The sequence below is a fragment of the Pinus tabuliformis genome, chromosome 5_2, assembly GCF_031772625.1.
Source record: "Pinus tabuliformis cultivar Carrire ecotype Pingquan chromosome 5_2, CPIR1, whole genome shotgun sequence".
Classification (NCBI taxonomy): Eukaryota; Viridiplantae; Streptophyta; class Pinopsida; order Pinales; family Pinaceae; genus Pinus; species Pinus tabuliformis.
This window is the reverse complement of record NC_142306.1, coordinates 1,077,689,686-1,077,761,774: the sequence shown is the minus strand read 5'-3', so window position 1 is coordinate 1,077,761,774 and position 72,089 is coordinate 1,077,689,686. Positions and strand designations below refer to the sequence as shown.

Genomic DNA, 72,089 nt, shown 5'->3' with positions numbered 1-72,089 from the left:
AAAGGACTTCATTGATCAAGAAGTCCCCAAGCTGACAACATCTGATGCTACAGAATTGGCAGAATGGAAGAAATGTGTGGCTAGAGCAAGGAGAATCCTCCTGGAGGGAGTTCGAGACCACATTGTCTCGAGCCTCCATGGGAAGGAGACACTATTTTAGATGTGGAAAACATTAAAAGATCTATATCAGAAAAACAATGATAAGGGGAAGTTGGTGCTGAAAGATAAGCTTCGAAAAATGAAGTGTGAAAAGTGCGAAACGATCTCTACATATCTGAACAAGCTCACCACCTGCAGGGATGAGCTTGGAAGTGTAGGGATCACGATAGCCGATGATGACATGGCGAGTCTTGCACTCCTCAGTCTTCCTAAGAGCTGGTATAGCTACCAAGACTCGGTTAATGGAAGAGAGAAATTGCTAGATTGGGAATGACTTTGGTCGGATCTGATGCAGGAGGAGATAAGAAGAAGTACCAGAGATGGTTCTTCATCTAAGGAGGATGAAGAAAATTGCACCTTAGCGAGTAAGGTGAAGAAAGGGAAGGAGAAGGATTCTCATCCCAAATCGAGTTCTTCCCATGGTGGGAAGAAGTTTGACAAATTGAAAGTGCGATGCTTTCATTGTCATGAGGTGGGCCATTTTGCCACAAATTGTCCATTGAAGAAATCCAAGATGGGATCCAAGGAAGGATCTGAAGGTGAGGCATTGGCCCCATAGTTCGAGTTGAATTTCACCCTCTTCGCATGCATGGTTTCATCCATGGTGGGATGTGGTTGGTTTCTTGACAGTGGAGCTTCTTTCCACATGACCGGCGACAAGAGTTTGTTTAGTACCTTGGAGGAGAAGGATCTCAAGATACTCATAGTGATGGTTAATGATGAAAAGTATAGTGTCTCAGGAGTAGGCACAGTTGTTTTTCAGAGGGAGCATGGAGCTCACATTACCTTAACAGATGTGAAGTATGTACCAGGACTGAAGAAAAACTTGGTATTGATCGCAATGATGGAAGACAAAGGCTATGATTTACTCTTCAGTAAGGGAAAGGTTTTCCTTAGACACGTCACCACGAGACAGGTGAAGTAGATCAGTTCACGAGTCAAGAACTTGTATGCTCTTGAGGTTCAAGATGCATGCAAAACCTTGAGGATCAAGGCAATAGATGGAGACTTGGTGGTTGAGAGGGAGAGTACATTACCTCTCAACATGCAGCACCAGAAGAAGTCTCAGACAATTGTGAAGGAGCTACAATTGGTGAAATAGCTTAAGGAGGTTGTGGAGTAGCCACAACTAAAGAAGCCGAGAGGAGACCGAGTGGAGGCATCCACTCATGCAGAGACCTCCAGTAGGGGAAAATTTCGAGCCAAGTAGGTAGAGAGATCACATGCGTCCATACCTCTAGGTCGGAGGTGGGGCGATGTGGAGTGACAATCCTAAGAAGGTTGGAATAGGGGCAGGATCATTGAGGTCCCAACTTCTTTGATTAGACCTTGCTACGGGAGCCCTGATGAGGAGTAGCAGGACTGGCTGAGTGGGTAGAGGCATATGCTGATGGAGCGGCAGAGAGAGCTACAGTGTAGGAATCCCAAGGCAGTGTAGAGCTAGCAGGCTGCAACAATGCGAGAGGCACATGAGCATTGCACCAGTGCAGGATGGCACAAAGAGGTGTGCAACGGTGCGAGATGCATGGAGTGTTGTAGCAGCTCAAAGGTCACAGAGGGAGAACTTGTCAGCGACATAGGAAGCTTCAACATCAGAGGATGTTTCTAGCCCAACAGGGAGGTCAGTTGGGAGATTTTTTGTTTCTAGAGTTGCTGGAGCAACAACACTTGGGAGAAGTGTTGCATGCAGAACATTCCAAAGGTTCAGGATCGGGTTTGAGTTGAAGCCTTTCTTGTTGAGAGGGAGTGTTGAAAATGGCAACAAGAAATGCTAAAAATAGAAGTGCTAAAAATAGCACTACTATAAATAGCAGTTGAGGTACCAGTGTTGGATATAGCAGCAAGGAATGAAAAATGGAAGTGCTAAAAATAACACTACTATAAATAGAATTTTGGGTTAGATTCCAATTTTAGTTAGTCCCTGAACTAAAATTGAGAAGTAAAATTTGAATTTGGTCTTAGAAGCTGTTTGTAAAATAATTAATTAATTCATCTTGAGTTAATTAGTTGTAGAAAATCAAACATGAAGTCTATGTGAAGACATGCAATAGTTTCTTCATTGATTGAGGAATTTATCCATCAGTTAAAGAGATAAGGATGAGTTGTAATTAGTTGGCTCAGTTAACTGAGTCAAGTCCAATTAGATTAATTCAAACAATTTGTTGAATTAATTGTGAGTTCAATTAGTTAATGCATGCATGCATGTAACTGCTGCACTTCAGATAACTGGATATTCTCTCATAAATAACTCATGCATGTCAGTTCTGTCAGAGACCCAATTGAGATCAGAGGAGGGACATTGTACTATCAGTTGGATGAATTTTTCCTATAAAGGAAACTCATCCATGCATAAGGACTTATCTCCTTCATGTTTGTGCAGTTAATTCTGAGCCAAGTGAGCAGTGTGAGGTGGGAATTAACACAAGTGGAAGCACTGGACCCCAAGAAAAACTGTGCAAGGAAATAGGAGCCTTGGAGGGCAAATGAGAAGGTTGTGAGAGCCTTTGACTGCCTATGAGCAACATTGTTTGATTGCAGAGAGAGAAGGATAGTTTGAGAGATGATTCTTTTTTTAACTTGAACAAGATTTCCACTTGTATGATAATACAGAGATTGGGGTTTTAGGCTGAGGCCTTCCCCGAGTTATTTCTTCTGCGTTATGTGTGATTGATTTCTCATTCTCAGTTATATGTGTTCTCATTGATCATGCTCAAATTGATTAAGCTTCCGCAAAGTTTGTTGTAGAAGTAGATCTTGTATTTTTCTTTAGTCTATTGCATAATATGTTGATCTACAGTAGGAATTTCTACATGCTATATAAAACAAAAAACTAAGGAGAGCGAAAATAATTCACTCCCCAGTATGGTAGGCAGAATATGTGTTGATGTTTTTTGATCTGGATTTATGCAGGAACAAAACGAAATAAAAATTTAAACAAAAACACAGAGCTACAACAAGAATTGAACTTCAATTCATTGATAACAAAATACAGAAAACTATTTACATGCATAATGGAAATAAACTAGCTCGGGCATTGGTAGCTTATCTATGAGAAGAGATGTGGCGGCTACATGCCTTTGAACTATGTTATAATGAGGCTTCCAGTTTTTTATTATTGTTGATAAACAAGGGAAAACCCAAAACATCCAAAAACGTAACCCTAGGAGATGAAGTGCCAAAAGTTTGTGGGCCCCATTGGGGTTAGTTATTACATCAATTTCCTAGGGCTGCAACTTTGGCATGCAATCTCCATTTGACGCGTATAATACCTCATTGAAAAGATATATCGAGGACTACAACTTTTGACTACAAACCCTACTACAAGATAAGGGTTTGCCCGTTTTCCAAAAAATGATGTTTAGGGCCTCAAAACGACTTTGAAAGTTTAGGACTTGAAAAAATGCCAAAAATAGTAGATTGTGCTACAATTAAGGAAACATAAAGAAATAGCGTTGGGGTTCCAAGTGCAATAGGTGGGTGGCCATCAATATCCACATGGATCATTTTTATGGTTAGGTGTCGCCCCAACACCACATTACTCGAAATTCTTAGAAACTGATGAGAAGTAAACATAAACACTATCCCAAGGTTTATAGCCACGCGAGCGGGAGTTGAATCCACGCCAATAATGGTACAACACAACCCTCTCTCTTGTCAAGTCACAATTGACTAAGAAGATTCCTACACCTAGTAACCCTGACCGATAAAAGAAAAAGAAAACAAAGACCTAGCCATCGTAACTCTATGATACAAAAATAATTAACCACAATGCAAGAAGTATTAAATGGACCATGCCTCATCCTACTTGAAAATTAAATAATGAAACACTTGAAAGATCTATTAAATAAGTAGAGGCATGTTGTGCATATTAATCATTTCTTTTTTTCCTTTAATTGTTGTTTGATGCACTCTTATCATGACATTAAAATCTTAATCATTTGCATAATACACATCATTAATTTATAATGAATAAGACTTCATTAAACAACAATTAAACATTGTGAAAAAACATCAGTTGAATTGGTTTGAAATTGTGACCTCCAAGTTACATGATAAGTGACTTTACCATTAGACCACATGTATAACTTGTGTAATTAACCCTTTTATTATATAGTTTAATTGTTGCATATGTATTTATTTTAGAAAATAAGAAATCTTAACAAGTAAATAGAATGTGTGATTAAGTTACAAATCAATAAGATTTCTTATTTAAAACAATAAAACAACAATTAAGTATCAAGACTCATTATAACCAATTAAACAAATATTAAGTAAAACATAAACAAGTATGTACAAAAGAAAAATATAGTTAAAAGAAAGACAACTAACTAAAAGCAAATATAAGATAAGGTTAAAGTAATAGTTAGCATATACTTTACGAAAGTTAGGGTTTTTATATAAGATGAAGTAAAACACAATAAAAGCATATAATTTACATAATTTTAAAGTAAAATAGCTATATTACAAGACTTACAATAGTAAAAGAGGAAATTAATACATTTATGACAGAGAAACATAAAAGTAAAATATGAGAAGTGAAATTAAAATTTACATGTTATTTTAAAACGTAAACCTAATGCCAGAAACCATTGTAGGGAGATTGGAGATTTAACTAGCAAAAAAAATCTCCTTTTTATTGCACTTTCTCATCTAGGTACAATCTACATGGTAGGATATGCATGAAAATGTGAAGGTGATGCACCATCGTTTTAAAATGATCAATAGTGAACAAGAAGATCCTATCATGCACAATAGTCACGAGGTCAATACCAACTTTAATGGTCAAACAATGAAAGAAATGCAATGAAGGATCTTAACCTTTGCCTGATTATAAACCAATGAAACTCTACAATCACATTCTAGGAGACACTCGTAAGAGGCAACCTACAAACCGACAATGATATCACACAAGAATAACTATCATAAAAGATATAAAAAACAAACGATCTGCTAATAACAACTACCATAGGCTAATATAGCAAAAACTAATATTGCCTATAAGCTTGACCCTATCAACATCCTAATAGAAAACTAATACTACATATTTAAGATTTTACAAAAATTCATATCAACCAAGAGAAAACATCTGATCTTGCATGCAAATATAGGAAAAATTGAAATGGATCAAACCAACTGAAAATATCCAGTGTACCACCATGTGCCATGACACAGGACATAGAAGAAAATACTTCCAGGCGGATCATATAGACCCCATTTTGAGAGTGCGTCAATGACGGAATTGAACTCCCTATACACGTGAACACAATTGGTGTATTGGAGCATAGATTTCAATCGATCAATCCTGCCCAATCAGTTGAATAGTAAAGGCAGATCAAATGTGGATGACCATTTAGCCATTCGATGACAACCTACAAGTCACCAAGAATATGTAAGGAGTCAATACCAATATTCTTTACACAATACAAGAGGACCCATACAATGATAAATTTGGCCCTTATATTTTTCCCCCATCCATTTTTCTAATGAAAATCAAATTGATATGATGGTTTCATCTAGATAACCATGCCACATCCACCCCGATCACCCTGTGCACCCCCATAAAAAACCAACGGAGAAGCTAATGACAGGAGCCTTTGGAATGGATCTACGTGGACTATTCCTAGTGGGAATCCCATCAAATTCGTAATACAAGACTCGTATGGATTCATAAATGCAGCCCATGTTAAGGGGGTAGTCCTCGAAAATCAATTGATTTCTTGCATTCCATATTCCCTATAATATAGAGAAGAGAATAATCTTTTGAGTTGGGCAATAATTCACCCACCATTTACAAAAAACATCCATAGATGGAAAATCTTAAAAGATCTTGAATATTTAAGGATGTAAGAACATGCGTCCAGATGTCATTGGCACATGGACGTTGAAAGAAAAGATGTATCATGTCTTCAAAGTCCGCTTTACACATAGGACATATACCAAACCCTTAAAAGCCTCTCTTCCACATTTTTTCCCATGTGAGAATCTTGTTCTTCTACAAAAACCAACCAAATATTTTTATCTTTGAGGGCATGTGCCACTTCAAAACATTACAAAACTAGTGGGTTTCCCTGGGCCTTTGTCGAGATAAAAGGATATGTTTTTATACCTCTACAACCACAAGGTGTCCCTGACAAAGAGAATCATTCCACTAGAAAGTGTTTTCATTCTCACAAAGAGTAATTCCAACTAATTGGAGTTGTGTAATGTAATTCATCCAATATTCCACTATCTGCCTCGACATTTCCAATGCATTAGTACTCTTCCATGTAGGGAAAATGTGTGTCAGATCATAGGATGCTCGAATATGAGATAGTAGAATTATACCTTTATCATGAAGAAATTTAAGAATATCATTCGACAATAGATGTGATCTGCCCAAGTGAGATTATCGAATAAACACATCTTCAACTTCATGACGTTGTTCTAAATGTATGATGCATTCTGAGAAGATCAATGGCCAGATCCATATAAATCCATAAAAACCCTACCTCTCATGTATTTCTCTCTTAAGATATCTTACCAAATGTTTGTGCCAGTCATGGCTTGCTAGAAGCTCTTTCTGATAAGTGCCCACACAAAGATCTTAATATATTTGATCCCTCATCAGCCACATTCCTTTAGCATAAAGATATCATCCAAACTCGCCAAGTGTTACTTCCCCCCCTCTAGCCCTTAATCAAATGAAATAGGATATGATAGATTTGATCTTCTTGATAATGCAACCTGGAAAGGTGTACATGTGCATCCAGTAAATCGAGATGTTTTAGAGCACATAATGTGCGAGGACCATTTTTCCACCTGAGGATAACCATCTAGGATCCCATAGTGACACCATGCTTTCAAATTTATTGATATTCATTATCAATCTGTTGTGCCATATCTATTGGGTTTCAAATTGAAACCAAGATAAGAGAACCCCACGTCAATCAGAGAAGAAACAACCCCAAAAATATTAGCGATTTTAGATATTATATCCATCTTGGAAGAGGTGTGTATGAGAAGGGTTTTCATGTTATTCAAGGATAAACATGAAGCCACTCCATTTGAGATGATGTGATAAAGATGTTTTCATTGAATCATAGATACCTGTCCAAACAAGAGCACGTCATCGACAAACATGAGGTGAATGAAAAATATATTTTTGGTGATCTGCAAGCCATCGAATCTTCCAATTTATCTAGCCCCTTTGATCTTCCTGCCTAAACCATATATAACCAGTGAGAATAGTAAATGAGATAAAGAATACCCCTTTCTGAGGCCCCAATAAGACCATAAGAAACTGAAGGGAACACCATTGATAAGAATCAAATAATTAACCGAGGAGACACAAGCCATAATCCAGTCAACAATACCGATTCACAATCCAATCTTGAACAATATCATGCGAAAAAAATCCCAGTCAATGCAGTCATAAGGCTTATGTAAGTCTAGTTATACACCTAATCCTATGGATTATAGTTTGTCTTAGTGTGTGTTATTGAGATTAGTTATTAGAGTCTAAGAAAACCTGGAAAATGAATCAACAATTTTCATATTGTATAAATATGTACACAATATACATCATTCATCGGGAGATCTTAATAAAGTTGAGTTCATTTTCCAATTTGTGTCTTCTACAGTGGTATCAGAGCATTGGTTTAGTGGTCTATTATTATGAGTAATTGCGAGAAGCCTGGTTTGAAGTCCATGCTATTCATGCATTCATGCACCAGAGGGGAGGTGAATGAGCTATGGGATGTGTTAAACCTCAATTGAAAGTGTTGTTGAGAGTATTGGAGCTTACTGGTCGTAATCATATTGTGGAGATCGTGCAAGAGTTCTAGTGTGTTGTTAAAGGGGTTTCAAGGATCTATTTCAGCGCGTATGGTGCGACAATGTGGATACCAACTCACAGTTGAACACTGGCTATTAGAGCTCGACCTGGTTGTGGTGTAGATCTTTTCGAAGACCCATAACATGATCAAAGTGTTGGAAAGCTTCAACTATCTGAAGTTTGTTAAGACTCTTTGAATTGGTGATGAGCGGGTACGCTATAGAAGATTCAATGCAAGCCTCTCTACCTTGGTTGGTTGACGTTGCCCTTCTTCCCACGTGTTTGTACAAGACTTAAACTTGAGAGGGTTCGACCTTGCTTGGTTGTTCTCTCCATCTCTCATTCCAGTCCAAGGATTGCTCTTTTCTACAACTAATATGGGAAGGATAACGAAGTAACTTCCAACATAAGCTTCAAAAATTATGTTTAAATGTAAATTAATATTGGTAAAGGTCATTTTATAACATTAAGTTCATGGAGTCAAAATTTTTCTGCTTTTTGAAAATTGTTGGATTTTTATCCAGTGGTTGATAATGTCGAATGCACTACTTTCAATAGCAGTCCATTGTTAAGAGAAATGGTGCTGACATCGGGAGATTCTTAGGTATTGGAAACAACCTCTTTACATTTTTTTGAATTGTTGAGTGCGTGCAAAAATAATCATGAAAGAGATTACTAGATAATCTTATAAGTAAACTAAATTATAACATCCTCAATGGAGTTAAGGTAAGAACAAAGACATAAGGTTGGATTTCATACCATTGATTCTTTTGTGTCTGTGAGTATTAATTGGAAATCTTGGACCCATAATATTTTTAATATGAAGTCCAAATTTATCAAAATAGGTGGATTAATTTTTCCTTTATGGGGTCTTCATTGATTAAAATTTCATAGAAGCACAAAATTTTGTTTTTAAATTTGTAGACGGGGATCCAATGTTGGTGGTCTTTCAGTGGATGAAGGATATCATTTTTTTCTCTACATTCTTGACATGAGAATTTCACAGTCATTGTAACAATGCTTTCTTTTTGTTTGAAATGCTCCTGATGTTTCTTGGCATGAGTTTATCGGCAAGCCTGTGGTCGAGAAATTTAAAATAATACTAGTGAGTGAAATTCTAATTTCTGAAGGATGGAGCCGGTGAAATATATCACCCATCAAAGATATTGTTGAATACACAGCACAATCTTAGTATGTAGACGTGGTGTGTTATAATAGGTAGATAACTTGCACTAAAAGTTGGAAAAATTTAAAGTTTGCAAGATTGTTGACTTTTCCTGCCATCAAGGAGACCTTAAGATTTTAAACAAATTAATAATTGTTATTATATATATAAAATGGTCAATATGTTTTGTCAGTATGAGGTTTATTGACCTTTCAGAAGAAATGGTTTGAGTTTTCATGGCTAGAGAATTAGAGTATTTGGGATACATTTATACATGATGGAATTGAAGTTGTAAAGAAGACATTGTGGTTAGCAACTTACTCCTATTGTTACGTTTGGTATATTAAAGGTCACAAGCTCAAATCCTTGTGTTTGGTAATTTATTTAATTTTTGTAAATGGAAGGTAATTTTGAAGGTTGTGATACACAATACACTTGTTGGGCATCTCGGGCCGACAATATCAAGAATATCAATACTTTGCAGTAAGCCTTTCTAGTTGATTTGCATAGTTGTTGATTATAAAATGGGTACGTTTTTGGTTGAAACTGACATTTTTAGTTTGACCAAACTTGATAAAGTATTAGAGTCATTGAATATTCTCATACAATCTAATATTGATGACACAATAAATATCAACAAAGTTATTCTTGTAGATATCAAATTTTATCTGCATGATCTACAAAAGACATTTGAATTTCTTCATATAGAATTGCAGTTACAAAAGGATGAACTATGAGAACTAAAGATGAGTTGTAATTATGAACTTGTTTTTGTTCAGAACAACTTGTTTCAACACAACTCAAAGATTGATCAATAGTTAGAAAATGATAGTGGAGCAGTTCAGTGCACCAACAAAGAAAGTGTATGCAAGGGTCATTTGCATATATATATATATATAAAACCTGTTGTTTCCAAAACATTCATTAGATTGTGCATAACAAAACATAACTAGTGTGGGATATAATAAGGATGTTCCTTTCCATGTTCCCGATTTTTCAAAGCCTACACAGTTTCATAGTGCTGGATTTCTGGGTGATGTTGTTCTACAACCACAACAAATTATAAGATACGAACATTGCGAAAGAGTTGGACATGAGAAAAAACATTGTTATGATCTTCATCCTTGTGAACATTGTGGAAAGAAGCATCATAATTTAAACAAATGTTTCAAGCATAAGACTACTGCAAGAAATAAAATTAATTTTAAATGGATTGCTTCTTGAGATTGGCCTAAAATTGTCAAGAAAATTTATAGGTCATATTGACCAACCTTGAAGTGAAGAGTACTTCATCCTCTCACATTGTATCTGACAAGGGGGGAATTGATGGAATTGATGGTCTGTTACAGGTTCGAAGATTTATCAAGTGAGATCGAGCTAGAAATAATCAAACTTTACTGCTACAACCTAGAGTTTGAGTTCAAAAATCAGATTCAGAGTTGTAGACAAAGTTGTTTTGCCCCATGAACATTATACTCTATGAACATGATTGCATGTTTTTGACACGCTAAGATTTGTGAAGTAGCACTTCCACTAGCAGAAGATGCAGATTAGGAATTGTTCCAAACTTGGTTTGTTTGAGGAATTGCTATGATAGTTCCAGATTTGATGGTCATCCTTAAACCATCACTGGTCGAGACCTTGAGTTCTCCCATCTTTTGTACCATTTGTAGTTTTCTCTTAAAAACGACCAGAGAGCTTATTTAGTCATTCATTGTGATACATTTTTAGCTATCATTCTTGGACTTTGATACATCCTTTCGATTAAGGAGGAATGTTAGACACCTAATCCTCGAGATTATAGTTTGGGTTAGTGTGCGTTATTAAGATTAATTATTAGAGTAAAAGAAAACCTAGAAACTGAATCAATGATTTTCATATTGTATTAATATGAACACATTGTACATCATTCTTCGGGAGATATCTTAATAAAGTTGAGTTCATTTTCCAATTCGTGTCTCCCACAGATTATGCATGGGGTTGATTTTTGGTTTCTTGTGCATTGCCCATGGATTAGGACTCTGCAGCAAGTGTATCCCCATTCCATAGTTGAAGAGCGTACAAGAAAAACAACAATGAAATCAACACGATTTCCAAAGGTAATTATTGACACACTCCATTTCCCTATGTAGATCGTGGCATCTTACCATGCCTCCATGTATTTGTTTAGATGTTGTCTACATGAGGTTGATTTAGTTTGGATGGTCAAAAATCGCTGGAATCCAGCTAATTTCTTTTCAAAAAATCCAATAGTAGGAGTGTTTGTTTTTTGTGGTGGAAATGAATTCAGCTTCATAAAAGCCTTTAAGACACCCAAATCTTGAAGCTTGACAAATATAACTTTGAGTTTAAAAAATTTCTTCTTGATTTTTATAAAATTGTGTCGAAATTTCCATGATTTTCCAAACTTTTATTTATCCACTTACCATTCTACACCAAATTAAATGATCCGCGGCTAGATCCATAGAATCTCAAACAGATCACCATACGAGGGATATAAATAGAAAACAAATAAGAACAAGGAAAATAGAAAGTAAAGTAAACCACATAATCACAATATGTGAAATATATGGTTCACAGACACAAGGGGCAGTGGCCCAACAACTGCCTTGGATGAGGTGCTCTCTGGAGCATTTCCATCCATCTTTTCTTTTATCGTCCAAGGAGTTTTGCCAGTGAGAGAAGCTCCGGATCTCAAGAGTGCCCACGTATTCAACTTGGGAGGATTGATCATCGAGCTTTGATCTAGCATAAAATTAGACAAAGGCAAGAGAAGAACTAGACAATATATGAAGTGAAATGTCCACAAACACGCTTTTATGGGCATCCACTAGAAATCCAACTTTATTTTTTATGGGGAAAAACTTTTGGGTCAATGTCACACAGCAGCAATGCACTCACCATGGATGATTTGATAGCATGACACTTTTACTTACCAGCCACTGGCGGCCATTTTGGGTGGGGCTTCATAAATACTGATATGACCTTTAGTGTGCATCTTGAGTATTGTGGCCTAGAATTAAAGAGATGTCAAGGTCTTATCACTCGTTGGTTGCCAACGAGATATTCATGAAATAAATAAACCCTGTTATCCCATCTGTTCCCCCTTCGCCTCTCCCTTGCCTTCGCACCCCCCCAAAATATGAGATTGGTTTTTTGAATTTTTGGGTGAAGATTGGAATTTGTTGGAATTAGAATCTTTATAGAATTTAAATGGAAAAATTAAATTTTATAAATTTGTAATTTTTATTATTGGTTGGATTTTAACATATTTCTTAAATCTATTGAGATTTTAAAATATTTCTAAAATTTATTGAGATTTTAAAATCTTTTTAAAATATTAAATTAAATTAAGTTCTTGAATTTATTTTCAATATCATAGAATATCATAGATTGTGATGAGGTATATTGTTAGATCACTATTTGATGTGGATCATTATTTGATGTAAAAATCACCAATTCTAAATTTTGTAAGCAAAAATTTAGTAATGTTAAAAGCTGGTGTACCATAAACCATATCACATCCTTCATGATTTTACCGCAAATCAAACTAATAGCACAAATTTAGTAATGTTAAACGCTGGTGTACCATAAACCATATCACATCCTTCATGATTTTACCGCAAATCAAACTAATCCCTAGAAAGCTCAAACAACCAAAAAGAAATCAATTTCCATCCCTCGACACTTTTTACGGAATCCCATGAAGCTGCCCGGCCATTAAAAACGGTTGAAAAAAAACATCAATTTCCATCCCTTAGAACTTTTTACCGAATCCCATGAAGCTGCCCGGCCATTAAAAACGGTTGAAAAAAAACATCAATTTCCATCCCTTAGAACTTTTTACCGAATCCCATGAAGCTGCCCGGCCATTAAAAACGGTTGATCCCCGGGTAAACTGTTCCATTAGATACATGTAAATCTTTGCTCTGCCCAATAGAGCTGTTTCGATGTAAATAGAATACATAAGTTGCTTTGTAATGTCAAAATTTGAATACTTTTATTATCAAATTCCCTCCACTTGATTCTCGGAAAAGGACTTGTACCAGTTCCGATCGAATTGCGTGACGAAGAGGCACTTTGGATCCGCTAATAGACTGCTCCCCTTCAATATCTGTAAATATTTGATCCGACAAATACTCCGATTTCCACTTTCGACGGAGGGAAAGAGACAGCACGGACATGCGTCGTCGATGTTGCACTCATCTGGTCAGTGGAGCAGAAAGGATCCGATGTCATGTGAATTGATACCTCAAACAATTTTAGAAACAAATATTAGGTGGCATCACTCTCGCTGCACGCACTCTCGTATCTATTCGCTGTATGATCCGTAGAGATACGTTTGCCACGTTAGGTTTGCAGTGGGCAATGGCAATGGTGCCACTTTTTGAATGCGCCAGCAGAACATCACTTTTATACGCCTCCTCCGCCTCCTCCATTCCATTCCTGGACGGCAGCGACCCAGATTTTGGTGGGTATTTTATTCAACTTCAAGCTTCGCTGGCAGCATGGTGATTTAACTGGCCCCGGCATCTGCTCTCAAAAATTATCGAAAAGGAAACAGAGTGCAATTGTATGCTGTAGTGTCATGCTTTAGTTTGGAACTAGTATTATGTTTTAGGCCATCAGTAAGTATCTTATTGTTCTGCAACGATTACACTATATCTATATATATATGTTTATAGTGTATAATCTATTGAGGGATTGAGGGATTAAAGTCTATTGAGGTGTAAATTTTTTTTTTTTTCAATTGGAGGAAATGTGTGTACTTTCAGAGATTTAATTTTTTTGGGCGCTTCATAGATCTGGAGTTAAGATAGATCTAAATTGGTTTAAAGTCTATTGAGGTGTAATTTTTTTTTTTTTTTTTCAATTTGAGGAAATGTTTGCACTTCGAGAGATTTAATCCCTTTGGGCGCTTCATAGATCTGGAGTTAAGATAGATCTAAATTGGTTTCAATCGTGTGCGGTCCAGGAAAATCTTATAAATAATATGTAAATACATCTAATATTAATATAAACATTTTAAATATCATAAATATGTCTGAGATTTTATAAATAATATGTAAATACATCTAATATTAATATAATCATTTTAAATATGATAAATATGTTTGAGATTTATCTAGTCATTTTAATTTTAAATTTTCTTCGTTACTTCAGTTTGTTGATATGATAAATATTGTTAATAAATTTATTGATGAAAAATGATGAAATAAAAATTCTGAATGCAAAATGACTATGTAATAATGTTTAATGATAAAAAATGTGAATAATAAGAATGTAATCAATTACAATTAGTCTTCATCGTAATCAATTTCAAACTATTTTTTTGTACTATTCTTATTGTCACCCTTGTTAATTTTGTCATATTTTCATATCGATTATATCAAAAAGACAATTTAAATCGTAAACCATTTAAATCTTTAGTTCAAGCTTTTGTAGTAAATATCATATCTTGTTTCTCTTTTTCTCCATTATTAATAGATTGAATTAGAACTCGACCTGGTTGTGGTGTAGATATTTTCGAAGACCCATAACATGACCAAAGTGTTGAATATCTGAAGTTTGTTACGACTCTTTGAATTGGTGATGAGCGGGTACGGAGGAGAAGATTCAATGCAAGCCTCTCTACCTTGGTTGGTTGACGTTGCCCTTTGTACAAGACTTAAACTTGAGAGGGTTCGACCTTACTTGGTTGTTCGCTCCATCTCTCATTCCGGACCAAGGATTGCCCTTTTCTACAACTAATATGGGAAGGATAACGAAGTAACTTCCAACATAAGCTTCAAAAATTATGTTTAAATGTAAATTAAATATTAGTAAAGGTCATTTTATAACAATGCTTTCTTTTCGTTTGAAGTGCTCCTGATGTTTCTTGGCGTGAGTTTATCGACGAGCCTGTGGTTGAGAAATTTAAAATAATACTAGTGATTGAAATTCTAATTTCTGAAGGATGGAGCCGGTGAAATATATCACCCATTAAACATATTGTTGAATACGCAGTCCAGCCTTAGTATGTAGACGTGGTGTGTTATAATAGGTAGATAACTTGCACTAAAAGTTGGAAAAGTTTAAAGTTGGCAGGATTGTTGACTTTTCCTGCCCTCAAAAGAGACCTTAGGATTTTAAAAAAATTAATAAGGGTTATTATATATATAAAATGGTCAATATGTTTTGTCGGTATGAGGTTTATTGACTTCTAATAAGAAATGGTTTGAGTGTTCATGGCTAGAGAATTAGAGTATTTGGGATACATTTATACATGATGGAATTGAAGTTGTAAAGAAGACATTGTGGTTATCAACTTACTCTTATTGCTACATTTGGTATATTAAAGTTCATAAAGTCAAGTCCTTGTGTTTGTTTTTTTTTTGGTAAATGGAAGGTAATTTTGAAGGTTGTGATACACAATATACTTGTTGGGTATCTCGGGCTAACAATATCAAGAACATCAATACTTTGCAGTAAGTCTTTCTAGTTGATTTGCATAGTTGTTGATTATTGATTATAAAATGGGTGCATTTTTGGTTGAAACCGATATTCTTAGTTTGGCCAAACTTGATAAAGTATTAGAGTCATTGAATATTCTGATACAATCTAATATTGATGACACAATAAATATCAACAATTTATTCTTGTAGATATTAAATTTGCTTTGCATGATCTACAAATGCAGTTACAAAAAGTTGAACTACGAGAATTAAAGATGAGTTGTAATTATGAACTTGTTTTTGTTCATAACAACCTATTTGAGCACAACTCAAAGATTGATCAACAGTTAGAAAATCATAATGGAGCAGTGCAGTGCACCAACAAAGAAAGTGTATGCAAGGGTCATTTGCATATAGATATGAAATCTGTCGTTTCCCAAACATTCATTAGATTGTGCATAACAAAAACATAAGTAGTGTGGGATATAATAAGGATGTTCATTTTCATGTTCCTGATTTTTCAAAGCCTATACAGTTTCATAGTGCTGGATTTCTGGGTTATGTTGTTCTACAACCACAACAAATTATAAGATGCCAACATTGCGAAAGAGTTGGACATGAGAAAAATAATTGTTATGATCTTCATCCTTGTGAACATTGTGGAAAGAAGCATCATCATTTAAACAAATGTTTCAAGCATAGACTACTGCAAGAAATAAAATTAATTTTAAATGGATTGCTTCTTGAGATTGGTATAAAACTGCCAAGAAAATTTATAGGTCATATTGACCAACCTTGAAGTGAAGAGTACTTCATCTTCTCACCTTGTACCTGACAAGGGGGGAATTGATGGAATTAATGGTCTGTTACAGGTTTGAAGATTTATTAAGAGAGATCGAGTTACAAATAATCAAACTTTACTATTACAACCTAGAGTTTGAGTTCAAAAATCAGATTCAGAGTTTTAGACAAAGTTGTTTTACCCCATGAACATATACTCTATGAACATGATTGCATGTTTTTGATATGCTAAGATTTGTGAAGGAGCACTTCCACTAGCAGAAGATGTAGATTAGGAATTGTTCCAAACTTGTTTTGTTTGAGGAATTGCTATGATAGTTCCAAAGTTGATGGTCATCCTTAAACCATCACTGGTTGAGACCTTGAGTTCTCCCATCTTTTGTATCATTTGTAGTTTTCTCTTAAAAACCACTAGAGAGCTTATTCAGTCATTTGTTGTGATACATTTTTAGCTATTATTCTTGGACTTTGATACATCCTTTCGATTAAGGAGGAATGTTAGACACCTAATCCTCAAGATTATAGTTTGGTTTAGTGTGCGTTATTGAGATTAATTATTAAAGTAAAAGAAAACCTAGAAACTGAATCAATGATTTTCATATTGTATTAATATGAACACATTGTACATCATTCTTCGGGAGATATCTTAATAAAGTTGAGTTCATTTTCCAATTCGTGTCTCCCACAGATTATACATGGGGTTGATCTTTTGTTTCTTGTGCATTGCATATGGATTAGGACTCTGCAGCAAGTGTATCCCCATTCCATAGTTGAAGAACTTACAGGAAAAACAACAGTGAAATCAACACAATTTCCAAAGGTAATTATTGACACACTCCATTTCCCTATGTAGATCGTGGCATCTTACCATGCCTCCATGTATTTGTTTAGATGTTGTCTACAGGAGGTCGATTTAGTTTGGATGGTCAAAAATCATTGGAATCCAGCTAATTTATTTTCAAAAAATCCAATAGTAGGAGTGTTTGTTTTTGGTGGTGGAAATGAATTTAGCTTCATAAAAGCCTTTAAGACACCCAAATCTTGAAGCTTGACAACTATAGCTTTGAGTTTAAAAAATTTCTACCTAATTTTGATAAAATTGTGCCAAAATTTCCATGATTTTCCAAACTTTTATTTATTCACTTACCATGCTACATCAATTTAGATGATTCGGGGCTAGATCATAGAATCTCAAACATATCACCATACGAGGGATATAAATAGAAAACAAATAAGAACAAGGAAAATAGAAAGTAAAATAAACCACATAATCACAATATGTGAAATATATGGTTCACAGACATAAGGGGCAGTGGCCCAACAACTGCCTTGGATGAGGTGCTGTCTGGAGCATTTCCATCCATCTTTGCTTTTATCGTCCAAGAAGTTTTGCCAGTGAGAGAAGCCCTAGATCTCAGGAGTGCCCACGTATTGAACTCGGGAGGATCGATCATCGGGCTTTGATCTAGCATAAAATTAGACAAAGGCAAGAGAAGAACGAGACAATATATGAAGTGCAATGTCCACAAACACGCTTTTATGGGCATCCACTAGAAATCCAACTGTATTTTTTATAGGGAAAATCTTTTGGGTCAGTGTCACACAACAACAATGCACTCACCATGGATGATTTGATAACACGACACTTTTACTTACCAACCACTGGTGGCCATTTTGGGTGGGACTTCATAAATACTAATACGACCTTCAGTCTGCATCTCGAGTAATATGCCCTGGAATTAAAAAGATGTCAAGATCTTATTACTGGCTGGTTGCCAACAAGATATTCGTGAAATAAATAAACCCTGATATCTCATATGTTCCCCCTCCGCGTCTCCCTTGCCTTCCCCCCCGAAAATATGAGATATGCTTCTTGAATTTTTGGGTGAAAATTGGAATTTGTTGGAATTAGAATCTTTATAGAATTTAAATGACAAAATTAAATTTTATAAATTTGTAATTTGTAATTTTTATTATTGGTTGGATTTTAACATATTTTTAAAATTTATTGAGATTTTAAAATATTTCTAAAATTTATTGATATTTTAAAATCTTTTTAAAATATTTAGTTAAATTAAGTTCTTGAATTTATTTTCAATATCATAGATTGTGATCGGGTGTATTGTTAGATCATTCTTTGATGTGAAGATCACTAGTTCTAAATTTTGTAGGAAAAAATTTAATAATGTTAAGGACTGGTGTAACCTAACCCATGTCACATCCTTGATAATTTTACCACAAATCAAGCTAATCCCTAAAAACTCAAACAACCAAAAACGACATCAATTTCCATCCCTGAAAACTTTTTACGGAATCCCATGAAGCTGCTCGGCCATTAAAAACCTTGTGAAGAAAAAGATCAATTTCCATCCCTTAGAACTTTTTACCTAATCCCATGAAGCTGCCCGGCCATTAAAAATCGTTGATCCCCAGGTAAATTGTTCCATTAGATACATGTAAATCTTTGCTCACCCCAATAGAGCTGTTTTGATGTAAATAGAATACAGAAGTTGCTTTGTAATGTCAAAATTTGAATACTTTTATTATCAAATTCCCTCCACTTGATTCTCGGAAAATGACTTCTACCAATTCCGATCGAATTGCGTGATGAACAGGCACTTTGATCCGCAAATAGACTGCTCCCTTTGCATATCTGTTAATTTGGTCCGACAAATAGTTAGATTTCCACTTTCGACGGAGGGGAAGAGACAGCACGGGCATGCGTCGGTCGTGTTCGAGTCAGTGGAGAAGAAAGGATCCGATGTCATGTGAATTGATACCTCATACAAATTTAGAAACAAATATTATGTGGCATCACTCTCGCTGCACGCATGCCCGTATTCGCTGTATGATCGGTAGAGATACGTTTGCCACCTTAGGTTTGCAGTGGGCAATGGCAATGGTGACTGTTCCCCTTGAATATTGTAAATATTTGCTCCGACAAATACTCAGATTTCCACTTTCGACGGAGGGGAAGAGACAACACGGACATGCGTAGTCGATGTTGCAATCAGTTGGTCAGTGGAGGAGAAAGGATCCGATGTCATGTGAATTGATACCTCAAACAAATTTAGAAACAAATATTAGCATCACTCTCCCTGCACACATGCCCGCTTTCGCTGTATGATCCATAGAGATACGTTTGCCACGTTAGGTTTGCAGTGGGCAATGGCAATGGTGACAGCGCCAGCAGAACATCACCTTTATACGCCTCCTCCATTCCATTCCTGGAGGGCAGCTACCCAGATTTTGGTGGGTATTTTATTCAACTTCATGCTTCGCTGGCAGCATGGTGTTTTAATTGGCCCCCGCATCTTCTCTCCAAAATTATTGGTAAGGTTGTATGTGATAGTGTCATGCTTTACTGTATTATGTTTTGGGCAATCAGTAAGTATCTTATTGTTCTGCAATTTTTAATCAATGTTCTGGAATTTTTAATAGTTATGCATCATTATATCTATGTTTAATTTATATATCTGAAGTAATAGTTATTGAGTGTAGTATATTATATTTATTTATTTTAACTCTCAATATATCAAACGTTAAGAGGGATCAAATCTCTTGAAGTGCAAACTTCTCTTTTGAATGTAAAATTTGAGGAAATGTTTGCACCTCGAAAGATTTGATTCCTCCTGACGCTTGATAGATTCAGAGTTAAGACGGATTTAAATTGGTTTCAGTGGTGTGTGGCCAAGGAAAATCTTATAAATAATATGTAAATATATCTAGTATTAATATAATCATTTTAAATATGGTAAATATGTCTGAGATTTATCTGGTCATTTTAATTTTAAATTTTCTTAATTACCTTAGTTTGTTGAGATGATAAATATTGTTAATAAATTTAATGATGAAAAATGATGAAATGAAAAATTTGAATGCAAAATGACTATGTAATAGTGTTTAATGATAGAAAATGTGAATAATAAGAATGTACTCAATTACAATTAGTCTCCGTTGTAATCAATCTCAAACTATTTTAATGTACTATTCTTATTGTCACCCTTGCTAGTTTTGTCATCTTTTCATATCGATTATATGGAAATGACAATTGAAATCGTAAACCATTTAAATTTTTAGCTCGAGCTGTTGTAGTAAACATCATACCTTGTCTCTCTTTCTCTCCAATATTAATAGGTTGAATTATTGTAACACAAAAATCAATGTATATTGTCAATATTTTTTTTTTTGCTTACACCGAAATCAATGCACATTGTTAATCCAATCACTTTAAAATTAATGTACCATCATACATCCAATTACATCAAATAAGAAATCAACATCTACACTGACATCAATGCATTTAACGCAAGCAATCAAATAAGATTAGAAAACAACATCTACACTGAAATCAATTCATCTAATGAAAATAAGCAAATAGGATTAGAAATCAATGTCTACACTCAAATCAATGCATCTATTGCAAGTAAGCAAATAAGATTAGAAACCAACATCTACACTGAATTCAATGCATCTAGTGCAAGTAATAAAATAGGATTAGAAATCACCATCTACATTGAAATCAATGCATTTAGTGCAATCAATCAAATAGCATTAGAAATCATCTACATTGAAATCAATGCATCTAGTGCAAGCAAATAAATATAATTAGAAATCAACATCTACATTGAAATTAATGCATATAGTGCAAGCAATCAATTATAATTAGAAACCAACATCTACACTGAAATCAATTCATTTAGTCCAAACAATCAAATAGGATTAGAAATCATCTACATTGAAATCAATGCATCTAGTGCAAGTAATCAAATATCATTAGAAATCAACATCTACACTAAAACCAACGCATCTAGTGAAAGTAATCAAATATGATTAGAAATCACCATCTACACTCAAATCAATGCATCTAGTGCAAAAAATCTTCTTCCCTTTCTCCCACCTCCATCTATATCTATATCTCCCTCCATTTCCCCTTCTTTGTCTCTCTATCTCAGCCCCGCAAACTAACGTGTTCTCTCACTCCATATCTATCAAACTCTTTGTCCCTCCTTCCCTGTCTCCATATCTCTCTTTTTCCATCTCTTCACCTTCCATCGATATCTCTATCTTCCTCTGTCTCTCAATATCACCCCCAAAACATACACTCTCTTTCTACAATCTATCTATCTATCACTCCCTCCTCTCCCCCTGCCTCTCTTTCTCTCTCTTCCCCTTCTCTCCCTCTACCCCCGCCTCTCTCTCCCCCCCTTCTCTCCCTCTCCCTCATTTCTATCTATCTTCCCTCTTGTTGTCCTCTCCCCCTCCATCTTCCTTATCACTCCCTCCTCTCTCTCTCTCTCTCTACCTTTTTCTCTCTATGTCTTTCTTATTACTTCCATCTCTCCCCCCCATCTCCATCTCTCTTTCCCTACCTCTCTCCACTCTCTCACATCCTCTCTCTCTTCCTTCCTCTCTCTTCCTTCCTCTCTCTTCCTTTCTGTCCCACCTCTCTCTCTCTTCAACTTCCAACTTTGTTATTATATGCCTCTCTCTTTCCTTCTCTCCCCCTTTTCTCCATCTCTCCTTCTTTGCCTCAAAATATCACCCCAAACATACAAATTCTCTCTCCATCTCTCCCTTGTCATTCCCTCTCTCTCTCCACTTCTCACTCTCTGTGTCTTTCTTCTTCCCTCCCTCTCTCCCCCTCCAAATCCATCTCTCTATCCCTCTCCCTCTCCTCTTCTCTCTCAAGTCCTCCCTCTCATCCTCCCTCTATCTCCTTTTCTCTCCTACCTCCCTCTATCTTCCCCTATGTCTCTTTCCCCTCGAATCCTCTCTCTTCCGCCATCACTCTCTTCCTCACTCTCAAGTCCTCTCTCTCATCCTTCCCGTCTCTCCCTTTCTCTCCTACCTCCCTCCCTCTCTCTCTCTTCACTCCAATCCTCTCTCTTCCCTCATCACTCACTCACACACTCTCTCTCTCATTGTGTTACTATATCCCTCTCGTTCTCCTTCTCTCCCCCCTTATCTCTTTATCTCCTTCTTTGTCTCTTTATCTCACACCTAAACATACACACTCTCTCTCTATCTCTCCCTTGTCCACCCCTCTCTCTCTCCACTTCTCATTCTCTATGTCTTTCTTCTTCCCTCCCTCTCTCTCCCTCCAATTCCATCTCTCTATCCATCCCTCTCTCCTCCTCTCTCTCCCTTTCTCTCCCACCTCCCTCTCTCTTCCCCCATCTCTCTCTCTCCTCCCTCCAAACCTCTCGCTGTCTCCCCCCTCTCTCCTTCTCTCTCTCCCACCTCCATTTTAATGTCTCCCTCTTCCTCTCTTACCCTTCTCTATCTCTCATTCCTCTTCCTCTCTCTCTTCATTCATCCTCTCTCCTTTCCTTTAGTTTATCTCCATCTCTCCCTTGTCACTCCCCTTATCTCTTCACCTCTATCACTCTATGTCTTTGTTCTTCCCTCCCATATATATCTAGAGTTAATATATATATATATATATATAACAAATTTAATATTGTATTACTCCAAATTTATTAAATTTAATAATATTAATATTATAATATATTAATATGAATATTAGATTTAATAATAATATTAGTATTAATCGTTTAATATTAATATTAGGGTTAATAATGTATTTTTGCATGGTATTAATAATAATTTGGTTCATGGTATTTGGCTTATATGCTTGGTATATAATTAGATGTTGATTTCTAATCATATTTGATATATTTTTATTTATTTACCATACATCTTTTTTTAGCGTTGATAAACCTCTTCATAATTTAAATTTATATTGTGTTTATATATAATAATAATTAGATTGATTTTTAAATAGGACCAACATTAAATTAAAAATGTTAAACATTACGGCTATGTTTTTTACATTTACGGATATGTTTTTTACATGAGATCTACCCCCATACTGGGTTGTAGATTATAGAGCGCCTTTTGGCTCAATAATTAATCTTAGTCCATTAATAAGATTAAAAAGTTATATATAATCTAAAGATTCAAGTTATATATAATTTAAGATTCAAGCTAATGTTTTGGCTCACATTAGTAAAAAATATTTTTATTATTTTTTGAGGATGTGATATACTTACACATCGAGGTCATACTGGGCTATAGAGTGCGCCTCTCAAGGTAATGACATGCAAGTTTATGGATTTGTTGGTCTTATGGATTATCTTTTGATTATAAACTATCTTGTTATATTTAGTAGAATAAGGACAAATATTTTTTGTTGTTTCATCAATCTTAGAAAGCTTTTGAAATTGTGCATGGGACTAACTTTTAGAATAAGTTAGAAGAGCCAACAGTTTATTATGAGCCAAGAGTTGTTATTATATGAAAATGCCATTGCCAAGTTTAAAAAAATTGAGGGATGGTCTGAACAAATTAATTTTAATATAGGAGTGAAGCAAGGTTGTCTCTTATCTGGTACTCTCTTTGGTATTTACATTGATAAGTTAGAATGTTGGTTAGAAAAAGAAAGTTATACTCACAAAGATCTGTGCTACTATAGTCATTATTATATTGATGATACTATTTTTATGACAAAAACTTCCTACACATTAATAATCACCTAAGACATTAATAATCACTTAAGAATACTTGAGGACTTTTACTTTAGCGGATATGATTGTGAACACAAAAAATAAAGATTATAATAATTTTTACTTAAATTATTTTTCTAGCTTATATATTTAAATTGCTTAAAATCATTCAAATAGAAAATATTGCTTTCATTTCTTCATTTTTCTTTTAAAAATATCTTATTCTAAATCATTGTAAAAATAAATTTATGTAAAATATTTTAGATAATGGAGGATAGGGCTTTCATTGCTTCATTTCTCTTTGAGCCCTTATTTTAGATCATTGTAAAATTAAATCTTATTTAATTCTTATACAAATAGAATTAATAAATATAAAATATAATATATTTTTATAAATGTGTGTATGGTATACATATGTACATGTTATATAAATCTAGAGTGATATATCCCTCGAATTTTAGTCTAAAATACTAACTTGTCGACTCTAATCCGTACTCTTTCCAAGCGCTTGAAGCGATCAAGTCAAGAAAAATAAAATGGTAGTAGATCACTATAATAAACACAGAGTCACCTTGCAAATTCCAAGAAGCATCACACGCCAACTTTCTTGGCATGAACAAATGCACTCACAACTCATGAACACCATAATTGACTCACATGTATCTAAAACTAAACAAACACAATTTTATTGCTATCTATGATGGAAGGCCCTGCGAAGAAGTTGGAAGCCTTATTTTCTTCAAGGGACTCGGAGAATTTGGTGAGACATAGTATCAACGGGAGCACATGATGTGGATTTTTGCTGCTGTTGGAACACTGCATTAGTTGAAGAAGCATTGGATTGGCAGTTGAGAGTGCAAGTAGATGCTGTAAAACCTAAAAAGCCAACTGGTAAATTCTCGCAATTGCAGATCTCAATCATGAAGCCATTTGGGTCATGGAAGAAGAGTTGATCAACATAAAATCCTCCTTCTTCCACAATGCGTTTTATGAATTTGATGTTCATCTCTACAAGCTTTCTCTCTACTACCTGCATGCTCCTAACAATAAACAAATATCAGATAAGAAATATTATATTTTTGGGGTGAAAAGTGTCTCAAAGCACCATTTCTTACATTACTTTTAAGTCTATTTATTTAAATGTTGTTATAAACTCAAAAAATTATCATGAGCCACATTCTTCAATATTTTTTTGAGACACTCTTTCAGGGATAGCCATCATAGAAGTTTCTAGATGAATCATTTCCTACCCAATGTTAATAATTGCAAGTGATTCTCAGTAACCAAAAAAACATTTAAGTGGTATGGTATGCAATTCTATATCTTACAGAGACAATTAAATTGTTAAAAAATGACAAGAATTAATGTTAACAATGTAGTTATCTGAGTAAATTTAGTTTTACCATTCAAGGAGTTGTGTAACTATATGGAGTTATGTAACAAAGTCTTTGTATTAAAAAGGTGATTGCCTGAGAGGCTTAATGTGCATTGGAGAGTCATTTTAACCCGGAGCAATAAAAATTTCAATCCTTTGCCAACTCAACAAGGCTCTCTAGGATTATAGCAGCAGTTCTTTTACAAGCTCCACGCTCAACTCCACTGGTTGACACAGAACACAATGGGCTTAGAACACCATCTTATCCCTGGCTTTGAAGCTCACGGCTTTCTGGCCTTGGCTCTGACTCTTGGCTCTCGGCTTTGGCTCTGGCTCTTCGGCTTTGGCTTCTCTGAGCTCTCTCTCTCAGTCTCTACGTGCATCAATGGTTCGCTCGACCTCCAAGCAACCTTTTGCAACCTTCCAGTGACCTTCAGTCAAATGCACTTTCTACGCTGCATCTCTGTGAGCTATCAATAGTTTGCTCGACCTCTAAATGACTGTCTCAGCAACTTTCAGCTCTTTGGTTTTTCGCTCGACCTCCAAGCGATTCCCCAAAGGCTCCCTTAACTGCCTGCGCTCTTGCTACCTTGTCAATTGGGATCTCTGGCTCTCTTGAGGCATTTTTCCAGCTCTGCAGCTTTCCCAGCCGTTTCTCTGTGTGTAATCATCCCTTTGTGGCTCTACGGCTTCTCTGCGCATTGTCTGTTTGACTGGCCATCTGAATTTGCGGCTCCGTGGCTTCAAACGCATCATTGTTTACCAAAAACGCTCGCTTGCAGCATGGCATAGTGATTAGGGGCCGTTACAGAGGGATCGGGCCATTCTTCCAGGAAAAAACCCGAAAATGGAGAAAAATCCAATACACAGAGATTTTTCCGAAGTTACATTATCGGGTGCGAAGTCCCGGACTTAAAATTCCATTAAATCGCCCCTATAAACCCTATCGGGTCTGCCATTAGTCGAATATCGCTATCACATCATCGCATGGCCAAAATCCCAAATACACGAGATAACATAGAAAATCCGAATTCCCAGACTTCAAAAATTATGTAATTGGGCTTATAATCCCCATCGGGTCCGGCCCTTATCGCTTATCGTAATTGCAATCACATTAGCCCTGCTATCAGGGATCGCCGATCACTGATTTAATCTAGACTGTTGATCTGATCCCCGATCAGACGGTCCAGATCGCATCACATATCGTTATTGAGTTGGCCCTTTGTGTCGGGGATCGTCGATATCTCGACCGCCAATTTAATCCTGGCTGTTGATCTCATTTCCAATTTGACGGCTAAGATCACATGCTACAGATTGCTATCGCATGCACATTCACTAAGGCCCAAGGGTTCTGTACATTGTCGATTCCGATCCGCCAATCCGATCATCGGTAATTGCAATGTCGCATAATCGCAATCGCCAAGTCCTCCCGCCAAGCCTTTGTCCCTTCATCGCTCCAATCCGATACATCTCACGGATCTGATAAGGGTTTAGGTTGCAAGACATAATATTTCGGGTCCGCCCTTTAAAACTTTCACATGCGATTTTGCATATAAGGCCTTTTATGTCATTTTTAGAAGAAATGCCTCCTTTTCCAAAGGACAAAGGCAATCTTCTTTCTGTGATAACTTCATCATCCGAAGTCTGTTTTAGCCCATTCAAGTTGCAGTAAATTCAGAATGAAAAGATCTACGCAATGGGACTATTTCCAGGGGCATCCTTGGACTTTCATTTTCCTCTGTGAGGAACATTTAGACTTAGAAGTCTGTCCAAAATCCATTTTGGATCACGCCTTCCCACTAAAGAACTTTTGGTCTCCAAAAGACTGATATACTGATTTGAACACTAAATGAGAGTAATATCACCCTCTTCTTTCATCCTTCACACACTTGCCTTGCATAGTGCCTCTGAACCAAAGCCTTTGACTACTCTCCTTCCTGGATGTGCTAGTCCTCCTGGGAAGAACTGCCTTCCTCCTTGCCTTCCTGCAAAACTCCTACTGAGATGGTCACAGAAGGTAGTTTGAACTTTTCTTCCTTGATCATTGATCCAAGGTGGCTCAAACAAATGTGAAGTACATCTGCTCCACAAAATTTTCATTTGTACCTGTTTGAAACGCTGTCAACAACAACTGTTAACAACAACAGAAATACAGACAACAACTGGATGGTCTAAACTCCTGCTTCAACAAAAGAAATAGATTTCACATCTTGTGAACACTTCCATGTCATACATCTACATACAAATGATGGAATAGATAACAAGCCCACAAAACATGCCTTTAAAACAATTGACCCTTCAAGTCAAGCATGCAGAAAAAGACCATTAGGACTCTTTTTCAAAAGATGAACCACTTCATCATCATTTTCATCTTGGAAACCAGGTTAACTTCTCTCAAGCTTGCATCACATGCATGTCAAAGCAATCAAACCTTCAAGTTAATCACACACACATGTTCAAAAACAAGGAAATCATCTTCATCCCTGTGTTTATGCACATCAAGCTCATGCATGCATTTCATATTTCAAATTTCGCTTAAGCACACTGTACTTTTGAAGCTGAAATGAAATATAATGTTGTAGCAACAAAGTGAGTCTCCTACTCAACTTCTCCATTCACCTTCTTGGTAAAATCCTGCAACTTGCATTCCATTAACAAAGAAATGAAAATAGCTGCATCAATAGACATGCAATCCTAATTGGATAAGAACTCTAGCCATTTCTTACCAATCCATTTCAAAGGTCTTCCTTTTGTTTGCACATCAACATCAACATGTGAATCATCCTGAAACACATCATCCATGGAAACTTCCTTTCCATTTCTTCCATCTTCTCTTTCCACCTTCTTCAACTTTTGTGGAAGCATTGTTGGATTTAGAGTCCAACACTTTTCAGCAAGATGCCCTTACTTATGGCAGTAAGTGCAACACATGTGCATCCTCTTGACAACATGATTTGCCTTGTCCAATGGACCTTTGGCTTCTTGCTTCTTTTCCTTCAAAAGTTTCCTGTATGTGGCCATTCTCTTCCAACATCTAGAAACATTATGGTTATCCAAACCACAAAAGGAACATGCAACTCTTTTCCCATATCTATGTGGAAATTTATCATGCTTTGAAAAACCAAAAGGAAGATGATTAGAACTAGATTTATACCTTTCTCTTTCACCTTTATTGCCTTCATGAGGAGGTGAAGCAAATGAAGAAGTGGCTCCTTTTGGAACACCATCAATCTCTTCAAGGCTGTTAGAGTCTCCATAACTCTCTGGTTCAAGTGTGTGCTTCTGAACACCTGCATCCTGCAAATGATGTTTCAAGCTATTGCATTCCTCTTGAATACAATCTAAACACTCTTGAGGTAGAGGACCTGAAATGAAACTTCTTCTTGGAACTGTTTCAATGGCCTTCATGGTAGCTTTGGAACTTTCTCCATAAGACTGTCCATAGCTAAGACCCAAATACTTAGGGCTTTCCTCAACCATTATTGGTTCAACAATACCTTGTGCATTTTTACCCAAGCCTTTTCCCCCATAGCCCATCTTGGACATTAGCTTGGAACCTATGCCTCTGGTATGTTTTTCAAAAGATTCAACCAATATAAACATTATTAGAAGAATTTGAAGACAAACAGGAATTGTTTACCTCTTCAAGCTTATACTTGACCAAGGCTTCTTTGGCAACAAAGAGTTGTGACTCCAACTCATGCATCCTTTTCAGGTTCCTATTTGCAATATGAAGTTGCCTCTCCATTTCTTGCAATTTGTCAGAAAGCAACTGCTTCTCTTCCTCCACAGAATTTAACTTCTCTCTAAGTATGCTGCTCTTTCTTCCATCCTCATACATTTCTCTCACCATATCCAACATGGTGGACAAGTCTTGCTTCATGTCTTCATCAAAGAATCTTGTGAAAAAAGAAGAATTTGAGGACTCACTTGTAGAAGTTGTCATTATGCCAATGAACAAAAGAACTTCAAACAAGATTAATAAAGAGCTTATTTAAGCAACCTTTTGCAATAAACCTCTTGTGCTTCAAGGATTTCTTTGAGGTCCTTTGGGATAGAAGAATGCCTTCAACCCTTCTTCCTTCTTGTCCTTCTTAGACTGAGCTATAAATAGCTTTCCCTTCCCCTCTGCAAACTCAAACAATAGTCAGTCTGCAACAAGCATACAATCAATCAGACAATCAATCCTTGACTGCCCAAACACCTTTCAGACAAGCAATATTTTTTCTGTCAATCAAGCATTCTGATCTGATACCACTTGCTCTGGTATAACCAACTTTGATATCACCTTCCTGAAGGTGGGGTTAACCAATCTCAGGCTCTGATACCACCTGATCTGAAAATGGGGCACTAAAGGCTTCTTGTCAAGCTTACAAGAACCTCTCCCACTCCCAAATCTTATATATTCCCAAGACCCAAATGATTAACCAATTGCGGAATTAATAATGTGCTTGAAAATAAGGTGTATGCTAGTGTTTATTTTTGACTATTTATGTGCTTTAAAATTCTGTTGTTTATGTTGATATAACATACATATAACAGTAAAATATTACAACAAATAACAAACACATAAGACAACAAGTTTAATATGGAGTTCACCCAAAACTCTTGGGCTACGTCTCCTTGAGCTCTAGTAAACTCAACTAGGCTCTCTGGGATTATGGCAACAGTTCTTTTACAAGCTCCACGCTCAACTCCAATGGTTTACATAGAACACAATGGGCTTAGAACACCATTTTATCCCTAGCTTTGAAGCTATTGACTTTCTGGCTCTGGCTCTGACTCTTGGCTCTTGGCTCTGGCTCTGGCTCTGACTCTTGGCTCTCGGCTCTGGCTCTGGCTCTTCGGCTCTAGATTCTCTGATTTCTCTCTCTCGACCTTTGCGTGCATCAATGGGGTTAGCCTCCTGCTGCAACAGGTTAATCATCTTTCATGATCGACATTTTTACATGCCAAATATGTCGTTCTATGCATGCTGCAATGCTCCATATTTGCTACAGATGGCCAAAGAACTGTCCATGAAAGCATGCTACTCTAAATGCCACTGCTGTGTTCCAATTTTTGGTAAGCAATTCATTTTTAGTTTGAGGCAGTTTTTTTAGTTGGAGGATTTCAAGCGAGGCATGTCTAACTTCCCCTTCTTCCTCTTTTCCTAAATCTCTCACTAACTTCCCCTAAAAGAGGTCAAGATCTGCTTGATACCTCTTAGTTTCATCATTCTCCATATCATTTGCCTTGGTGAAAATCTGCTTCACTCAAGGAATGTACACACTTCTTCCATCAGTCATTTTCCCCCATTGATAGCCTAAGACATCATTCTTAGCGCCTTTTCTCATCATTGTCATATTAACTATTAACTTTACTATGTAGCTCCCTATTTATTTCCCCTTCCCCTACTAAAACTATGTATATTACTCCCCTATATACTTATCCCCTCCCCCTGGTTGAAAGATAACCATATACATCCTCGGGAATTGCTAAGTTTATCAGAAACTCAGCAAGAACCCACACTACCCTCCTCTAACCATCTTCTAGATGCATTTCAGACCCCTTCCGATGCCTTGAAATCCCTTCAAAACATCAAAAATTTTGCCTCCGACCATAAAAGCCCGCATCACTTACCTTGGGCCTTGCTCCAACTGCAAAGAGTTCTATTTGGACCCCCTCCGATGCGATATCGCAGTCGGGAGGGGAGTCGTGTGTTAACACAATGCATATATGGGAGTCCGACCAATAAAGGCCGATTGCGATTTCGCCGATTGGCGTATCGCATGGTTGCAAACAATGTATATAAGCCCGACAAATGGTCCGCCGATCGCCGATTGCGATATCGCATCGGCAGTCATATGTATATAATGTCCCGCCCCCAGCTTGCTCCGACAGCGAAACGCCAACCAAATCTCAGCCATCCATTTGGGCCCCAGATCAATGGCTAATGTTTTATCGCTTCATTCCTATATATGGCTCTGACCACCGGAGCCGAAAAGATATAAGGCGCGACTTATAAAGTTTTCGGGTCCGTAAGGGCCCCTAGTGCAGCGAAAAGAAGGCTCCTGACAGGCCGGAGCTGAAATGGTATATAAATGCAGTTTGAATGGGTTTCGGGTCCGCTTATCATTTTTATTAAAATCTGTCGAGTTGGGCTCGCCGATGGGCTGGACCCGATCTCCATAAAGAAAGAGCCTATAATGCATTTCGGGTCCGCGGGGTTCATCGCTCATCGGAGGCATTACGGTTTGGGATCCTCCGATCCGCCGATCGCCGATTTAGCGCCAGTCGTTGGATCTGCCTTCGCGCGATCCAATGGCCATGATTTAATAGAATGCACAGTGTTGCGGCAGTGCCAATTTTCAATGAAAATTCATGTTTTTTAAGCATTCGCGCGTTATAAGGAAAGGGGCATTTGTTAAAGTTTTGTTTATACAGCGCTCCCGCCCGCCACAACTGCAAAGGAACGATGCTTTCCTTGGCTATTTTGAAATCGCTTCATGCCCATAATACATCCAAACGCATGGTTTTGCCTCAGCAATCTATTAGCATGCATTTCTCCTCCGTTTCACAGCATTTTTTGAAGATTTAAGCATCATTTTTGATCGGCCAAGCGCCGATAGCATCCCAAAGGCCACGGAAGCATTTGCAGCAGTTATTCTTGCATTAAATTGGCAGATAAAGGGGCGATTAGACAGTTAAAGAGTATCAGAGAGAGAAAGTGGCCTGATTCAGTGTCAAAGTGTATCAAAGGAAGCGGAAAAGAGTATCAAATCAAAATATCAGCAGCCCGAAGCAGCAGAACATTAAAGAGGCTCCCATCAAAGTCAATAAAGCAGCTCAGAGCCATCAAAGCCCACCAGATCACAGTTATGAGCATTAAAGCCACTCTACAGCAGTAGAACCGCCTAGAGGGGCAATTCAAGTGTTTAAAGCCCAGATTTTGTAGAGACAGTGTACAAAGACACATATGAGCAGCGCAGCAAGTCCCAAGGCACAGTTATTGCAGAAGTGCCAGCGCATTGCTCAAAAGACCAATAATTTATTCATTCTTATGGCTACAGTCCCTACGCAGTTGGTAGATAGGCATTCTTTCATTTATTTGCAATAAATGTTTCGTTAGAAGCATTCATTTCTCCAGATCTGCTATCAGATTTGCTGTTGTAGATATTTTCTCTATTTATACCACCCTCTGGATAGTGTAAAGGGTGGGTTGGTTGTATTTCTCATTCCAGACTTGTGCTATAAGATTAAGAACTTCTGTAATCAAAGATCGCTGGAATATTTACATCTGAACTGGCTGGTTGTGCTTTCAATGGCTGAAGAGCTTGATGTGGAATTCATGTGCTTGCTCATGGTCCAATAAGTCTTTCCTCCCTCTGTTGTTAGCTTATATGTATTTGTATCATCTATATATCATAATCTAAGTTGCAGGAATAAGGAATAGTTTAGAAATGGCTTTATGCCCTCTATGCTCAATTCTTGTAACTTTTCTATGTTTTCCTCTGAATTAGTGATAAATATGCATGCTTAATTGATCATGTTTAAGCTATTTCTCATTTCTGAATGCTGTTTAGGAATCCTTCATTGCTCCTATATAGTCTTCATCCACTTTCCCTCTTTGGCTGGATGAGAGATCCTTAATTGCCTCTCATCCCCTAACCTCCATTTCATCCTTGTTCCAACATTTAATAATTGTGCCATGCGTAGCTATCCTGCTCCATATTCCCCTCTTCTGCCAAGGAAAACACACCCTCCAATTCACATTCATAGACTCCATGCCCAATGTTTTGAACTTCTTACACTTTGCATTCCAACTCTGCTTGAATAGATCAACCATCCCACCAAACTCAAACAAAACCCATGTGCATCATATCTAACCTAAAATCATCCCTTAAACAAAGCTAAATCCTAAAGGGAGAGCCCTCTCTAACTGCAGGTAGGCTAGGAACTGCAGTCCAAAGATTGGTTTGTGGTTACCTCGGCCGTATCCCATTGGGAGTCAAAAGGGACAACCTGAGTGATAACAAATGGTTCGCTCGCCTCCAAGCGACCTTTTGCAACCTTCGAGTGACCTTCAGTCAAATGCGCTTTCTGCGTTGCCGCTCTGTGAGCTATCAACAATTCACTCGACCTCCAAGCGACTGTCTTAGCAACTTTCAGCTCTCTGGTTTTTCGCTCGACCTCCAAGCGGTTCCCCAAAGACTTCCTCAGCTGCCTACGCTCCTGGTACCTCATCAATTGGGCTCTCTGGCTCTCTTGAGGCATTTTTCCGGCTCTATGGCTTCCCCAGCCGTTTCTCTGCGTGTAATCATCCCTCTGCGGCTTTGCGGCTTCTCTGTGCGTTGTTTGTTCGACTGGCCATCTGGCTCTGTGGCCCTGTGGCTTCAAACGCGTCATTGTCTACCAAAAACGTCCACTTGTAGCGTGGCACAGTGATCAGGGGCCGTTATAGAGGGATTGGGGCCTTCTTCCATGCAAAAACTTGAAAATGGAGAAAAATCTAATATACAGAGATTTTTTGGAAATTACACTATCAGGCGCAAAGTCTCGAAATTCAAATTCCATTAAATCACCCCTATAAACCCTATCGAGTCCTCCATTAGTCGCATATCTCTATCACATCATCACATGGCCAAAATCCCAAATACACGAGATAACACAAAAAATCTGAATTGCCGGACTTCAAAAATTATGTAATCGGGCTTATAATCCCCATCGGGTCCAGCCCTTATCGCTTATCACAATCGCAATCGCATTAGACCTGCTATCGGGGATCACCAATCACTGGTTTAATCTGGAGCATTGATTTGATCCCCGATCGGACGGTCCAGATCACATCGCATATCGCTATCGCATCGGCCCTTTGTGTCGGGGATACCCGATCTCCCGACTGTCAATTTAATCCTGGCCGGTGATCTCATTTTCGATCCGACGACTGAGATTTCATGCCGCGGATCGCTATCGCATGTCGCATTCGCTACGACCCAGGGGTTTTGTACATCGTCAATGCCCATCCGTCGATCCGATCATCAGCAATCGCAATGTCGCATAATCGCAATAGCCAAGTCCTCTCGCCAGGCCTTTGTCCCTTCATCGCTCCGATCCGATACATCTCACGGATCTGATAAGGGTTTAGGCTGCGGAACATAATATTTCAGGTCTGCCCTTTAAACCTTTCACACGTGATTTTGCATATAAGGCCTTTTATGCCATTTTTAGAAGAAATGCCTCCTTTTCCAAAGGACAAAGGCAATCTTCTTTCTGCGATAACTTCATCATCTGAAGTCCGTTTTAGCCCATTCAAGTTGCAGTATATTCAGAATGAAAATATCTATGCAATGGGACTATTTCTAGGAGCATCCTTAGACTTTCATTTTTCTCTGTGAGGAACACTTAGATGTAGAAGTCTATCCAAAATCCATTTTGGTATTAGTTGGTGCATCAAGGGATGCACAAAACATTAGATGGGGTTAAAATGAAACCTTCTAGCATGACAAATTTGGATTGGGAGGACTTGGATGCCCGAGATCTCAGTACCATCGGGCTGTGCCTGACATTTGAAGTTTTCTTCAACATTGTTGAACAAACCTCAGCAACAGGTTTGTAGAGTAAAACCGCAAACAATGTATATGACCAAATATTTAACCAACATAATTTATTTGAAGAGACAACTGTATAGCCTTTAGATGAAGGAGGGTACTAAAATTGCAAAACATTTAAGTGTATTTAATAGAGTTATTTTCCAGTTATCCGATATGAATGTTAAGTTTGAAGAAGAAGATAAATCTATACCGTGTTATGTTCCTGTCAGACCAGGAGGTAACTCCTCAAAACAATTCATGATATTCATTCAGGTTGATCTTTATTATATACATGAGGGAGACACTGTTCATTTCATCTCCCGGTGACTCTTCATATTTTCTATTATTTATTTACATCAAGTACAGTTATTCACCCAATCCCGATGATTAGGTGTCAACATTCCCCCCTTAATCTGAAGGGATGTTGGTGAGTCCAAGCATCATTCTGAATCTTTCAAGCTTTTCTCTTCCAAGCGCTTTGGTGAAGATGTCTGCAATTTGCTCATTAGTGGAACAATGGCAGAGATGGATTATTTTAGCCTCAACATGATGTCGAATCAGATGATATTTAGTATTGATGTGCTTCGTTCGATCATGGAACTTTGGGTTCTTGGCCAACTTTATTGCCGAGGTATTGTCAATCATGAATGGAGTCAATTGTACTTGTTTTACCTGCAAATGTTCAAGAATTTTCCTGAGCCACACAATTTCTTTTGTTGCCTCAGTTGCTGCCACATATTCTGCCTCTGTTGTGGAATCTGCTGGAACTGATTTTTTGCGTGATCTCCAGGAGACAACTCTTGATCCAAGACTCATAGCATAACCTAAAGTAGATACCCCAGTTTCTTTTTCTCCATCGAAGTCTAAATCAGAGTATCCAATCAAGTTGAAGTTGCCCACCTGTGTATACTTAATTCCAAAGTCTTGAGTTCCCTTCAAGTACCTTAGAACTCTTTTTGCAGTAGACCAATGTCCCTCACAAGGCTTTTGCATAAACCTGGAGAGGATTCCAACAACAAACGTAATGTCTGGTCTAGTAGTAGTTAGGTAGTTGAAACTTCCTACAAGCTATCTATACTTTGTTGCATCCTCAAATTCTTTTCCGTCAATGGATATGAGATTTAAGTTTTGTTCCATTGGAGTAGTAAGAGGATTGCATTCTATCATGCCAAACCTATTCAACAGATCTCCAATGTCCTTCTTTTGAGAAAGGAATATGGACTTCGGATGTTGAGTTACTTCAATACCAAGATAGTAATGAACATAGCCCAAATCAGTCATTTCAAAACCTTTCCTCAATTCCTTCTTTATGGATGCAATGTAGCTTTCATTGTACCCTGTCATCAAAAGATCATCTACATATACCACAAGATATACAACTGTTTTTCCAACCTTCTTGATAAACAAAGTTGCATCATCAGGATCATAATGTTTGAAATTGAGTTTTAGAATATGCTCAGTTAGTTTTCATACCAGGCTTGTGGTTCTTATTTGAGGCCATACAAGGATTTCACAAGTTTTCATACTTTATGTTCATGTCCTTTCACAACAAATCCTTCAGGCTGGGACATAAAAACATTCTCTTTTAGATCTCCATTCAAGAAAGTAGTTTTTACATCCATTTGATGGACTTTCCAACTGTTCTGAGCTGCTAGGGCAAAGAGTGTCTGGATGGTAGCCCATTTTGTTGTGGGGGAAAAAGTCTCCTCATAATCGACTCCTTCCTTCTGTGCAAAACCTTTTGCCACAAGCCTGGCTTTATGCTTGTTAAGTGAGCCATCAGCTTTATACTTGTTCTTGTAGACCCACTTGCAGCCAATTGGTTTGGTTCCTAATGGAGGATCAACCAGCTTCCAAGTGCCATTCTTTATCAGGGCATCATACTCCTTTTGTATCGCTTCTTTCCATTCATCATGAGAAGCAACTTCTTTGAAGGAAGTTGGTTCAAAATATGCAGACAAATTCAATTCACAATCATAAGAAACATCCATATCAACAGGTGAATTAGAGTCATCTACATCACCTCCATTTTGCTGGTTTGAATTTCTAGTTCCTGTCTTTACAACCTCATAAGGATGAACACTTTCAAGTGTCTTTGTCAGCCACTTTGGGGGACCTTTCTTAGATGGTCCAAGCTGCTCCGTTGATTGAGTTGGGACTGAATCAAGATTAAGTCTCCCAATTCTATCAATCACATCACTTAAAGTATCATCCATTGTTGAAGTTTCATGCGGGGGAGAGAGTGCTTCAGAAGAAGATTCCACAGGTTGATCTAGTATAGGAATCCCCCCTTCAAGATGTGGAATCTGATTATCAAATTCTTGAAATGATTTTTCATTTGCGAATCTATCCAAGCGATCAAGTTGCCGCTCAACAACATTGTTAGTTTTGGATGATTCAAGAAAGATTACATCTCTAGATAAAACAAACTTTTTATTGACTTCATCATAGAGACGGTATGCTTTGGAGGTGTTTGAATACCCTAGGAAGATACACTTATGACTTCTTGCACCAAGTTTGTTTCTATGTACCTTTGGTATCAAGGCATAACAGGTGGAACCAAAGACCCTGAGATGCTTTACCGAAGGAATGTGCCCATACCACATTTCATAGGGAGTCTTGTTTCTGATAGAATTAGATGGACATATATTCTTTATATATACAACACATAGAACTGCATTAGCCCAAAACATCATTTTTAAATTTTTGAAGAACAACATGGAGCAAACCATATTTAAGATTGTCCTATTCATTCTTTCAGCTACACCATTCTGTTGGGGATTATAAGGCACAGTTGTTTGATGTTTGATCCCATGTTGGCGAAGATAGTTTTCAAATTCATTTGAAGTGTATTCTTTTCCATTATCAGTGAGAATAGAGCCAATATGAGATTGTGCATCATTTTCAATCCATGTATGAAAGTTCTTGAATGTTTGAAAAGCATCAGATTTGTTCTTCAATAAATAAACCCAACACATTCTAGTGTAGTCATCAATAAATGTCATCATATATTTATTTCCATTTGCAGAAGGAACAGGCATTGGACCACATATATCTGAATGAATGAGTTCAAGTTTTTTATGTGCTCTTGAATGTGAATCATGAAAAAACCGTTTGCTATGCTTTCCTAGAATGCAAGCATCACATTGCTTAAGTTTCCTAGGAATTGTAGGCAAACCAGTAACACCACTTTTCTTCAACAAGCATAGGCTGTCATAGTTCAAATGTCCAAATCTAGCATGCCATAAAAAACTTGATGGAAGTGTACCTTCTTCATAATGAAAACTGTATGAGAAATGTTGTGTGCGAGCAGAGGTACCCTGCAGCTTGAGAGGCCTTTCTTCTTCTATCCCCCTCATGACAAGTGAGTGGTCAAATGCTTTTCTCACCTCAAGCTTGCCATCAAACATATGAATGGAGTGACGTTGTTGGCGGATTTGGACCAAGGACAACAAGTTTCTCTTTAGCCTTGGGAGATATAGAACATGATGCCGAAGAAAGTTTGGAAGACCAGGCAATTTAAACCTGATTGTGCCAAGCCATGATGGCTTGAGTTTTGATTGGTCTGCAAAGTATACTGCTCCATCAACATTGTCAGTAAATTCTTCGAAATCATGTGGCAAGTTTCTCCTGAATCAAGCAACCAATCATTTTTCGAAGAATCAAGTGAAGCATTAAATAAGTCTTCATTTACTCCAATATTACATTGTGCCACAACATAATGAGCGGATTTAGGTGCTTTAACTTTGTCTGTGTCATTAGTTTTACCTTTGGGTTGGTTTCTGATGAGTCTCGGAGATGGGTAACTATATGGGCTCATTTTGCCTATTATTCTCATTTAATCCACCATTCTCCATAGTTTTATGCATGCTTTTGAATATATTTATGTTAATTGTGTGAATGGGAATAGTCACTTTACCACAAAGTCTAATACGTTCTTATTGCAGATGTTTGGACATTTTTGGACCAAGATTAGGCATTTATCAGCAGATTGGCAGCCAAATACGAAGAAACAAGGCTGAGGATTTGTAGGAGGGGTGTCTCCTGCACTAAATGACCTCTTCCTCGAGTTCTCCTCCATTAGCTCGGAGTTCAACAGCCCACCAAAAATGATTTCAAGGGTCAGCTGAGCAAGTCTAGTGAAGTGGCTGATTAACTGAATTTTTGGTCAGCGAAGCTCCTAAAATTAAGGAGGACTGTTGGGAGTCCTCGTTTGCATAAGTAGGAAGGTTTCAAGCCTTAGTAGTTTAGTCATTCTTCTAGTCTATTTTCGCACTTTAGTGCAGCCCTGTATCAGCACATTTTCGAGCTTCTTCATGTAGACAGTTTTTAGGATGTAACTATTATTTTTTTTTATCAATGGAGATGAAACTAGCTTTGCACCAGCTCTGATCTTTCCTAGGAGGTTGTAGCTCTTAGGTTTGGGCCTAACCCAAGTGCCTAGTACCTCCTTTGTGTACCTTTATGTGATTTTCTTGCATTCATAGAATAATTTCTGTTATTTAGGCTGAAATCTTGTTTCATTGCTTAGGTTGTTTTTTATGATTAAGATAGTTGTTCATGTTTCAGGTTGATTTGACAGTTTGGTAATAGAAAAGATCCACAAAAGGGCTACCAAGCAGTCCTTGATCTTAGTTCTCCCTCCTTGGGATCATGAATTGAGACCAAGGTACACTTGCTGCCACAAACACTGTTTTTGCCTTCCAATGCAATTGCTAGTGTTAGATTTTCAATTGGAAAAGTTGATATCAGTTGTGTTTTCATGTTTAGATCTATTCTTGCTCAGTTTCCATATCTCTCTTGCATGATTTTCTGTCTATAAACTTCTGTTCATCACATTTCTGGTTTCTAAGGGCAGATTAGGTCAAAATAGATAGATCTCTTTTTTTTTTAGTCTTTGTTTGAATCAGTTTTGGAAAATAGTGTGCAGAGCACCTGTAATACATTCCTACCTACTATTCCTCTATCATACAACCTACTCCAGTCCCTCACCCAAGATTTCTTCCCTTCATTCACCACACTTTCCCAACTTGCCCTAATTTCTACATTTTTGTGCAACATTGCTTTCTTCATCCTTGAATAAATCCAACCATCTTCATCACTCCTTAGCTTCATTTACCAGCTCCTACACCTCTTAACATCCTTATCCATCCTTCATTTCCACTTCCCCACCGTTTTTCCACCATCAATCCTCTAAAAACCACTTTCGGCCTGTTCCTGTAGAAATTTCTATAGAATTTCTTGTAGATCCCCTGCAGCCTCCTATAGAAGATAACACGAGCGATTTTTCGAGATCTGAACGCCGTGGAAATCTACAGAAGGGTGCTAGGGACCCCTTAGGTCCTCTCCACACCTTCCCAACCTCCTGTAAACCCCCACTCCATTTCCTTTTGCTAATAAACCTCTGCACAGTAAAAAATAGTTAAAACACATGCATAATAATTCTGCATAAAATTGCTCAAAAATACAAAAAGATGATTTTTCCATATTTTTCTTTAGAAGTAGCTTAAACACATGTATTTTACCTCTGCAATAGTTCGTGGCCTCCATTTCAGTAGTTTTACATCTCTTTTCTTGCACAAGTAGGGTTAGTCGGTAAAACTAGGGTTTGCTAGGGTTTGCATTTCCTTTCAGCTTTCATCTTCTTTCTGCAAGTAGACTAGCCTCTTTTGAGTTAGATTTCATCCATCATAGTTAAAAGCTTCTTCTAAGAACTCATAGAAGTTGGCTCAAGCTCCTAGCGAACTTGTGCCAGTTGATCAAGTGACAACTTGCAGTAAGAGCTAGTACTTGTGCATATAGCATTGTCACTTCCAAGTTTGTTATGAACTACCAGGTTGATAAAAGTAAAGTAGGGAGTCCCAGGAGTTGTAGCATCATTCCTGCAATACTGGAGCTCACCAGTTTCTTTGCTACTCAATTTTGTCCCAAGGTAACTTGCATGTGGAGGCATCATGTGATCCATTTCTTTTGCAGCGTATGCAGTGCAAATCTGACTTTTCTCCTTGAGAGTGTTTGCCCCCCTACCTCTAAAATTTCTTCCTCTTCCTCTTCGACCACCTCTTCCTCTGGAAGAATCTTGAGCAAGACACACAACCTCTTCATAATATTTAGGTGTTGTCATCTTTCCAAAAGCTTTCTCTCTTTCAGCAAATTTTTTCACAAGAGAGTCAAAGGTAATATCTTTGAGATTTCCATTTGCTTACAATGACTCAAGATAATTGGAATAAGTAGGATAAAGTGCCTTGAGAAAAGTGATCAGAGGAATATCCAATTCAACCTTCGTGGCTTTGATATCATGCATTATAGATTTTACTTCGGATGCAAGAGTAAGAGGATCATTATTTTGTAATTCAAGAGTGAAGAGTTTAATCATGAGTTGAACAACTTCAAGTACAAAGTGTGAGTCATAGAGTTCCTTCAGTTTTTGTAAGGCTTCGAAAGCATTTGAAGATGGTGAAATATGGCAAATAGGCCTTGCTGTTCTTATTTTCCCAAATGGCGAACTCCTTGTCTAAGGTAGGCTGTTCTGGATCTTTGTCTTCGTCTCCAACACACACTCCTTTCCACAACTCATTAAAAATGAGGGTGTGTTTTATTTTCCTGGACCACTCAGGATAGTTCTCCTTGCCAGTGAGAACTACTCCCACAATAGATATGATTGAATGCATTGTAAAATCTGTGTACTGTGGGAAAAAAATACTTCTACTGCAAAATTTTACTCCTAAAAAAGATTGATTTTGATATATGGAAACAGAGGTATCACTATACAAATGTAATACCATACATTGCAATGTCATTCAGCGTAATAGCATTCACCATTCACTGACTCTAATATTCAATGCATATACATATACAATGAAACAACAACACAACATTGCGGCAACAACGATATATCAATCTTCACCTAATTTGAACCAAACAATACCATGCCAGAACACAGCATTGTAGCAACAAGTACAATATGATATGTAAAATTTGTGTATTGTTACCAATCGGATTTATTTATATGGAGGAGAAAATTTGTATGGATAGGGAGTGGTGTATGGAGGAGCGAATTTACTGATATTGCGAGTTAAGAGGGGCAGCGATAGCTCTCATACCTTCATATGGAAGCAGCCCAACGTGGGAGGAGGGTGTGCTTAGCTGTAGTGATCAAAGGTATGAACGTTGATACCAAAGCGTTCACCGTGGAGCAGCTTACCGCACCAACATTTGCAGTGCAGTGCAAATACCATACGATAGCATGGTGTTGTAGAAGGCAACGATGGTCTATCACTTGCGTTCAATGTGGAGTCGACTGTGTATGAGCCAAGCGTTCACCATGGAGGAGGCCGAGGGTGCTGTAGAAGGCAGTGTTCAACAAGGAGCAACGTTCAAGGCAGCGATATACCACAGTGGCGTTTACCATTACCCAAAACTGCCAGAATTCAACATTCACTAATCCGTTTAATGCACCACTCAGTGTTGAACGCAGAGAACATAAAACACATAGATAATTTAGCACTCTATCCAAACACACAAAGGGATAGTTCAAAAAAATTGTAACACATTGAGGGTAGACAGAGGATGTAGCGCAAAAATTTGGGACATAGGGACAATATTACAGAGGTTTGACAGAGATGACAGTCTACAAAAATGCAGAATAGAGGTAGGAAGGAGTTACAAATTAAAGAGGGAAGCCAAAAATGGTGCTGGCTTTGATACCATGTCAGACCAGGAGGTAAATCCTCAAAAAAATTCATGATATTCATTCAAGTTGGTCTTTATTATATACATGAGGGAGAGACTGTTCATTTCATCTCCCGGTGACTCTTCATCTTTTCTATTATTTATTTACATCAATTACAGTTGTTTACCCAATCCTGATGATTAGGTGTCAATAGTTCCTTGTTCGAGTCTTAGGATCACTTTGTGACTTTTATTAGTTTGAGCACAACCGAATCTTTGGAATTTGATTCAGTTGTGGGAGCTTTGTTATCTGAAGAAGTATGAAGGAAGTCTATCATTAAAACTTCCACACCAAAATTTATGGTAGCCAGAGGTCGTCCAAGGAAGGAGGGGAGAAATCAAGAAGTTATTCCAGATCAAAATTTAGAGGCAAGAAGTGTAAAGTCAAATGTTGGTATTGCAACAAAATAAGGCATCTCAAGAAATACTATTGGAAAAGAAAGGAGTCCGTTGAAAACCCAAATAAGGAAGCAAATCAAGATGAGTCAGGTATGATTGATGAAGTTTTATCTACTGAATTAGGTATGGTAGATGAAGCTTTACTTATTTGCAATGCTTATTAGAATTATGAAAATTGATTATTAGATTTTGGTGCTTCTTATCACATGAGTCTGCACATAAATTGGTTCACTTCATATCAAGTTGTGAATGGTAGTTCTGTGTTTATGGGTAATAATGTATCTTGTCAAACTATTAGGATGGGAAATATCAAAATGAAAATGTATGATGGTACAGTTAGAACATTAACTAATGTTAGAAATGTACCTGAGTTGAGAAAGAATTTGATTTCTTTGCAAGTAGTGGATTCAGAAGGTTACAAGTTTACAGGTCAAAATGGAGTGCTGAAAGTTTCAAAGGACATTCTGGTTGTTATTAAGTCATAGAAGATCAAACATATTTATAGACTCAAAGGAAGTACTTAGGTCAGCAAGGCAGTGACTATATCTGATAAGGAAAAATAAGATACTTGCCTATGGCATCAACAACTGGGTCACATGAGTGAGAAGGGCCTTCAGGTACTAATGAATCACAAATTACTTCCTAATTTGAAATACTTGAGTTTGGATTTTTGCAAACATTGTGTATATGGAAAACAATGTAAACAAAAATTTAAAACCAAAAGTCACAATAGTAAAAGAATTTTGGACTATATTCATTCTAATCTTTGGGGACCATCTCCTACTATATCTTATGGAGGTGCATTATGCTTCTTAGCATTTATTTATGATTACTCCAGGAAAGTTTGAGTCTATATGTTGAAAATAAAAGTTAAAGTATTTAATGTTTTTAAACAATTTAAAGGTATGGTGGAAAAAAAATAGGCAAATCAATTAAATGTTTAAGAACTGACAATGGCGGTGAATTTACTTCCTTAGAATTTGAACAATATTGCAAGGATGAAGGGATTGTTAGACATAAAACTATTGTCTATACTCCTCAGCAAAATGGTATTGCTAAACGTATGAATCATAATCTTATGGAAAGATCCAGAAGCATGATCAACAATGCTACCCTGCAGCTGTGGGATGAAGCAATATCTACTACTTGTTATTTGGTAAACAAATCACCTTCAATTGTTAATAATTGTAAAATTTCTAAAGAAGTTTGGTTGGGTCAGTCTTGTGATTATTCTCATTTAAGAATTTTTGGTTGTGATGCCTATGCTCTTATGACTATGCGGTGAAAGGATACAGGTTGTGGGATCCTTCATAATGTAAGATAGTCATTAGTAGAGATGTAACATTTTATGAAACCTCTCTTCTAAAATCAGATGTTGAAAAAGCTGAACAAGAATAGGTATTGTCGAATTAGCGATTTCAGTTGGAGACTAAATATTTTTCGGAAGATTGAAAGGAAAGAGAGACTTCTAAAGAAAAAGGTGAAGAAGATGCAAAGGAAACTGTAGAAGTTCAAGAACCAATCCAACAAATAGTGTTCTACAAGGGAAATAAGAACACCCAAAAGATATGAAGATTTTGCTTCATCTATTGCATTGATTATTGAAGATGGGGAACCTTCTTGCTAACAGGAAGCAGTGGATGATGTGGATAGAGAAAAGTTGAAAAAGGCTATGGATGAAGAAATGGATTCCTTAGCTAAGAACAAAACCTGGGATCTTGGAGAACTTCCTAAAGGGAGAAGTGTTGTTGGATCAAAATGGGTCTTCAAGTTGAAGCGAAATGTCGATGGAAGTATCGAAAGGTATAAGAAGAGGCTGGTAGTAAAAGGGTATTCTCAGGTTGAAGGCATTGAATTTCATGAGACCTTTTCACCAGTCGTAAAACTTGTTCCTATTCATACTATGTTAGCACTTAGTGCATTACTTAACCTCGAGTTAGAACAGTTAGATGTTAAAACAATTTTTTTTCATGGAGATTTGGATGAAGAGATTTATATGGAACAACCAAAAGGTTTTGTACAAGGTCACAATAAAAGATTAGTTTGCAAGCTCAAGAAATAATTGTATGGTTTGAGGCAGCCTCCCAAGAAGTGGTACAAGAAGTTTGACTCCTCTATGGTGAGCCAAAACTTTACTAGAAGTGAGTATGATCATTGTATATACTTTAAAAGTTTGAATGACATATTCTTATTGCAAGCAAAAGAATGGAAGAGATCAACAGGTTAAAGCTCAACTTTCTAGGACGTTTGATATGAAGTATCTTGGAGCTACAAAACATATCTTGGGAATGGAGATACACAAAGACAAGAAAAATGGAAAGCTTTGGTTATCACAACAAAAGTATGTGGAGAAAATACTTGAAAAGTTCAGTATGAACAATGTGAAACCTGTTAATGTTCCATTAGCTTCCCATTTTAAGTTCTTTTTCGAGTTTGAGTCCTAGTAATGTTGAAGAAAAAAATTATATGTCTCATGTACCACATGAAAATGCGGTAGGAAACTTAATGTATGCAATGATATCTAAAAGACCTGACATTTCACATGTAGTTGGAGTTGTCAACGGGTTCATCGAAAATCTAGGAGAAGAACATTGGTGAGCAGTAAAATGGGTGATTCTGTATTTGAGAGGCACACGTGACCATTGTATCTTCTTTCATGGTAGTTAAGGTTTAGTCTGTGGATATGTGGATGTTGATTATGCAGGTGATTTGGACAAGAGGAGATCTACTACAAGATATGTATTTACTCTTGTAGGTGGAGAAATTAGCTGGATGTCAAAGCTTCAAGAAACAATTGCTTTGTCCACTACTGAAGCAGAGTATATAGTTGCTTTAGATGCCTGTAAAGAGGAAATCTAGTTGAAAGGTCTACTTGATGAGCTTGGAAGGATGCAGGAGAAAGTGAATGTATTTTGTGACAATCAGAGTGCTATTCGTTTGGCTACAAACCCAAATTATCACAACAAGACTAAGCACATTGATGTAAGGTCTCATTTTACGAGATGTGATTTATGGTGACAAGGTAGCTCTCAAGAAGGTCCATACATAGGAGAATCGTGCAGAAATGTTCAGGAAGGCAATTTTAGCAGAGAAACTGCGATGGTGTTTGGCTTCTCTTAGCTTGCAGAAGAGATGATGATTGGGCATGGGCAAGGGATTAGGAAAATTGTTGTCAAGGTGGAGATTGTTAATGAATGACAACAATTAACAATGTAATTATCTGAGTAAATTTAGTTTTATCGTTCAAGAAATTGTGTAACTATAGGGAGTTGTGTAACAAAGGCTTTGTATTAAAATGGTGATTGCCCGAGACTCCGCTTATTGTACATTCGAGAGTCATTTTTGACCTGGAGCAATAAGAATTCCAATCCCCTACCCCGTGGAGGTTTCCTTGACACAATGTCATGGTTTTACCCTATAATTCCTTGTTTTTTCTTATGTGATTTAATTTCCTATTCTTTGTGCATTTCTTCCTTAGTTAAATGTTAATGGGCTCTAAATACCAACATAAATGGGATGTATCTTTTACCTTGTGAATAAGTAATTGGGCTTATAACATTTATTTTTGTTTTTGAATAAGTAATTTGGGTTATTTTAAAAGTGTGAAATGAAAAATTATAATGGAATAAGATATATATATATATATATATTGATTGAATTTAATTGATTTATAGACCCTTAATAGTTTAAAAATTTGATTAACAAAGTGAAGTCAAATAATCAACTTCAAATTCTGAATATTCTAATATATACAATAAAGATGAAGATGACTTCACATATAAATTTTAATGGATTGTAGGTTTGGGAATATTTTAGAAATCTGATGCACAAGAGGGAACTCAAACAATTGAATTTAAATTTCAAAAATATTATGAAATCTACAATAAAGATGATGATGACTTGACATATGTATGAGAGATGCGCTAATGTATAACACCACATTGAAATTTCTTTATTCTTTAGTCTGCGTGTTATATATTTTGGAGCTTTTCAAGGCACTTTTTTGTGTAGAGTTTTCCTAGAATCACGCAGGGAATCATTTATTGAAATTGAAGTTTAAGTTGTGAAATCTCCACAATTTGAATTCCATTGGGATTTTTCAGGGTTTTGAATCCATATATGCGGTCAATAATGTATTTTGAACAAAATAAAATCATGATTTGACCAAAAATTGTTTGGCGGGATTCTGACCAAAATCTCCCAAACCTAAAATAGTTAAACACCACCATTTTTTATTTATTTCATACCCTGTAAAATCCTATTCTCATATGATAATATTATTATGATTTGGAGAAAAATTTCAACCTTCTACACTTGTTAACTTACTTTTACCATAATCTACCCTATAAATTTCTTGGCAATCATCTACCTTGAAATTTTTTATACAATCAACAAATTTAGAATAAAACCAAAACCATTCAGAAAGCATTGTTCACGTAATGATTTTTGTCAAATGAATTTAAGAAAATTGGACACTCTTTAACAATAGTTACCAAAGCTATTTTCTTATAAAAAATTGGTTTACTATGTGAAGACAACACCAAACCCATATCCATGGGATTAATATTTTGTAAACATACCTGAAAGGACATGTGATTATCCATGGGGTTGATCTCGTGTTTCTTGGGAATTGAGTTTGGATTAGGAATCTGCAACAAGTGTATCCCCATTCCATAGCTGAAGAGCCTACAGGAAAACAATAATGAATTGAACAGAGTTTCCAAAAAAATTTATTAACACACTCCATTTCCCCATGTAGATCATGGAATCTTACCATGCTTGTGTGTATTTGTTTATCTACTTACCATGCTCCATCGAAGTTAAATGATCCAGGCCTCTTAATAGGAAAGAAACCAAGAAAATTTTCATAAAAGTTCATAGAATCCTAAACATATCAACATGTTAGAGATATATGGTTCATAGACACAAGGGGCAGTGGCCCAACAACTCCCTTGGCTGAGGTGCTCTTTGCAACATTTCCCACCATCTTTTCTTTTATGGTCCAAGGTGTTTTTCCTGTGAGAGAAGCTCTGGATCTTAGGAGTGCACGCGTATTGAACTTGGGAGGATTGATTCCCTAAGTGGGATTTGATCTAGCACATAATTTAGACCAATGCGAAGAGAAATAACCAAACAATATTTGAAGTGTAGCATCCACAAACATGCTTTTATGGGCATCCACAAAAAACCCAACTATTTTTTTTGGGGGAAATCTTTTGGGTCATTATCACACAAGATCAACGCACTCACCATGTACAATTTGATAGCATGACACTTACTTACAGGCCACTCGCGTCCATATTGAGTGGGGCCTAATAAATATCAATACGACCTCCAATCTATAACTCTTGTATTGTGGGCCAAAAATTTGAAAGAGATTTCTAGATTTTGGGACTCGTTGGTTATTTACTATCACAACCGTATTTAATAATGTGGTTGATATACACCAATCAATGTAATTTTCATATGTTGATTGGTATATAGAAGGTGAAAAATGTCGTTGATTGACATATATTAACCACAATAGTTAATATGGTTGTGCTAGTTATAACCGACATGCGTGGAGTGGATTCATTGACCATGATTAACAACATTGACCATGGTAAAGATTATATTAATGTTAATTCTAATGTTCAATGGTTGACCGTGGTTGATACACCATGGTTCAATGGTTAACCATTGTTGACCACAATTTGACTATCATAGTCAACAATGATATTGGCAATGGTTGACATTGTTTGACGATATTCAATGGTTGATCTTGGTTGATAACCATTGTCAACCATGTGGTTTTTAAGGTTGACTATTGTCAACCATATTCAACCATTAGCAATGGTTATCCACCATGGTCAACCGGTGTCAAGCATGTGGTTGTTAAGATTGACTATTTTCAATCATTGTCAACCATGTGGTTGTTGAGATTGACTATTTTTAACCATATTCAACCATAATTTGACAATGGTTGACCACATTCAACCATTGTCAATCGTTGAAAATGGCTGAGAATGGTTGACAACCATTGACCATGGATGACCATGGATGACAATGTTTGACAATCGCTAACCATGGTTGAACATGGTTGACAATGGTTAATGTTGACATATTTTCAATGATAATGGTTGACCATGGTTGAACATATTCAACTATTGAAAATGGTTGACCATCTTCAATCATTGAGATTGGTTGACAATGGTTGACCATGGTTGACCATGGTTGACCATGGTTGATAATGACTAACAATGATTGACCATAGTTTGGCTATCGATCCATGGGTGATAATATTTGACCATGGTTGGCAATGGTTAATAATGGTTGACCATATTCAACCAATGTTAATGGTTAACAATGGTTGACCATGGGTTGACTACCAAACTATGGTCAATAATGATATTGACTATGGTTGACCATTGTTGATAACCATTGTTAACCATGTGGTTGTCAAGGTTGACTATTGTTAAATATGTTAAACATAAGGCTAAGCAAGTTTGATCATGGTCAATTATTTAAACATTGACTATAAAGGTTGACTTTGTTTGACTAGGTTTGACTGATGTGGTTCACTATATTTGATTATTAATATTAATAGGTGATTATGTTTGATCGAAATTGAAGAGTGTTGACTACCAAACATAGTTAAACATAGTGAACCACATTAATAAATGTGGTTGACTAATTTTGTAATGTCGCATTGTGACATTGGATAGATTTTTGTACCATTCGGACATCACAACATGTTTGATTATTAATATTAACCAATAATATTAATAGGCGATTATGGTTGACCAAAGTTGAAGGTTGTTTATTATCAAACATAGTCCAACATACTCGAACATAGTGAACCTCATTATTAAATGTGGTTGACCACATCGTGTAATGCCATATTTCGAGGTTGTATAAATTGCAATTCAATGTAACATTGCGATAATGGTTGCCACATTGCGACAATGTTTATGACATTGTGACTTTGAATAGATTTATGTACGATTTTCATGTCATAACATTAATATTATTTTTATTTTTATTATTATTAGTCAACATTATTAATATTAATATTGTTATTATTAAACATTTTAAAATCTTGATTGTCACCACCCAAGGATGACCTTAGTTGACTAAGGTTGATAATGTTTGACTTTGGTCAACCATGGTTGACTATTATTGAATATGGTTGAGTCACATTGGCTCAGGAGGACTTTGAGTGAATAAGGTTGACTATTGTGAAATATGGTAAATGTAGGGTTGACCATGGTTTGTGGCATTGCAAAGTTGGACAATGTTTGTCACATTGCAACGTTGGATAAATTTTTGTACCATTATGATATCAGAACATGTTTGTTACAATGTGGTGTTGGTTTCTTTGTCACATTAGTTCATTTGTGACACTATGGTGGTAGTTTTTTCATAAATGTTTCCAAACATTTATTTTCATAGTAGTTTCACACAATTTGTTTTTACACAACCACATCAAGTTGTTAATTTTGTAATATCACTAATCCGAACTTAAAAAGGAACACAAAAAATATAGATATAACCACAAATACAAATATGCAGTAGAAATAACACTTCATTTCATTAATATCAAAGAACTGAAATATGCTTACAAACATAATGGAAATAAACTAGCTTGGGTGTTGGTAGCTTATCTTTGAGAAAAGATGTGGCGACTACATGCCTATGAATTGTGTTAAAATGAGGCTTGAAGACCTATTTATTATTAAGAAACAATGGAAAACCCTAAATATCCAAAAACCTAACCCTAGGAGATGAAGCGCCAAAACTATGGGATCTGTTTGGGCAAATTGACACATCAACTTCCCGGGGTCGTAACTTTGGCATACGATCTCTGTTTGAAGCACACAATACCTCGTTAGAAATATCTATCCCAGGACTATGACTTTCAATTACAAACATGAGTTAAAGACTCATGTTTGTTTGTTTTCCAAAAAACTGTCGTTTAGGGCCTCAAAATGGCTTCAAAGTTCAAAACTCGAAAAACTACCAAAAATAGTAACTTTTCTATAATTAAGGAAACTGAAAAACTAAAAGAAACAGTGGTGGGGGTCAAAGTGGAATAGGAGGGTGGCCACCAATATCCACCTAGATCACTCCTCTCCCCTTAGGAAGCAATGGTCACCATTGCATTGAGTCCCTCCATGAGATGGGGAAACTTCTACTAAGCTTGGTCCCTAGTGAGCCACTTGCCTTGGTTCAAGAGTTCGCCAATTTTAACAACCCAATATAGTTGGATCTTTTGTTGGCGAGTATTCTTGATTTGTGTTTCCATGATCCAATCAGTTATAGCATGTTTCGTGAAGTATGGGTTTAACTATGTTGGTGTGAGCTATTTTGCAATGTCTGATGTGTTAAGTAATGGTAGAAAGTATGGTCGAAGACGATCCACATTGAACACTGGGTGCAGGCCAAGGAATGGTGGAATGTTGAGCTAAAAAGCATTGTACCCTATAGACTTAGTGATGGTGTAAGGTCCATATCAGAGTGGGCGAAACTTGTTGTGGGGCCCAATGAGGTGCTCCTTCTGCAAATGTAACCAAACTTTGTCGCCCATCTGGAACTTGTGGGAAACCTGATGCTAATCATGTCGTTGCTTGTATTTAACATTGGATTTGTCCAATATGTCATGGACCTACTAGCGCAAGTGGGTAATGCACTCAATGAAGTTGTTAGCCTTGTCAGCATCAGATTGAACATGAGACAAATCTACCTGCGTAGCTGCAAATGGTATGACGACATCGATGGGACACCTTGGCTAGAATCCAAACCCCACCTAAAAGGGGCTATGGTTAGTTGAGATATGGAGAGATATGTTGTAGCTATGTTGGACATAAAGGAGGCTTTCATCCCATGTGCGTGGATGCTTTGAGTTTTACATGCGCAGAATGTGCATGATCATCTTGTTGACGACCTTTGTTTGGCCATCAGTTTGGGGGTGGAAAGTCATGGACTTAGTGAGCTTGGTATCCAACATCAACCAGAGACTTGACCAAAATGTACTTAGGAACTTGCTGTCCTGATATAAGATAATGGACTATGGGATCCCAAAGTGTATCCACACTCGTTGAAAGAAGAGCTTAGCAGTGGCTTCTACTGTGATACTCTTCTTGCAAGCCTCCAGAATGACCATCTTAGAGAATCTGTCGACGACCATGAAAACATAGTTTTTGCCATGCTTAGTAGAAGGAAGGCCTAACATGTAACCCATGGAGATGGATTCCCAAGTTCGATTAGGAGTAGGCAGAGGAGTATATATGCCTTACTTCTTGATGGTTGGTTTGGAAGTGGCACAGGCAGTGTAGGACCTGGTGTAATTCCCTACATCTTATCGAAGGTTCGACCAATAAAAATACTTCTACAACAATACCACTCTTTTCTCTTCTTCGAAATGTCTAACAAATCGACTGTAGTGTGCCTCCCAAATCATATTGGCATGCTCGCTTGAAGGAACACAGATGTGTCCTAGGTGGCATAAAAGTGTATCCTGGAGGTGAAAAATTGGAACTTTCTTTCCTTCTTGGAGCATCTAGTACGTGTTTCTGAATTCTGGATCGTAGGCTTGTAAAGATGCATCCACCCCAAAATCTCGTGCCCACAATATTTGATCAGAGTGATCAACGCCATGACTGGCAGTCGACTAAGACAATTTGCAACATTATTGGTGCTACCCTTCTTGTACTTAATGTTCAAATGGAACTGTTGCTTGTATGTGGACCATTTCTAATGGTGATCGTTCTGTAACTTCCCATGTGTATGTATGAACTGCAGGGGTCAATGGTCTGTGTGGATGACCGTTTCCTTCCACATAATGTAATGCTTCCATTGTTGGAAATCCTACATAATGGAATAGATCTCTTTGTCATATGTCAGATACTTTCAGACCATGTTTGAAAGTGTCTCACTATGATATTCCACTGGATGCCCTTGCTGAGTAAGAACCGCACCAATAACATAGTCGGAGGCATTTGTCTCAATCTCAAATAGTTGCTACAAGTCTGGTAATGTGAGAACGAGTGTTTAGCAAAGGCAATGCTTCAACTCAACAAACACCTTCTGTTGGGATTTAGAATAAAATAACTTTTGTTTCTCTCTGCCCTTAGTGACTTGACTTAAAAGCCAAGTGATATGAGAGAACCCCAACACGAACCTGCTGTAGAAATTGAAAAGACCTAGAAAGCCGTAGAGCTCCATTAGAGTGGTTGGGGCTAGCCAATTCTGAATGAATTGTATCTTGGCTAGGTCCACATGCACACCCAACTTATCATTGATGTACCCCATATATTGAACCTGGGTCATACCGAAAGTACATTTCTCTAAATTGGCACACAACTTGTGTTGTTGCAGAGTTTGAAGGACCTGTCAAATCTGGGAGAGGTTCTCTTCCCAACTCTGGCTAAAGATTAGGATGTCATCCAAATACACCACCATGAATGAGTTGGTGAAGGGTTGTAAGATGTCTTCCATCAGCCTCATGAAGGTTGTGGGAGCATTCGTTAACTTGAAAGGCATGACCAACCATTAAAAAAGGCCCTCCTTGGATTTGAAGGCAATCTTCCACACATCAAAGGGTTCGATTGGTACCTGGTGATACCTGGACTTCAAGTCAATATTGCTGAAATATTTGGCCCCCTTGAGCTAGTCCAGAAGGTCATCAATCTATGGGATTGGATACCTATTCCAGATAGTGATCTTGTTCAACACCCGATAGTCAATACAGAGTCTCTAGGTCCCATCCTTCTTCTATACCAACATGATCGCGCTCCCACAGGGTGATGAACTTGGCCTGACGTGTCTTTTTTGCAAAAACTCATGAATCTGATTCTTGATTTCATTTTTCTCTAGAATAGGGTGTCAATAGACCAGTCCATTAGGCAGTGGTGCACCTAGGGTCAGATCATTAGAGTGCTTGACCTGACACTATAGAGGTACCCCTATGGGTGAGGTGAAGATGTCCCTACACCCCTCCATGACCTTGTCCATCTACTATTGCTGTGCGGAGGAGCCCTATCTGGAAGTCGTGGCTACAATACTATTCTTTCCCCGAGGGTGAATCATAAGGGAAACAAATTTCCTAGATTGGGAAATGATCTTACTCCATTGCTTCATAGTGATTAAAAAGATGGTGGCAGGAAGTGATACCTCCGGTATCTTGTACAACTTCTTTCCCAAGGTATAATAACAATGCGGGGCCTAGAATCATACACAACATGTCGCTTCCACAAGTATGGTTGTCCTAATAATACATCACAAAATTCAAGAGGAGAAACATCACACAATACCTCATCTACAAAGGGCTTGATGTTGTAGGGAAGGTGACACTACTGGCTGATGTGAAGATAATGCCCTTGGTGGAGCCACCCAATGGTGTATATATGTGGGTGTGTTGTAGTCGGTAGGCCTAGCCGCTTCAAGACGTATGCTGAAATGAGGTTATTTTGGCTCCCGCCATCGATAATGAACTACAGTGGAGAACCCTTCACCCACATTTGTAAGTGGAAGAGGTGCTACCCCTCCTCTAGGTCTTCAGGATCACTCTTTCGGATCTTGGTGGTAGAAACGGTGGCACTGAGCTCCACATCAACAATTTTATTCCCTTTGTCATTCCCCTTGTCAGGTTCTGACTCAGAGTCGGAACATGCATCTGATTCGAAAGCCTTCAGCTTGGCCATCAACGATTTCTTGGCCCGAAACTCGCTTGTGTTGTGAGTGGGGCTCTTATGGAACTCACACATTTCCTCATGTCCTTTTTCTTTGTGGTGTTTTTCTTTGCTTACGACTTTGGTGGTTTGTCGTGGGTCACCCTGCCTTGGATTTGTCCCTTGTTCTGTGGCTTGGAGGTGCCTTTCCCTTGCTTTGGATGCACAAATCCAAAGTCTCGCATCTTTTGTTTAATTTTTTTCTCGATATTGATAGGGTATCAATAGGAAGTGCCGAGTGAAGAGATGTCCAGGAGTTCCATCTCGTCCTGGATGTACTTGTGTAGACAACCGCGGAACTTGAGTACCAAATTCTACGCAGAATCCTTGATACACAACTTTGTGTGAAGGGTATGAAAACTATTTGCAAACTTGGCACATCTTGGTCCCTTCCCTGTCGCAGCATGGTCCATTTTATGTATTTATCTTCCTATCTCCTAATAGGGTAATAATGCTCCTTGATGACGTCTCAGAAAGAATTCCAAGTGGGTGCTGCTGAGAATAGTGAGGGTTCATTCTCACCCCTCTTCTCGCAGTAGGTTTCCTACTAGTCCTTGATGTAAGGGGCAACTTTGAGGAGTGCAAAAGTAATCTTTTCCCAGTTGGAAAAGTTGTGAACCGAGAAATATCCTTCTAGCATATTTAACCATTTATCTACAACATCCATACCTATTTTACCTTCAAATATGGGTATGTCAAAGTTAAATTGTGCCTTAAAGGTAGTGGCGCTCCCAAAGTGGCTTCCAGAAGAAGATGTATCGCTTGTGGGTAGCCACCGAAGGATTTGGGCAAAGTTTTGCATCATCGCGTTCCTTTGTCGCTTGATGGATTCTTTGAGAAATATTTTGAAAGGATCTCTTGCTCCCTCATCTTTTATTCCACCATGGAAGGTCATCCGGGTTTGCGAGGTTGGACTTACAAGGGTTAAACCAGTTCGAGCCCTAACTCCTTATACCCTGACCTCGTTGGGGATATGCAAAGAAAAATAGAGAAATAGCAAAACCACTTTGATACCACTGATCCGAACTTAAAAAGGAACTCAAAAAAATAAATATATAACCACAAATGCAAATATGCAGTAGAAATAACACTTCATTTCATTAATATCAAAGAACTGAAATATGCTTACAAACATAATGGAAATAAACTAGCTTGAGAGATGGTAGCTTATCTTTGAGAAGAGATGTGGTGGCTAAATCCATCTAAACCATGTTACAATGAGGCTCGAAGGCCTATTTATTATTGAGGAATAATGGAAAACCCTAAACATCCGAAATACTAACCCTAGGAGATGAAACACCAAAACTATGGGCCTCGTTTGGGTAAATTGGTAGATCAACTTCTTGGGGTTGTAACTTTGGCATAGGATCTTCGTTTGAAGCACACAATATCTCATTAGAATTATCTATCTGAGGACTAACTTTCGACTGCAAAAATGAGTCTTATGTTTTCTTATTTTCCCTAAAAATTGTCGTTTATGGCCTCAAAACGGCTCTAGAAGTTCACGACCCGAAAAACTGCGAAAAATGGTAACTATGCTACAATTAAGGGAATTGAAAAACTGAAAGAAACAATGGTGGGGGTTTAAGTGGAATAGGAGGGTGGCCACCAATATCCACATGGATCAATCACATTGCAACAATGTTTATCCCATTGTGACGATATCACATTGTTAGATAATTGTTTATTAGTTTTGCAATATCACGTTATAGATTTTTTTTTTACATTACATCATTGGATACAATGCAACATAATCACCTATTAATATTGCTAATTAATTTTAATTATAAGAAATAACGAACTACATCAGTCAAACATAGTCAAACAAAGTCAACCTTTATAGGCAATGTTTAATTAGTTTACCATGATCAAACTTGCTCTATCTTATGTTTACTATGTTTAACAATATTCAACCTCGATAACGACATGGTTGAAAATGGTTTTCAACCATGATCAATCAATCTCAACCATTGAAAATGGTTGAATATGGCTAACCATTGTCAATATCATTGTTGACCATGGTTTGGTAGCCAACCCATGGTCAACTATTGTCAACCATGGTCAACCATTATTAACCATTAACATTAGTTGAATATGGTCAAATGTGGTCAATCATTGTCAACCATGGTCATTCACTGTCAACCATTAACATTGGTTGAATATGGTCAACCATGGTTTTTTTGTCACATTGCAACATTGAATAAAATTTTGTACCATTCTGATGCTAGAACATGTTTATTACAATGTGATGTTGGTTTCTTTGTCACATTAGTTCATTTGTGAAATTGTGATAGTAGCTTTTCTCATCACAATTTCCAAACATTTATTTTCATGGTAAGTTTCACACATTTTTTTTTTACACAACCACATCACGTTGTTAGATTTGTAGTATCACCTTGTGACAATATTTGTCCCATTGTGACATTGGATAAATTGCAACAATGTCACATTGTTGGATAAATTGTTTGTTAGTTTTGTAATGCCACCTCGATAATGTTTTTTAAATTGCGTCATTGGATACATTGCAGTGTAATGTCACACTATCATGTTAGACAATATTTGTGACATTGAGATGTTGGAAAAAATTATATACCATTTTGACGTCAAAACATGTTTGTTACAATGTGTGATATTGGTTTGTTTTTCATGTTTCTTCATTTTTCATAGTGCGATGATGTTTTTTTTTGCATTATCCAAGAATTTATTTTCATAGAAATTTCACACGGTTGAACATGGTCAACCATAGTTAACATGGGCATCCTGGTCAACCATGGTTCACCATAGTCATTTATACAAAACACTCACTACCTTTATCAACCATGTGCACTCATAGTGAACCATATGTTTACCATATTTGACCAACTCAACTATGGTCAGACATGGTTAAAGAAACTCAATAATGGTCAAACATTGTCACTATTTTGGTCAAACTAAGGTCAACCATTGTCAACCAAAGCAACCCACTTCAACCATTCATGTAATTTCAACATTAGTGCTAAGATTATTGTAATGTCAACCATAGTCACCCGTGGTCAATATTAATGTAACATTACTGTAACCATGTAACAATGATCAACCATGGTCAACAATGGTAAACCATTATCAACGAATGTAACATTAACATTAACATTAGTGTAACCTCAACCATTGTCAATCATGATTGGTACTGGTTAAAGAAAATGTGACATGACATTTCTTTTTCCATTGCATCTTCATATCATTTTATTTGTGCAACCACATTGTGATGTTAGTTGTGTAATGTGATGTTGCAATGATGTGCGATGTTCATCAAAAGAAAATGTTTGTTCTTCTTATTTATTACAATTGTGATGTTGGTTTGTTTGTCACTACGTTACGTCGATGCTTTTTCTTATAGTGTCCCAACATTTTTTTCATAGTATTTTGACACCAATTTTTTTTTTTTGCATGACTTCATTGAGATGTTAATTTTGTAGTGTGATATTTTGATGATAGTTTTTGTTAATCAAAATAAAAATTATTTTGGTTGCTTGTCATAATGAAACCCAAAATTTGTTCTTTAAAAGAAAAAAATAAATAAATAAAATAAAACAATTTTTTTATATTTTATTTATTTATTTTTTAAATTGACTAAAAACTTAAAACAAAAATCTTACATTAACATCTATTCATATTAGTAGTTATAATATTATATTTGCAATTCTATATAATAATATTAGTAGTATATTACTATTATATTCATATTAGTATTATATTAAGGATGATGATGATGATTAACATCCACTAAGACCAATGTGGTCTATCGGACCTCAAGAAAAGAGAGTCTAATTGTCATTCTTCAAAATCTTGTTTCTGTGATCAAAGAGAAGGGAAAGAAGTGTTCCAAGATCGCTATAGTTGGGTTGGCTTAATAAGTCGAGAATATTGGAGGTGTGGTTGATGATAGGGAATTGAGAGCGATGTGGGCAAGAGTCGAGCAGTCTAAAAGGAAGTGCTTTTCATCTTCCACCTTCTTAGTATCACAAATCTGACAAATTCTATCGTCTGAGGAGTCTTCGGAGTAGACCACCACCCAGTCTCACTCTGAAGCTCATGAGAGTTAGTTCTAATCCTAGCGATGTTCATTTTTTTCTTAGTTCTAGTCAACATAAAGAGATAATTCTGGTTATTGAGGGTGGGGTTGATCACCTCCTTATAGTACCTTAGCTTCCTTTTACGCTCCAACTCCTTAGAATCCAACATCTTTTCCTTAAAACTAGAGGTAATAGTATCTTTGATACTATCCTTGCTTCCCATGATGATCTCCTCCTTAATCCCCCAAAGGTTGAGCCAAGATTGAGCATCTTGATACCACCTATGCTTGAGGTGCAGGTGGGGGTTTTGAATAAAGTTAGAAGCAATTTTTGGGAGCCTCTTGGATTCCATATTGTGAAGCTTCTTCTTATACATAAGATATCTAAACATATTTGCACTTTCAATGGGGGACAACCCAAATTTGATCAAGAGGATAGGATAGGGAGTATTACCCTTGATCTTGAGGTTATAGGTTATGATTGCTTTTGGATCATCTCAATCTTTCTCCATGGCTCCCTAGATATATTGCACCCCCAAACTTCACATCTGTATAAGATAATAGGGGTGACGAGAGTCTAAAAAAGGAACCTTTTTTTGCTCCAAATGTAAATATAGACTGACTCACAATTGTTTTCAAGCTCATAATAAGCTTTCCAACCTCCGATAATTATTTTCTCGATACTATAATTCCGGTTGAGCTGATGAGGAAAGTCATTACATAAATATTTATAAGAAGAAACCTGCTCAAGACAATGGTTATCATAGACGAAACTACCATGGGTGATCTTTTTGGATTTAATGATCACGACTTTAGTCTTGTCAGTATTAACTGTCATACCCATCTTGGAGAAGTAGACATGAAGAGTCTCAAGCTGCTTGTCTAGGGCATCATGGCTCCTTGCAAGAAGAACGATATCATCAACATAAAGGAGAAGAATAATGGTAATACCAGTGAGCTCGGTGCCTTTGCAGTGTGCAGTTTCCAGAAACTCCTCTAGTTTATCGATGTAAATACCAAAAAGGGTAGGGGAAAGGGGACAACCTTGCTTAACCCCGATATTATATTTAATATCTTTAGACCACCCTTCATTGGTCTTGAGCTTGGAAATGACAGTCTTGTAGAGGCGGATCACATCAATCTTTAGTTTAGGAGGAACCATGATCTCTTCAAGCCTCTCCTAGAGCTTATCAGGGGGGACATTGTAGAAATATTTTCTAAAGTCCACAAAACAACATATGAGATCGATTTTACTATTGTGACATTCGTCTGCGATGATCCTAAGGGTGAAAATGTGGTTGATGGTTGAGTGATGTCTCCTAAAACTAGCTTACCGTTTAACTCTTTTACCCTGGTTCTCAAGCCAAAGGCTAAGATTTTATTCCAGAATGAGCCTGTAAAGCTTGTCTAGGATGTGGCTAATCATAATGGTTCTGTAGTTAGAGGGAACACTTTTGTCCCCATTTTTGAAGATAGGCACAACAATTCTTTGCGTCCAAAGTTTAGGGAAGCCATGCTTTATAGCTAAATTGAGAAGCTTGTGGAGATGAGGAATGAGGATACATTTTCCCATTTTAAAGATCTTAGCTTGGTAACCTTCAATATCTTTGGCTTTCCCATTAGCAAGCTTATTAATCCCAAACTCAACTTCTTCTAGAGAAAAAATATCATCCTTAATAGGAGTGTTTAAGATAGTTCCCATGGTGTCCGGAGAGTCATACAATTTCTTAAGATAGTTATCCAAATTTTCTATGGGGATAGAATGGTTATCTTTAGTTTTATGAACAAGCACATTCCACTAAAACTTTACGGGCGCAACTTTAGAAAGGTGGAGAAGACACTCTTGTCTCTTATTAATGCATGACCTCTTCTTTCTCTTAACGAGAGCTTTGTGTATACTTATATTCTGGAGCTTAATACTTTCGTTAGGGATGTGTCTGATTGCTTTCCTGGAAATTTTACAGTCTTTTTCATACCAAGGATTGGAAGTTCTATTATTCTTCTTATATGAAGTATTATTAGAGAATTTGTTAATGGTGGTGGAAAGGGTAGTAGTAAAATAATAATATATTTGATCGATGTTGTTATTAAAATTTAGGGAGCCTAAATTCCTTTCCAAATCCCTTAAGAAAAGGTCGACATTACTTTTATCGAAGTGAATGTGACTTTTTCTTTCATTGTTCTCCTGTATGTGGGTTGTATGCATAGCAAGATTGAGGGATAAAGACAAGTTCTGTGGTCAGAGTCAGGCTCGTACTCGTTAAGAAGCTCAAAGTTTGTAACATGGTTGAGGACATGGATGCCGGAGATTACATAATCCATGACGCTGCTACCCAGCCCATGGAAACAGGTCATTTGACCGGAGAGAGGCAATGTATTAATACCATTACAATCCTGGGAACTACCAAGTTTGAGGAGCTCGGTGCTGAATAAGTTATCGATTATGTCTTCAGATTTTCTCTTGAATCTATTAGCTAAGTGACCATCCTCATCAAGCCAAAGGGGTTGGGGTTAGAGTTGTTACTTAAAATAATAGCTTGCTTAGTAGGAGTCCAAGCATTAAAGTCCCCGAGAAAAATGATATTGCCTTCATTCTTTATGTTGTAGATGTCTTTTTCTAAGGTATTGAAAGGACAATTCTTATCCAAGTTGTTTTTTATAGGAAGAGTTGATAGGGGCAAAATGGCAGATTGCAAGGAAGATACTATTGATTGTAGAATTAGAGATCTTGATCCAAATATATTGATTGACGGGGTTGGTTTTATGAAGTCGTGAGAGGAAACAATGTTCATAATATAAGAGGCTATACCACCAAAAACCCTCTTGGGGGATTTCTTATTAAGGTGAGGGACCCTATATTCGTCATGCTACCAAGTTTGATGAGGCCAGCCCACGTGGTCCCGTCGTCAAAGAGCTTCCCTTGATGGTGTACCAACAAATAAATATATTAATCAAAAGATTTTGGATATATGTCAATTGATTTTCAATATGCGTTGAATTGAGTGGGATTACAGTGATTGTACGTTGGTTGTTTGTTTGGTGGACATCTGTCCCTCCTCGAAATTCTATGAACCCGCCTTGGTATAGGGTTTCACACCTTCGCGCTCATTTGGTTATTCGTTGTTTCTCTCGATCATTTGCTATGTGAGCTCTCTGCGACCCCTTGCAGCTTCACTGTGGTTTTCTTTGTGTTGCTCTGAGGCTTGTCCGCCTGTTTTCCTGAGCTATGTGCGCTTGGTAGCCTTCACGGCTTCGTTGGTTCGGGACTCGACCTGGAAGTCTTTTCGTTCACCTGGAAAATTGATGAAACCCTGGTAAGGTTTGTTTTCTTGTGGTCTTCTGCTTGTATGTCGACTGTTACTGTGTGTTTGGTGTCTGCCTTAGTGGGTCTCCGCCTCTGTGCATCTTTTATCGGTTCACTGCCTATGTTTTCATGAGTGTTTACAGTTGGTTGATGGTCGTATGGTTCTTGGTGACATTTCTCCAACGCTGGTTCGATTCCTCCACAAACTCGGCAGAATTATGGTGGCGATTTCCCGTCGGTTTATTCGCCAACTTACCTGGTAAGTTCCCTGTTCTATGCTGGACACTTGTACTCCTTTTTCTACCTGGGTCTAACGTCTTCGGCTCCTCATGAGCAGGAAGACCACTCGAAGGTATAGTTGCAGTTACGGCTTTCCTGTCAGGTAAACTAATTCACTGTATTTTATTTGTTCCTTCAGTTTCCAGTTCCCCTGTATTTCATTTCATGGAGACTAATCTCGTTTTGTTGGTTCTCTTCATAGGTAGAGCCACTCGAGGGTTTCGGCGCTTGGACACTCAACTGTTCCGAATGAAACACGGGTAGTGTCGTTCTGTTCGTTTGTGGTTTGCTTGACCTTAATGTTACGACTTGTAGGGTTGATATTTTCTTGCTGGCCTTGAGCCGCTGTCTGTATTTGGTTCTTTGGTCGTTAAGCATCGTCTTTGGTTGTGGGAATGAGTTGGGGTCTTATGGGGTTTGGCTTCTGTTTGCAATTAGCATGATTCCCATGTCTGTGAACTGGGTTCGTTCCTTTACTTTGAACAGAATGTAAATGAACAATAAATTTTGATGACTCTATTTTGTAGTTCTATGAATTCAACGCTCGAATTGTTTTGGGTTACATTTGTAAGTTCACATACCTGATATGGTTATTTTATGTCTGGTTATTTTGTTTGAGCCGCCTGTAACTGGGCGCTATTGCTTCTCCTCCGGCTTTGGTTATCTCTCCTTTTGACTTAGAACCTGTAGCAATGCATTAACAATCTTCACATGATAATTTAATACCAATTATTACACAGTATTGAGGACGTTGTAGGGATGTATGTGCACAGAAAACAATTATATTTCCATCTCTGTATTTCTTATTCAGTCGAACCCTATAATGTGATTTGTCTCTCTTTTTAATAGCACTGTTTACAAATTGTCCTAACTGCTGTTAGTTTGTTCAATTGGTTACATCAGTTATTCCTCATACAGAACTCTGCATGGTTGTCTAGTACATTTTCTTTTCATGCTTTTACAACAGTAAATTAAATCTCTAGAAACAACGACTTTAACTAATTACTACTGCTCCTAATTAAAATTTATTACATTAATCTTAGGCAACTTAATGAAAGAAAAGTAAAATAAAAAAAAAACAAGTATGATATCCATCCAGCGAATTAATTTCTCCGTCCTCTTCAGAAACCATATCAACCTCGCTTCTATCTTTGCCCTGTCAGCTAGATGCTCCTGCATCAGGCTCTCAGGGTAAAAGAAAATCATGGATCCATTCCATGAGCTCCTCCACCAAATAGCCAGCCTTCTGTATCTGCGCCGCGTCGATCCACGAGTTGTCCTCCATTGGACTGTCTCTCCATTTGACGAGATATCGTAGATATTCCTTCCTACGTGTCTTCTTGGCTACCTGGGTACTGAGGATCCCTTTAGTCTCATGGGATTGAGCCGAAGGCATATGCTTCATCCAAGAACTGTCTCTAATTTGGGTGTCCCGTTCTGGCCGTACCACACTATCGTCCTCTGCTTAGGCAGTATATGGGAACGGATCCACCACATTGAAAATAGGTGATATGCCTATATCAGGTGGCAGCTGAATTTCGTAGGCGTTGGCTGAAAATTTACGCAAGATCTTCCAGGGACCATTTTTTTTAAATCTTAATTTATTATACGTGCCCTTAGGAAATCGTTCCTTGCACAAGTGCGCGAGGACCTCGTCTCCAACATTAAATTGCACTTCTCTTCGCCTTGAATCTGCATGTTGCTTATATTTCTGTACGCTGTCCTGCAATTTTAATTTTACCTGTTCATGTAGCTCACTCATTGCTTCGGAAAAATCTTCTCCATCCGCGCTTCTCCGCTCCAATTTTCCCAAATCTCGCAGTTCATGTATTCCCCGAGGATGCATGCCGTACAAAATTTGGAAAGGGCTGTGTCTGGTGCTACGATTGGGCGAATCGTTATAAGCGAATTCTGCCTGAGCGAGAGCACGATCCCATAATCGTGAATTTTCCCTAGTCAAACTCCGTAATAAATTTCCCAAACTCCTGTTCACCACTTCTATTTTTCCATCAGTCTGCGGATGATACGCAGAGCTGAAATTCAATTGCGTGCCCAAATTTTTCCACAGGGTGCGCCAAAAGTGTCCTGTGAATTTTACATCCCTGTCAGAAACAATAGATCTGTGTAGGCCATGTAATCTAACAACCTCCGTGAAAAACAGGTGAGTTACGTATGTGGCATCACTAGTTTTCCGGCAAGGAATAAAATGAGCCATTTTTGAAAATCTATCTACCACCACCATCACTGAGTCATACCCTCGCTGCGTTCTAGGCAGTCCTAAGACAAAGTCAATGCTGACTGAGTCCCATGGCCTGCTCGGAACAGGTAGTGGCGTGTAAAGTCCAGTATTTTGACTGTGTCCTTTCGCCAGTTGGCAGACTTTACACCTGTTCACATATCGTTGTACATCCCTGCTCATTCTGGGCTAGTAATAAAAGTGTCTGAGTTGCTCCAAAGTTTTGTTGATGCCAAAATGACCGGCTAGACCACGACTATGCTTCTCCCGTAGAATATTTTCCCTCATCGAACAGTCCGGGATACATAACTGTCCACCTCTGAACAATAATCCTTCCTGCAAATTGTAGTCCAACCATGGACTTTTATTCCTCGACACGGGATTTTGGCAGGCTTCAAAAGCTTCTTTGAAGTCTGTGTCGGTTTGGTACAAATCCTTTAGATGTTCAAATCCCATCGCCTGTATGCTACTTTCCTGTAAGAGCAAAGCTCTTCTGCTCAAGGCATCTGCCACTTTATTGGCTTGCCCACTAATGTGTTTTAACATGAAAGTGAAACTCTGCAAGTATTCTACCCATTTGGCGTGCTTATGGTTTAATTTGTGCTGCTACATTACATATTGTAACGCTGAATTATCAGAAAATAATACAAACTCATTGCCCAGCAGGTAGTGCCTCCAATGCTTTAAAGCTTGGACCACGACATAAAATTCCTTGTCATACGAGGAGTATTTCTGTCGGCTTTCATTTAATTTCTCACTAAAGAATGCCACCGGTCTGTCTTCCTGACTGAGCACAGCGCCAATAGCTGTCCCACTTGCGTCACATCGAACCTGAAAAAGTTTGTTAAAGTCGGGCAGCCTCAAGATTGGCCTCTCCGTAATCTTCCGCTTCAAAAGCTGAAAACTGTCCTCTGCTGCTCTGGTCCAACAAAAAGGCTGACTGGCCTTTTTGATGGTGTCTAGCATCGGCGCACAGATTTCACTGAAATTCCTAATAAATTTCCGATAAAAACTTGCCAGTTCGTGAAAACTACGTACCTCAAATAATCTCTTCAGTGACAGCCATTTTATGATTGCCGCAATCTTTTCTGGGTCCATCTTCAATTCATTTTCTGCAATTACAAACCCAAGATAAACCAGTTCCTTCTGCAGGAAAGTGCATTTCTTTAAGTTTATCAGCAGTTTGTTCTGCTGTAACTTCTCTAGCACCTTTTGAACATGTTGAAGATGTTCTCCTTTTGTTCTACTGAAAATCAAAATATCATCAAGATAAACTATCACAAACTTTCCAATAAATTCTTTTAACATCTCATTCATTAATCTCATAAAAGTATTAGGAGCGTTTCTTAATCCAAATGGCATGACTAGCCATTCGTACAACCCTTCATTAGTTTCGAAAGCTGTCTTCCACTCATATCCTTCTCTAATCCTGATCTGATGATATCCACTCTTCAGATCAATCTTCGTGAAATAAGCTGCCCCGCTAAGACAATCCATCATGTCATCCATTCTGGGTAGGGGAAATCTATACCGAATAGTGATTTTATTGATAGCTCGTGAATCTGTACACATCCGCCATTCTCCACCCTTCTTGGGTGCGAGTACTGTTGGTACCGCACAAGGGCTCAAACTTTCTCTGATCAGTCCCTTATCCAGTAACTCTTGCACCTCTTTACGAATCTCTTCATTATCTTTCGGGCTCATTCTATATGCTGCCTTATTCGGTAGGCTTGCTCCAGGTATGAAATCGATATGATGGCTAATGCTCCTCTTGGGAGGCAACTTATCTGGTATATCGTCGACTACAATGTCTTTAAATTCCTCCAACAACTCCTGAATCTCTGCAGGCAATTCTGACTTTTCTGTGTTCAGCAACATCGTTTTTTCCTCCTTACAATCACACAATTTACCTCGTTTTCCTCAATCTGCTTAACAAACTGTTTTCCTCCTATTAACAATGCTTTTGTTCCACTTGATTCTGATGCATCTTCCTCTTTGATGGGTACAAGCATATGTTTGTTTCCATCTTTCAGAAATTTCTAACAATTCGTCTTCCCATCGTGCGTCACCTTCCGATCATACTGCCACGGTCTCCCTAGTAGTATATGGCATATGTCCATTGGCATAATATCGTAGACAACCTTGTCCTGGTATTTGCCAATGTGAAATTCAACCTCGCATTGTTCATCAACTAATAGTTGGTGGCCTTTCTGTAGCCACGACACCTTGTAAGGTGTGGGATGCTTAAGTCGCTTCAATCCCATCTTTTCCACCATCTCGGTGGCAACTAAATTGTCTCTACTTCCGCTGTCTATGATCAATTTACAACATTTCCCATGTGATTTGCAAACTGTTCAGAATAGTGCCTTCTGTTGGGTCTGTTCAACCATCTCCTTGGTTGGCTTCAACAATACTTTGTTTAAAACTAAAGCCTCTCCTATTTTTGTCACATTTTCTATCTCCCGGGGTTGTGCTTCAGCTTCCTCAGGCTGCGCAACAAATGCTCCCCTCTGGCCAACGTGCTCGGCTTCCGGGCATTCGAAGGATCTGTGCCCCCACTTATGGCACCTGTAGCATTGGACATTAGCCCCCCTTCCGCGACCATTTCCTCTTCCCCGCTAATATGGCCGACCTCCTCTGGTGCTATCTCCCTTCTCTGCTGTCCCTAAAGCTCTGGAGTTGTTGCCTTCTTCGCTCTTAGTGGCAGTTCTCCCTCTGTCGTAGGACTGTCCTCGTCCTCTGCCATTTCCTCGCCCTCTCCTATTATTCTATTTCCTGTTAATTTTTTCTTCAGCCTTTACAGCACTCTGAAAGGCCTCTTATATATTTCGTGGAGAGAGAATATTGATCTCATCTAGTATTTCCAGCCTCAAGCCATTCACATATCTCGCTGTTTTTTCTGGAGTATCATCAGTATAACTAGCCCGCAAGTTTACACGATAAAACTCCTCTGTGTATTCCTTTACAGTCATACCTTTCTGCTTTAAATTCTGCACTCGTCGATAAAGTTCGACCTGATAGTCTTTAGGCAAAAATTTTCCCTTCAGTTTTGCCACCATCCTTGGCCACTTCCTTATCGGTAGCTTGTTCATCCGTCTCCTGTCCACTTGGACACTATCGCACCATAAAGCAGCGTGTCCTTTTAACTTGGTCGCAACAAATCTAACTCTTTTGTCCTCACTGATCTCTTCATTTTCAAAATACTTATCTAACTCACTTACCCAATCCAGCAGAACATCTGCGGATAAACTGCCATCATAGTTAGGGATCTCACGTTTAGGTGTGCTGCTAGCTAACAGTACCGATCTCAACAGTGTTAACTCTGGGGCTTCTTCCTCTGATCCGTCTATAGCAGTTGCTGCCTCTTCTTCACTATCATCCCCAAGTTCTAGGTCTCTTCTCCTTCCTGCCTCCACTGCTTCTAAGCGAGCAGTAAGGATTCTCAACTGTTCCCTCAAGCCCTCGTCTGCTACTCTACGCACACCTCTTCCACGTCCTCGTCTTTGAACTTCCATCTCCCTCTGTTTTCTTCAATTTCTGCTCTGATACCACTTGATGAGGCCAGCCCACGTGGTCCCGCCGTCAAAGCGCTTCCCTTGATAGTGTACCAACAAATAAATATATTAATCAAAAGAATTTGGATATATGTCAATTGATTTTCAATCTGCATTGAATTGAGTGGGATTACGGTGATTGTACGTTGGTTGTTTGTTTGGTGGACATCTGTCCCTCCTCGGAATTCTATGAACCCGCCTTGGTATAGGGTTTCACACCTTCGCGCTCATTTGGTTATTCGTTGTTTCTCTCGGTCATTTGCTTTGTGAGCTCTCTGCGACCCCTTGCAACTTCACTATGGTTTTCTTTGTGTTTCTCTGAGGCTTGTCCGCCTGTTTTCCTAAGCTACGTGCTCCTGGTAGCCTTCACGACCTCGTTGGTTCGGGACTCGACCTGGAAGTCTTTACGTTCACCTGGAAAATTGATGAAACCCTGGTAAGGTTTGTTTTCTTGTGGTCTTCTGCTTGTATGTCGACTGTTACTGTGTGTTTGGTGTCTGCCTTAGTGGGTCTCCGCCTCTGTGCATCTTTTATCGGTTCATTGCCTGTGTTTTCACGAGTGTTTATAGTTGGTTGATGGTCGTATGGTTAATGGTGACATTTCTCCAGCGCTGGTTCGATTCCTCCACAAACTCGGTAGAATTATGGTGGCGATTTCCCGTCGGTTTCTCCGCCAACTTACCTGGTAAGTTCCTTGTTCTATGCTGGACACTTGTACTCCTTTTTCTACCTGGGTCTAACGTCTTCGGCTCCTCGTGAGCAGGAAGACCACTCGAAGGTATAGTTGCGGCTACGACTTGCCTGTCAGGTAAACTAATTCACTGTATTTTATTTGTTCCTTTAATTTCCAGTTCCCCTGTATTCCATTTCATGGAGACTAATCTCGTTTTGTTGGTTCTCTTCACAGGTAGAGCCACCCGAGGGTTTCGGCGCTTGGACACTCAGTTGTTCTGAATGAAACATGGGTAGTGTTGTTCTGTTCATTTGTGGTTTGCTTGACCTTAATGTTACAACTTGTAGGGTTGATATTTTCTTGCTGGCCTTGATCCGCTGTCTGTATTTGGTTCTTTGGTCGTTAAGCACCATCGTTGGTTGTGGGAATGAGTTGGGGTCTTATGGGGTTTTGCTTTCGTTTGCAATTAGCATGATTCCCATGTCTGTGAACTGGGTTCGTTCCTTTACTTTGAACAGAATGTAAATGAACAATAAATTTTGATGACTGTATTTTGTAGTTCTATGAATTCAACGCTGGAATTGATTTGGGTTACATTTGTAAGTTCACATACCTGATATGGTTATTTTATGTCTGGTTATTTTGTTTGAGCCGCCTGTAACTGGGCGTTGTTTCTTCTCCTCCGACTTTGGTTATCTATCCTTTTGACTTAGAACCTGTAGCAATGCATTAACAATCTTCACATGATAATTTAATACCAATTATTACACAGTATTGAGGACGCTGTAGGGATGTATGTGCACAGAAAACAATTATATTTCCCTCTCTGTATTTCTTATTCAGTCGAACCCTCTAATGTGCTTTGTCTCTCTTTTTAATAGCACTGTTTACAAACTGTCCTAACTGCTATTAGTTTGTTCAATTTGTTACATCAGTTATTCCTCATACGAAACTTTGCATGGTTGTCTAGTACATTTTCTTTTCATGCTTTTACAATAGTAAATTAACTGTCTGGAAACAACGACTCTAACTAATTACTACTGCTCCTAATTAAAATTTATTACATTAATCTTAGGCAACTTAATGAAAGAAAAGTAAAATAAAAAAAACAAGTATGTTATCCATCCAGTGAATTAATTTCTCTGTCCTCTTCAGAAACCATATCAACCTCGCTTTTGTCTTTGCCCTGTCAGCCAGATGCTCCTGCATCAAAGTTTCAACTAAAAGAATAAGATCAATATCACTCGGGATCCAACTTAACATAGGACCTTTACACCATGGAAAAGTCAGGCAGTTCCAGAAGCGAATCTGGATTGACATTATTCCCTATTTATCATTCGTGTTTGGGACTCTATCTCTAATAATAGCTTTTCTATTCCTAATGATTGCCCATTTCCCCTCTTTTCTTGCCTCCTTGAATTTTTATACTTCTTTCCTAAGTTCAGCTTAATCTTTTGGAATGAGGTCTTCATTTATAAAGATTACATCATATATTCACATTATGATGTTACATTAATAATAATAATAATAATGTTATTGTTAAATATTGATGTTATTATTTTATTTTCAATATTATTTACACTAATATTATTATTGTTAATGATATTAACCTTATTAATAATAATATTATTTTAGGAAAGATATTATATATATATATATATATATATTAATTGCTTTATTCATATTAATAATATAAGCTTGGTAATATTATTTTTATTGTTATGTTTTTAATATTATTATTGATATTGATATTATTATTAATAATAATAATGTTCTTGTTAATTATATTATTATAAATCATAATTATAACAATATTATTAGTTTGTTAATTAATTTAATTGCTTAATTAGTAATAACACTAATGTAGTGGGGATTTCTTTATAAATTTATTATAAGTGTTTTATGTCAACATTGTTATTAATAACGGTGAATCATTAATATATTATTTTATTAATGTAAAAATGTTATCAATATTATTAATATAGTATTTTTATTAATATTAATATATAGTGTAACACAATCAATATTATTAATATAATATTTTTTCATAATCAATATTATTAACATAATATTTTTATTAGTATTATATTTTTTACAATATTATTAATAGTAATTTCAATAATATTATTAATAATATAATTAAATATTGAAAATAATTATTAATACAAAATTACATTTCCTTTCCAATTCATTAATATAATATAATTTATTAGTTTTTGGTATAATATAACCTATTAGTTGTGATTTAAAGAGTCAATAAACTACATAGCCACTCAAATAATTAACACTTTTATCTTTGAATGCAAATAAAATTTCAAAATATTTAATAGTACCCAGGCAAAATATTAGCTATTTTTGGCCATACCGGAAGTGCTGCATTACTTTCCTATGTAAGGTATCATGTCTTTTACATTCGAGAGGAGAGATCCCTATGAAAATTCCCATATATTAAAAATTAAAGACTGCAATAAAATTCATTATCAGCTTATTTCTTATTGGTTTCCTTAAAACCCTCCGAGATCTACATTTTATTGCTGGAGAGATCCAAGATGATCCATCCTTGAACATAATATTTTGATATTAGTGGTACTATAAATCTCACCTATGTGTTTTGGATTTGAAGTTCAATTGTTATTGACACTTATTCAATAAGCTTTTCTACTCCGTTTGGTACTAATGGCTACATTGTATCTGTTTTCAGTGTTATCTTTTTTATTTTAGAAAAAAATATAGTAAAAATTATTTAAAAGATTATAGGTTTAAAATCAGAAGAAATGGAATATATTTTTTTTGTAGTTTTAGCAGTCAGATCACTACCTGAAAGTGAATCTTTCTCTTACAAACAAAAAATCTTATGTACCAATTTAGTGTTTGGCTTGGCTATAACCTTAAAATTAAATAATAATAATAAAGTATAAATAGACAAATATATAATATACATAAATTCGACCGATCAACAGTTGCTTCCATCTCATCCTTCTTCCCTACTGAGTATCTCATCCTTGATCAACAGCTGCTACCATCTCATCCTTCTTCCCTACTAAGTATCTCATCCTTCTTCCATACTGAGTATAGTAATGAGAGATCATAGTCCAGCTCTCAAGTTAGGAGCATAGCCAGGTGAATTGATTTGTCGTAGTCTAACTAGCCGGAGGAAGTGCCCTAAAAGTTATGGAAATTCTGGTCATATTTAGAGTAAAACCGACAAGATTTTTGTAAATCCAAGTTATAGTTGTTAAACTTCAAAATTTTACGTGTCCTAGACGTTTTTGATGGCGCTGAGTCCATTTCCACCATCAAAAACACGATTCAAACACTGCCTCTACA

At 37.4% G+C, this 72,089-nt stretch overlaps 1 pseudogene; it reads right to left on the bottom strand.

The window, feature by feature from the left end:
• Nucleotides 1–24,619: 24,619 nt before the first annotated feature.
• Nucleotides 24,620–47,944, bottom strand: LOC149162975 (glyoxylase I 4-like; annotated as a pseudogene).
• Nucleotides 47,945–72,089: the final 24,145 nt, after the last annotated feature.